This window comes from Myodes glareolus, chromosome 4 (genome assembly GCF_982192425.1).
Source record: "Myodes glareolus chromosome 4, mMyoGla1.1, whole genome shotgun sequence".
NCBI lineage: Eukaryota > Metazoa > Chordata > Mammalia > Rodentia > Cricetidae > Myodes > Myodes glareolus.
Window position 1 is genome coordinate 21,137,382 of NC_142029.1, and position 70,388 is coordinate 21,207,769.

General features: G+C 48.6%; 1 protein-coding gene, 1 long non-coding RNA gene and 1 pseudogene across 5 annotated transcripts; 1 reads left to right on the plus strand and 2 right to left on the minus strand.

Annotated features, from left to right (window-relative positions):
- Positions 1 to 3,295: 3,295 nt before the first annotated feature.
- Positions 3,296 to 41,654, plus strand: Anp32a (acidic nuclear phosphoprotein 32 family member A). 2 transcript variants are annotated; one of them, XM_048424362.3, is made up of 7 exons: positions 3,296 to 3,507; positions 34,223 to 34,372; positions 34,581 to 34,703; positions 36,747 to 36,939; positions 37,964 to 38,061; positions 40,188 to 40,251; positions 40,454 to 41,654. In XM_048424362.3, the coding sequence occupies exons 1-7, from the start codon at positions 3,454 to 3,456 to the stop codon at positions 40,513 to 40,515; spliced, it is 744 nt and encodes a 247-aa protein (XP_048280319.1). In that variant the 5' UTR covers positions 3,296 to 3,453; the 3' UTR covers positions 40,516 to 41,654. The 2 variants fall into 2 exon arrangements, with proteins under 2 accessions (XP_048280319.1, XP_048280318.1); XM_048424361.3 differs by lacking the exon at positions 3,296 to 3,507 and adding an exon at positions 4,070 to 4,205.
- LOC125393735 (uncharacterized) lies at positions 3,811 to 6,783 on the minus strand (annotated as a pseudogene). Its single transcript, XR_015737663.1, has 3 exons — positions 5,909 to 6,783; positions 5,096 to 5,532; positions 3,811 to 3,932 (listed from the first exon to the last, which is right to left on the minus strand). The product of XR_015737663.1 is annotated as an uncharacterized LOC125393735 (transcript).
- Positions 19,997 to 27,797, minus strand: LOC125393736 (uncharacterized). Of its 2 annotated transcripts, XR_015737662.1 has the most exons (5): positions 27,604 to 27,797; positions 26,016 to 26,115; positions 22,402 to 22,748; positions 21,458 to 21,559; positions 19,997 to 20,340 (listed from the first exon to the last, which is right to left on the minus strand). It is a non-coding gene; the product is annotated as an uncharacterized LOC125393736 (long non-coding RNA). The 2 variants fall into 2 exon arrangements; XR_007229928.3 differs by lacking the exon at positions 21,458 to 21,559 and having other exon boundaries at positions 27,604 to 27,792.
- Positions 41,655 to 70,388: the final 28,734 nt, after the last annotated feature.

Genomic DNA, 70,388 nt, shown 5'->3' on the forward strand with positions numbered 1-70,388 from the left:
TACCATGGGTTTCAAAAGAATAGTCTGTTTCTAAAAGCTGTTTATGTGTAAGGACAGAAGAGCAGGCAAAGAAGCTGGGGCCTTTCCATGTCATTGTCTCTGCGTTCCAAGCAGCAGAGCGTGGTGTAAGCAGAGGAGCTCTAGGGCCAGGTTCCAGTCTAGACGCTTCAGGCTGAAGACATCTAGCTGTACACACACACACACACACACACACACACACACACACACACACGTTTGGCTCATAAAAACCAAAGGGTCTTCTTCAGAGACTGAACAAGGACTAATGAGCTAAGAACATCAGCAGCAACGGTGTGGGTATTTCCAAAACATGGCTTCTCAACATGTCAGAAGTGCTAAGGAGGCTGGAGAAGTGGCTCAGCAGTTAAGAGCACTCGCCGCTCTTGAAGAGGACCCAAATACACGTCCCAGCATCTAATATGTCAGTTCACGAGCACCTGTAACTCCAACTCCAGAGGGATCCCATGTTCTCTCCCAGCCTTCTTGGGAGACTGCACTCATGTGCGCACACAGTCGCACAAACAGACGCACATAAGTAAGAATAAAACTGTCCGTTGGGCAGTGGTGGCACATGCAGGAGGCAGAGGCAGGCAGTTCTCTGGTTTCGAGGCTAGTCCGAACTCAGAGTGAGTTCCAAAGGATAGCCAGGGCTGCACAGTGAAACCCTGTCTCAGAAACCAAAACAAACAAACAAAAACAAAAAACATTTTAAAAAGCAAGGGGTCAGGGACACCCATTACTCTTATCTTTGAGAAGAGGCTGCTTTTTAGCTTGGAGTGCTTCTTGGTGACTTCCTCAGAGGAAGGTGCCCTTCTTATTTGAAGGCCACCCCTTTCCGTAAGGGCTCAAAACTTGATTTGCCTCTCATTAATTCTCGGCAGGAATCACAAATCCTGTTGCAGACTGCCTGTGCCTAATCACCTAAAGCCTGCTATGGGCTCAATCTCTAAGGAGGAATGGCACCTGTTCCCTGTCCACAAAAAAGTTCCTCCAAAATCCCTCAAGGTGGGGCTTTCTTTCGCCACCTTCCTAAAATGCAGATGGATCTGGAGTACTACTACTACTATTATAATGCACAATAAAACTATAATAACCCTGTAAATAATAATTACATACATTCATATGTGTGTATATATACCCAAGTCTTACAGGGCAAATGGCTGAGCTGTCTTCCTGTTTCCTAATGAAACCACTAAAGTCCTATTAAAACTTTCTTAGATAAACTACAAGCAAGAGGAACTTACTTCCTTCAACATGTAGTGGCAAGTGGGCAATACTCAAAGTGCTTTTGATATTTGAGCTTCTATACTGACTGACATCCAGCAAAGTTTTGTGACACTAAGTACAAAAGCTGCTTTCGAACTTTGGAAAGGTAAGGTGCTCCAAAAATAAGTTATATTTAATACTTTCAGTGATGAGGTCACCATTTTATTTTCTATTGTAATTTAGTCTGTAGTATTCTGGTTTCTCCTCGGATCACAGGAAATGCCTGCCTTTTCATAATTTTGTTTCTGTATATTCTCCACTAAGGGTATGTATGTGGGGTGGGGGTAGGATCCCACGGTAGTTCTCTTCCGTCCCTGTCACACAAGTTACTTGCTTCTGCTTAGCAGAGGTAGAATGGGGGCACTTTTGAAGGAGTTAGTCCTGCGGAAAGGACTCTCCCACAACACCGCTGTTAGCAGAGACCTCAACTACGGTTCAGTGTTTATGTAGCAAATGAGCATTTACTACCCCAAAGAACAGGAACTTCAAGACTCCTGGCTGTACAGATTCTGCCCACCACAACCTCTTAATATATTTGTGATGAAAAGCTATCACTTTAGAAACATTAACTATCATATCCAGAAATACCAACTGACTCAATGGCAAAGAGGTAATCTGAAGTCCCCTGTGTTTTAAAAAGGAACCGATGACAACTGAAAAATTTCAGTTACACAGCCTCGTAAAAATTAACCGAATCTAAGGATAAGAAATGTTAAATGAACAACTTAAAGAAATCATGCCATATTCACCCAGATGACAGGTTTTTAATTGTACTTCCAGTTATTCAAAATAAACATTTATCGGCTTTCAAATTCATTATTTGATCTAAAAGAACTTACTGAACAAAATGCTCAGTTCTAATGTATCCAAAAATACAAAACTACCTTGGGCTGTTTGCGGAAGAGTGTAGACGAAGGGAAACGGACACTGCGATACAGTTGTGGGGATGAAGTTAAACATGGGTCCCTGTTGACAGTCATCCCCATCATATGTTCACAGCCACAGATACCCACGCAGTGCATGAGGTCCCAGGGTTGCCCATAAGAAGCGGTAACCCAGTGAGAATCAGGGCTTTTAAGGTCTCTTTAAAACGCAACGTGGTCAAACAAAAACAAAACCCAAAGCAACCGAAAGACCTGGATAAGTGCTCCAGTTAGCGACTCCTTGGCAACTCAGATCTAACCAAACGACTTTAGTGGACAATTAGATTGAAATGAGCAACACTCTGTCTCAACAAAACCTATAAAGCCCCCCGTAAATTATGCTCAGCTCTGAGAATCGGCAATTACTAGCACCTTCCTTTCGCATTTTTAAAATATTCTATACAGTTCTGCACCCGCGGCCTTCTCATTCATTAATTGCCCTACACAAGATCTCCAGTGGCTCTCGGGGAATCGCTTCTGTTAAGGCTGTCCTGGCAGGACATCAGAATGCCAAGTCTCTGGGTCGAGATCCCGCCCTCGCTCCTCGGTAGATGGGAACATCATGCGCTTAGATTAGCTTATTTAATTGCGGGAATGGGAGTAGACCCAGTCCGAAGGGATGCGCCGAGTGGGCAGCCCGGGGTGTGATCTGTCCTTCGTGCACCCTCAGAATGCGCGCCCTCTCTGGGCCTGCCCTGCGCCCGAGCGCCCCAGGCCTCGTCCGCCCGCCAAGTACCCAGAGGATGTCCCCGCGAGGACCCCGCCTCTCCCGCGTCCACGCACCTGCGGCCCCGCCCCCGGCCACGAACCTTCAGGTCCACGCACCTGCCCAGCCTTCCCTCCCGCCCCTCGCGCGCAGCCACCAAGCTGCAGCCGCGCTCCTGCTCGGCCGCCCGGGTATCTAAAGGGGTCCGTCTCCGGCACCACAGCCAAATGGCTGAGCCTCCCTGGCCCGCTGCGCAGGCCGCCCATTGGACCCTGCCCCCCGCCGCCACCACCACCATTGGCTAGTATCCGAAGCCTCGCCACTCGATTGGCTCGTGCTACCGCCGCTCCACGCCGGAGCTGCAGGTCCCGCCTCCACGGCGATCAGGTTAGTGTGCGCCGCGGGTGCTGGGGGCTCGAGCACCGAGCGGAGCTGGTTGAGCCTTCAAAGTCCTAAAACGCGCGGCCGTGGGTTCGGGGTTTATTGATTGAATTCCGCTGGCGCAGGATCCTCTGCAGAGAGAGACAGAGAGCGCGAGAGATGGATATGGACAAACGGATTCATTTAGAGCTGCGGAACAGGACGCCCTCTGATGTGAGCATTTGCCAAAAATATCTCTGTCGGTCCATTCTCCTACTTTGTGTTATGTGTGCGTGTGTGTTTGGGGGGAAGGCACTTTTTTATGGAGGGGTGCTCCGGGGAGGTGTAGGGTTTGGGGTCGAACTGCAAATGAATTGCAAGGTTGGATGGGGGGGGGATTGCAATGCTATCGGAGCATGTTCCGGCCACCGCCGCCGCTGCCCTTGGTGTGTGACTGACTACCTGTGCGTGTGCTCCCGCGTGTGCGGGTATGGGTTCGAGGGTGTGCGTGCGAGTGTGCACCCAACGGGGGGCCGGCGGGGCGCACGCGTTCGGGTCGGAGGGAACGCGGCGATCTCACCCTCGTCCGAGCTCTCAGCTCCCACGACTCGCGTCTGGATGGAAAAGATGATCGAGGGGAGGAGAAGATGGGCTGCCTCCTGGATTAAACAACAAAAAGGGGGTGTTATATTTTAGAAACGTACCCCCCTTTCCGCCCCCTCCCGCGCCTGCCCCCTCCCTTTGCCGTCTCTCTTTCGCTCGCTTGTTCTCTCGCACACAATAAGTTTTGGGATTCGCGAGTCCGGTTTAGTTTCTGATCAATGTGGCCCGAGGCCCCCGGGGAGAGCGCGTGGGGACCCGGCTGCTGCGGAGTTGGGAGATGGCTCGAGTTTAAAGCGCGTCTTCGTTTCTCTGCGGGGATGAGGCGAGAGGTGGGGAGCCATATTTGTAACTTTGTCGTGTTCGTGAACGCGCCCTTTCTCTCCCTCCCTCCCTTTCTCTGCCTGCCTTCCTTCTCCTTTCTCTCTCACTCTTTCCACCCCACCTTTGGGCCAGATGCTGTCTTTTCTCCCTTCTTCCTCGCGGAAGATGGGAGGGGGGTACCTTAGAAAGAGAGGGAGGGATTGTGGAGTGTGCAAATGCTCAGATAATCCTCACGCCTCCCCAACCACGAGCGATCACTAGTGTAAGTTGCCCGTAGTCTGCGTCCCGGTGAGCCCCCGACCCTCCGGTTCTCTCCCCAGATGCCAACCTTGGCACCCTGATGCCCCATCGGCACTAGCTACCCCACCTCCGGGTCCCTGCTTCTCCCGAGGTGGGCTCCATGGCAGCCATTCGGCGCCTGGCTAATAAATGAGCACGGGAAACTTTATCAGGACCCGAGGTGCCCAGAGCTGGTGCTGCTGTGGGGACCGGTCGGGTCTACATTCTTGCAGGCACGGCTGGCACGCAGCTCTGGGATGGGCAGTTCGTCTGGCCGTCGCCGTTATGGATTGGGCAGCGGCGGGAGTATGGCAGGAGGAAACTTACACCGGTGGGAACAAGCAGGCTGGGCGCGAGCCCACTGCTAGGGGAAGTGAGGGTGGGTGGGTGACTCGAACGCTACTGTTTATTTTTGTCTTCCTCTCGCTTTCACACACTCGTGTTGTCTGCGAGTTGGCCCATCCGAGAGACCCTAGGGTCTGGGGTGGAAATCCTGGCCGGCTTCCCCTCAAGGCCCGGTCGTGGGGAGAAGGAGCTCACGGGCGGGAAGATCCCAGGTTCAGCCTGGGCGTCTGGGGAGTCGGGCGAGTTGGGGGCTCGCGCAGCACGTAGCACTGACCTGTCGTCCCCCATCCACTTGGCCCCTCGAATCCTGACAAAGGCAGGCCTCGCTTCCTCTTTTCTCCTAGTTCCTCCCTCTAAACCTGAGTAAGACTTTTGAAAACAAGCTCTTTTCTGCCGTCCGCCCATCCTCACGCAGCTGTGCACTGGAGACGTGCTACAGCCTTATGGCGCGCAGGGCGGGGAGGAGGGGGGCGCCGCTAGCAGCAGGACTTGCCGCCGCGGGGCTGCCGGGCTTGGCCGGTGGCGTCCTGACCCAGTCCCTGTGCCCGATACCGAGAGTGGAGGGGGCTGGGTGTGGTGCTGGGGGCCGGACGCGGGCTTCCCGCGTACTTTCCGGAAGACCCCTGTACATAGTTGGGGGGCTTCGGGGTCGCGGCGAGTAGGTGCGCATAAGCGCTGGGCCGGACCGAGCAGTCCACAGTACTAGCCAACCTGGAGTGAAACAGAAAGCGGGTCGAACCGGCTCTTTAAACTTCCCGAGTGTGTGCGCTGGGGGAGGGGCGGGCGCTCTGGGCTGGGCGCGATTTCTCACGCTTCGCCCCCTCGTCGCGAGTCCGCGGCCCACTCGCCGGCCCCGGGGCTCCTAGCGGGGTGGGGCGCGCGGGTGGCGGGGGAGGGGGCACTTGCTGCGCATGGGGGAGGGGAGGGCAGAAAGCTCTCGAAAGAGGGACAAAAGGGGTGGGGGAGGAGGAACTGGCTTTTTTGTTGTTGTTTTTCTGGTTTTTTGCTTTTTCAAATAAACGTTTTTGGAAAACAGATCGTTCTTGGGAGCCTCCCTCCCCAGAGTCCCCCCACCCTACGCACCCACCTTCTGCAACCTCTCTCTCTCCCAAGTCGCATCTCGGGGACTGGTGGCCGCGACGCCGCCGAACTAGGACGAGCAGCCATGTTTCCCGGGGCGCCGGCGGCCCGCCCCTCCCCCACGGAGGCCGCGGACCCGGCTCGGCGGGGACTCTGGTGCCCACTGGAGGGGACCCGGGCGCGCACAGGCGCAGCAGAAGCCCGTCGGCGCGGGCCTGGGGATCCGGTCTGGAGAAGGCGCGGCAGACCGGGGGCCTTCGACCCTCTCGGACCTGCGGGCCTCTGTCTGTCCTCGCCGTTTGCACTGCTATGCCGACTGGGGACCCAGCCCCAGGGTGCCTGCCATTCTCGGGGTGCAGGGGCAGCGGTCCCCGGCGCTGTGCCGGTGGCTCGCTTGTCGGGCGCCGAGCTGCCATTTTGTCACCGTGGCTGTTGTCGCTGGGGGGGGGGGAGGGTGGTGAGAGGCTTGCGCCATCGTCCCGACGGCTGCCCTCCAGCGAGGTGGCTTCTGGGGGAGCTGGCCCCAGGGACACCCCCACCCTACTTTTGCATTCGGTCTTATGGGAGCTCCGACCCCACGCCCGGGATCTGAAGATCCCAAAGCTATCGCAGCCCTGAGAAGGTGACGGTCTCCTTAGCTAGCGCCCCCGCCCTCCCGCCTCGACTCCCTGCCTCCCCTCCCACCCCCCAGCTCGGTTTTCATCCGTGGCTCCCGCTGCGATCGCGAGCTGCACGTAGTGAAAGGTGGCCTTGAAGACGGAGCGGTCGCCCTGGTGTTTGAGCCTTCGGCGGAAATGATAGGGTGGTGATTGGGGGGTGAGGGTGAAACTGGAGGGCGGGAGGGGCTCTGGCTCGTCAGTCTGGTGTCCATAACCGAAGTTGAGGGCGTCGGCCTCCTACCCGGGAGGAACTAGTTGTCGGGATGCGCTGGGGAAACGCCCTCCGGGGCTGGGCTCTAGAAAGGTTGGTCGAGTTTCAGGTGGGTGTCGCAGCACCCTGCAGGCTGGGGGAGCACTCGCTATTTATTCTTGGCCCTCTCCCACCAGCCTTTTTGTTTTGGCGGGGAAGGCAGCTAACTACATAGTAGCCATTACCCTAAACCGAAAGAGAAATATGACTTTCCTTTAAAAAAAAAAAAGTAAACTGTCTTTTTGTGTTGACTTAAGACTCAGGCAATTTGTTCCCAATGTTGGTCCGGATATGGGACTCAAGCGTGTGGTAGGCACCTCCCTGACTGTAGGCTGGTGTCTGCATGCAGAGACTAACTTCCATGGAAATGTCCGGCATAGGCTGCCATCCGAGCCAGCGTCTACTTTGACCTCTGGAATGCATTTCATGCTTTTTTTTTTTCCCCAGGCTGACTTACTGCCTAATTGGGTTCAAGTGGCCCGGTATTTGCTCCAATTTATGCAAGCCAAGCAGGGATTCAGGGGCAGAGAACTGAGTGAGACCTTGATGTGGTGGTGATCAGTTGAGCCTTGTGACTGGCAGCCGCTGCTGCTTGTTTTGAATCTGAAGCCACGGTGAGGCTGGCTTCTAAAACCACACAGACCTGGCTTCGAATTCACCACTTACACGGAGGTTGGGTACTAACCTGTGGTCTGGGACAGGTTACCTCAGTTTACCTCCAAAGCTTTGCACATATATCCTGTAGGACGGAGACAGTGCTGCTTTTTCATATAGTCTCTGATGCTGGCGAGTGGCGAGGGGTAACTGATGGCGTCCTGGAGCTTTAAAATAACTAACAACTCCAACCATAATAGCGGATGCTTACATAGCCTCTTACTGTGTCTGGCATGTTGCTAAGTGGATTACACACATCTGTTAATTTATCCTCACAAGGGCAAGATGTTAGGTACTGTCGTTATTCCTATAGTAAATGTAAGGAAGTTGAGGCAGAGCTCCAGGTCACGGACAGTGCAGAACCCAGATTCTAACTCGTTGGTTGTATTCAGCTTCTGTACTGCGTTGAAGCACCATTACTAGTTGTATGTAAAGCACCATAGGGAAGGGCTTTTTCTTCTCCAGCCTTGGAGTTATGCCATCTTATTAGCAAGAGGGTGGCTTGGGGTTTGTTGGACACTGAAACAAAGTATGACTTCCTGTTAGCTTTAGGTGGGACAGACGCAGGCAGGGTGGGTGAGTAGGCATTTTAAGGGGAAGCCTTACCTTGGTTTTGCATATAAATAAACATACATCGTTTAAGGGCTAGATGAAGCTGGCCTCTTAGATGTCAGGGCACACTTTGGGGGTAATGAGAAAACAAGCAGGAGCCGTTCTTAGCTAGTGGTTATTTGGGGTCTTAGGTATAATGCATTTCCTATTTTTATTAGTCTTTTCTACAGAAAGAACAAAACTTCTGGGCAGAATAGGCAGGTCTTTAGTGTTGGGGTGTAGTGTGCTGATAATACTGCCTAGAACTTGGCACCTAACCCTGCCTGCAGTTCCTTAGGGATGGGCAAAGCAGAAGAGACAAGCTCCCTGCTGTGAGGATGGATCACCTTGGGCTCAAAGTCAACCTCCGAGGCTATCTATGTGAACAGGAGAAAACGGAGGTTTGTGTAGTTCTGCCCAAACATGACCTATATTACCAGATCACCAGGAAGCCAGTGAAATGCAGATTCCTGGGCTCCTCCCCCTGGGTATAAGTTTACTACCAGACCACTGAACTGCAGCTAAGTGGCTTGTCTTTATGCCACGTGAGTTGCAAACAATTTGTGTGTATGAACACTGAGGGGTTTGATTTGGGACACTAGTCTTTGAGTCCTCGTCTCCACAGATTGCTCTTGTTACTTTAACAGACCTGTATCACCAGGGAAAAAATGTACCCGTTATGTTTTGAACTTGATCAATAAAAGAATTACAGGGATATCTGTGTCCTTTTGTGATAAAAGCATCTGTGTTGTATTCTCAATTTTCTTTCTTGGTGAAGTTTACTACCAGGAAAGTGGACTGTGAAGTTCCCAACATCCGTCCCCTCCCTTGACTAGGGACAGCCTCTCAAGGTGACTTACTTGGGACTTCTACAGATAGCCACCCTTCTTCCTACTTAGAGTATGGGAAAGGCCCCTGACTCAGTGCTGACTCGCCACACTGCAGAGCTGGGAGGTGTTTACATCAACTGCACAGCACCCCTTTTCCCTCTTAGGAGCCCAGAGCTCTCATGTGCGTCTGTGATGGGGGTCTGATGGAATGAACTTGGTCCAGCACTCCAGCCTGAATTCTGACTTAGACATTCACTTTGGGACTGTATCTCCTAGGACCTACTCACCGCCGCTGCCCAGCACTTGCTTCCTATAGACAGGCCGAGCGCCACGAACTTGACATGAGCCTTATATTACACTGGAGTGTAGTTATACAAGGAGTCTGAACAGCCAGTGTGTTTGGGTGAGAGAAAGGGCTTCTGACATTCGGAACATCTCATGTAATAAAATTGGTTGAAGCTACATGAGCAAAGGGCAGCATGGCCTTCAGCTACCTTCCCAGACACGGAAGCAGCCTCCTTGTATGGAGCCAATCAGATGATAGTAGTCTCTTCATTCTGTGCGTCAAGTTCTGTCCTCTGTCATACCCCACAGCATGGTGGGGGAGGGGGAAGTGCTGGGGGGGTTCAAACTGATTTTGTTTTAGCTCCATGCTCCCCTCCCCCCACATACTACCATTTTCTTTACCAAATTGGCTCCAGGCAGCGGGCTTAAAAGATAACTCTACTCTAGTGTTACTTACCCTGGTGTGGATTATAGTCCCTGCCCCTCTCCCAGAGGGATTTGCATTTTGAGAGTCTGGTTTAGTGAGGAGATTATTGAAAACCCTTAGACTCGAATGCTCTGCTCAGCTTTGTCATTAACTTGAGTTGGACAAGTTGTTCAACTTCTGTCATCTCACCGTCTAAAATGAAGGGGTGTTGTTTAGGGCTGGAGGTGTGTAACTCACTAGAGTGCTTGGCTAGAACAGACAAAACTCTAGGTTCTGTTTTCTGGATAAACCTGATGTCATTCCAGCACTTCAGGGCTGGAGTCTGGAAAATCAGAACTTAAAGGCCATCCTTAACTATGTACTGAGTTCAAGGTTAGCCTGTGCTACATAATATATAGAACCCTGTCCAAATAAATAACACGAGGAGGCTAAATTAGCTCAGTGATATTCAGACTTTTTGAACCCACGAGTAACATGATTCATACTTTTGCCAAGCACTTATGTATGTATATACATACGTATTTTTAAAACACAAACACTTTTGATTCATTGAAAAGAAAATATGCTAGCTTAAAATTAAAAGTTGCATATTAAAATTCCTTTAACTGTTTTGTGGTTTGGTTTGGGACTAGAGCTGCCTGTCAGAGCCGTGTGTTTTTTTCTGCAGTGAGGCAACTGTGCTTTTCTCAATTTCACAGCAGCCCACTGCTGAGTCCCCTAGTCCCCTGCTGCTCAGGTTACTCTTGTCTACCCCCACAGACAACCTCGTGGTAAAAGTAGTCATTAGCTTAAGTGCCCACCCTGCCTGCCAGGGTTCCTGGCTACGCTGGTGCTCTTTGCCACCGCGTCGCTAGACCTTCTTTATGCTGTGCGCTGTGAAGGACACCCACACTTGCTTCCACTGAGTCAGAAAGTTTCAGAGAAGGGTACTGGTGTGTGCCTGTCTCTGTCACTTCCAGTGCTTGGGCAAGTCCCTTCCCTCCCCTTAGTGTCTAGCAGTCTCGAAAATGAGGCTGTCATAGTACCTACTAACAGTCTCGAGCATCATAAACATTGTTGTTGCTTTGCTAGAATGTGGTAACTGGCAGTCACTTTTCAAAAAGAAAGAAAGGAAAAATGAGGCTAGGAAGAAGGGCTCTGTGCTAACGCACTTGCCACATTGCCTTGACCTGAGTTCAAATCCTTGTAACCCACATAAAAGCTGGGAGTGTGGAGTTGTGGAATGAGCATCCGTAATCCGGGGCTCCCGAGACCTGGAAGCTTGCTCTATGCAACAGAAAAACAACAGACCCTGGCTCAAACCAGGTGGAATTCAAGGACCAGCACCTGTCGTTGTCCCCTGAGTACACACACACACACACACACACACACAGAGAGAGAGAGAGAGAGAGAGAGAGAGAGAGAGAGAGAGAGAGAGAAGACTGACTTACATTAAAGCAAGTAGTATGCGTTTGTGTAAGAAAAATGGATAGAATCTGGAGGTGCCAACTTGCCAGAAGGAGCAGTTCTGCAGCCACTGAAGACCTTAGGACCCACTGTAGGTTCAGAAGCAGCTGCAGCATTGCAGAGCCTCAGCCCTGCACTGCCTTCCCACCATCGTGTCTATAGAGGGTGATGTGTATCTTCAGCCCTGTGTGTGTGTGTGTGTGTGTGTGTGTGTGTGGTACTCCAGGAAATCAAAGGACAACTGGGGGTGTTGCTTCTATCCTCCGACCACGTGGGTCCTGGGAAGTAACCTGTCCGTCAGGGTTGGTAGCAGTCACCTTTATTTTGCCGCTGAGTCATCTCTCCATCTCTCCCGGCTGCTCTCTCTAGATTCTTTTCTAGTTGAGGATGCTTCTGTGGTTGGTCTTAGAGCTGAGCCTAGACAACGCTAGCAATCCGGAGGCTGAGACAGGAGGATCACAAAGTCAGCCTGGCTACACAGTCGAACTTGACTCAAACAAAACAAAAAGGCAAAGCCCTTACTGAGCTGCGTCCCTCCGCAGCTGCTGTCCTCTGTCTCCTAGATGACTGTAACTGCCTTTACCATCCCTGTCTCCTCTCTAAGTAGCTGCTTCCGGGTATAGCTCTGGGGATCTGTCAACACTCATTCCTTTTCTCCCATGACTCTTGCAGTGTTTGTGGAGTCCTAGGCGTTTGTGAGATTTATCATTATTTCTTTCTGGACATATGCCCTATATGGTTTTGGCTACTTCTCAAGTTCCTAACATGTTTAACTCAGTTGAATGTGGGACCTGGGCCCCCCTTTGTCCTGTGCTCCTTCCCTAAGACATCTTCTCACAGATACCTGCAGATACTGAGTGCCTGGGCTGTGATGTTTACCGCTCAGCCACAGGCCACCTGGGTGTCCCAGCAGCACCCTGCACTCAAGTCCAAAGGGAACCTCTGTACCCTGTTTGCCCACCCCTTCTATCCACCCACCACATGTCCTATTTACAACTGTCTTCTTATCCTATCCCAGTTGCCCCCCCACCCCCCACAGTTCTGGTCTTTTTGAAGCTAGGCTTCCAACTTTAGCCAAACCAATCTTATCAAAGCACAGATGATGTGGTTGTTTTTTTCTTGTTTGTTTGTTTTAGGGGTTTTTGTTTTAGTTTTGCCGTCTGGTGTGTAAAATTCACCATTCGGATAAACTCTAAAAGTCTTCAAAAGTTCAGCAAGGTCCACGTGGCTCAGCCCTGCTGGCCTTTTAGCTGCTCTTTGCTCTCCCTTGGGCCTCATAGCACCTTTCCCCCTCCATCCGAATCCAAACCACTCCCTTCAGAGTTGCTGATTCTCTCCTCCCCTTCCTTCCGGGGAGGGTCTAGGTTGGATGCTTTTGTTGTAAAACTTTCATAGAATTTTCCCTTGTAATTGCACATTCCTAGCCCCGTTAATTAGCATCTCTTTCCCTTGGGGAAAAACCAGTGTGCTGTGTGCTTTAAGGGACCTGGGTTTCCTTCACCCTGGGGTATCCCCAGAGCTCAGCAGTGTATCCACACGTGGCAAGCAAGCATTCTCCTAGTGCTGGAGTGAGGGCCCTACGCTACGCTACTTACGTGGACTGGTTTCTTCTTGACACCAGCTGTCTGGCAGACGGGAGCTAGCAGCCTGGATGATTGTGGGAGTTTATGATGGAGGTGCCTCAGGGTGGGCGATCTCTCAGCCCAGCTTGGGGCTTCCAGTTTTTTCCAGTTTTGTTGTTGTTTTTGTTTTTGCAATTTCTTTTAGGAGTTAAAAAGTTAGAATTCAAATGCTAGAATCCCTGCCTTCCTTTTGTTTTGTTGTTTCTGCTCCTCACCATCTGAGGCTGTTTGGTGGTTATCTCACTTTGTACTGAAACTTCCAGATTCCAGTCAACAAAGGACAGATTTGAAGATTTGGGAAGCAACCTGGGTTGGGTTTTTTGTTTGTTTGCTTGTTTGTTTGTTTGTTTGTTTGCCAGTTCTTGTCACGTGGCCCTGGCTAGTCTCATTTTCTATTTAACCCAAGCCAACCTTGAACTTGAGGCTGCCTCAGCTTCCCAAATAATGAGATTATAGATAGATGTTACCACACCTAGTCATTGTTTTTATTTTTAATTTTTTGAGATAGGCTGTCACTGTGGTGGCCCAAAATAGCCCTCAATGTGTGGTTCTTCTGCCTCAGCTTTGGAAATGCTAGGATTACAGATGTACACCACCATGCACACCCCCGTTCCTCCCCCTTTTCTGAGACCTTGCTATATTGCCATGGCAGGCCTTGAGTTCAGAGACTCATCATGCTCCTGCCTCAGCCTGCACCCAACTACTTTCTGTCTTTTAATTATGGATTACTTACTTAGAAGCATGCACTAAATACCTTAGGGAACAGAAATAAAGAAGACACTTAAAAAACATTGAAAGTAGTAATATTTCTTCCCTGAACCAAGTGGGTTATCCTGGACAGTTAAGAATCAGCATCAAAATATTCTTCCTTCCTTCCTTCCTTTTTTAAAGTCATTTTATGTGCATTGATGTAATGGTATCAGATTCCCTGGAACTGGAGTTAACAGACAGTTGTGAGTTGCCATGTCGGTGATAGGAATTGAACCTCGGTCTTCTGGAACCTCTTAACCACTGAGCCATCTCTCCAGCTCCCCCCCCCCTTTCCCTAAGACAGGGCCTCACTATGTAGTCCTGGCTGACCTGGAACTCTCAGAGGTTTGCCTTCCTTTGCCATCCCAGTGCTGTGATTAAAAGTTTGTGCCACCACACCTGGCTTGCTTCCTTTATTTTTAACTTGGTTTTAAAAGTCCATGCTATAAAAGAAGTGCCCATATTATGCCAAACACTGTTTATGTGATGATCTTCCCAGCCCTGGCATGGGGGGTACGGTGGGGGACAGTCACAGTCCCACTAGTAAGCCAGCCTGCCTAAGGTACCAACCAAGCTCACCAAGCTGTGTGGCAGCTTGATCCATCAGTCTGTGTGTGCAGATGCACTCTGCTGCCCCTGAAGGTCCCAAAGAGATGTACCCTGGGTTTTCCCCGCACATAGCCTGAGAAGCCAGGAGTGGGCATGGTGAGAGGATCTCATTCCCATGGACCAGAGACTTGAGGCCGGTGGGTACCTAGGTGATGTCCTCTTGCTTTTCTTTGTCTGAGAACATCACCAGGGATGGATCTACAGCAGGCTGGTAGATCGGCAATGGAAGGGAAGAATGAGGCTCAGATGGCTGGTGTGTGTGTGTGTGTGTGTGTGTGTGTGTGTGTGTGTGTGTGTGTGTGTGTGCGTGTGTGTGTGCATGCGTCCTGACTCTGCAGCCAGCCACAGGGACAGGGCCCAGACCTGGATTTCTCTATTCAGCTGCCTCCCTGCAAAAGTCATGATTGTGGAGGGGAGAGGACTGGCAGGGTGGAGGCAAGAGTCTGTTCTAGTAAATTTAGAGGGATCAGACAGACATCTGGAGGAAGGACTCTCTGTAACCAGCTCGCCTTGACCTTGCAGGAGGTCAACATGGTGTGGCTCTGAAGAAAAGAGGACCCCACAGTCATGTTCCCTGTCCATCAGCCGTGCCCAAAGCACTGGCATCCAGAATAAGGCTGGCTTCTCCTAAGTCATTTGCACAGAAAGCTTATTGAATTGCATTCTGTCTCTATGTCCTGGGTGGCTGGGGTGGGGCAGAGGTGTGGGAGGACTCAGTTGCAGGGGGTGCTGATGCCTGTGTCTTGCGGTGGAGCTTGAGTGATAGACAGGAGGAAAGAATATGGTTAGTGACTCAGATTGCAGCCTCATCTGGGTATCAGAACTACCAGGGGAGTATCTGAGGAACTTTCCAGGCTCTACCCCAACTGCTGAATCTGTCTCTGGGTGGTACTCGAGTCCATGTATTTTTAGAAAGCTCGAGGAGGTGAGGGGTACTTGAAGGCCGTTGGGTGTGGCCACATTGAAGCAGGGTGCAGAACTTTTCAGCAGATGGGAAGATGCATGTTTAATGGAAGTCAAAGAGGAAAAGAGAACTAAAGCATGATCCAGGCTTTAATGTGCTGAGATGCAAGGACCCATTCCTTAGCCTGTGTCTCCCTCCCCCACCATGCATTCATGCCAAATTTAAACATGCCCACATTCTGCCTATCATTCTTATGGGGTTTATATACTTGTGTCCCACAAGACTGATGTTACTAGAGTATGACCCAGGGTGGACCTGGGGCCTGGGCTATCGGTGAAATGCCTGCCATGCAAGCATAAGGGTTCAGATCCTCAGCACCCATAAAAAAGCTGGGCATAGTAGTACCTATCTATGATACTAGTGCTAGGTAGGGGGTTGGTGGAAACAAGAGAATCCCTGAACTCACTGGCTGGCCAACCTAGCCCAGTCATTGAGAGAGAGAGCTCCAGATTCAGTGAGAGACCCTGCTTCAGACTGCAGTCAGGAAGAAAGACCTCAGACATCAGATGTTGAACCACATGAACGTGCACGCAGCACTGGGGGTCATTCCTTAGTCCCAGAAGAATGAATGGGCCAGTAAGCCTCCAGCAGGAAGGCTGGGCCACTGGGGTGCAAGTAATCAGATGCAGGAGGCAGTGTGTCTTCAGGATGTCGGCAGGTCCCTTCTGCGCCTCAGTTACCAGTGCCATGAAGTGGCGAATGACACCCATGCCCTTTTCCTAGGGTCTGCGTCCAGGAGGAATGATGATGGTTTGCACCAGGTGGATGAGGTAGAGCCTGAGGGCTAGATTCTCCCTGAGGGGCCAAGGCACTGTTCAGGGAACCAGCCACGCTGAAGAGAGCTGTGCTGATTGTCTGCTGTGTGGTAGGGGGAAGTCCTCCTACTCCGAAGGGACCTCACACTTAGCCCAAAAGCAGATGGGAGACCTGAGAAAAGGGAAGAGCCTCAGGCTTATGTTGAGGTGGAACTGCACGGACACAGGGACACAGGCAGCTTCGGGCATGCTCTGCTCTGTCTAGGACTCTAGGGGATGAGTCTCTGCCTGGCTGGCCTTTTCTACAGCGGCTGTCCCAGGGTGCCAACCCTTCTGCTTTCCCAGAGTTGTGGGCTTCTCGTCCTTTGTCTTTCATGCAGCTCCCCAGAGGCCCCTTTCCCCAGGAGGTCCTCCTGTACCCACCCACTGGAGAGAGGGAGCTCTCTGCTGCTGCCGAGGTGGCATCCGGGATGAAGGCCTGTCTCCCCAGCAGACTCCCGTGGTACCTTATGGGAGCATGCCGTTCATCTGGTCAGTGCTTCGTTGTGCATTTGCCAAGGGAGCATAGTGAGGGTGCGCGGGGTCCAGTGTGATTTCCCCCGCAGCTGAAACAAGGAGGTTTGCTGGTGGCAGAGGTGCTTCTCAGCCTCCTGCCCAGCTGCCTGAGGGAAGGGGCCCCATCCGCATGCAGGACTAGGAACTGGCCTTCCTCTACTGCGGGTCTTCCCTTGCCATGAGGATTGGGCATTGCCTAGGATAAGGGGCTGTCAGTGTGCCGGCTTTCCCAGCTGGCTCTGGGAGGCTGGGGAAGCTTCTGCAGCGGCTGGCCTACAGCCATGGCAAACAGCTCCACTCTGAACAACATCTAGTTTGTAGCTCTGTTGCAGACATGTCTTGAGTGAATGCCGGTGTATCTGTTCTTCAGGGTGCATCCATGAGTCTGAGGCGGTTTCTAGAGCAACACTCTGGGTTGCTGTTTGGGATGGGGTGACAGGACCCCGATTGGAATGCAGGCTGTTTTTGTTGGTTTTTTTTTTTTTTTTAGTTTTTTTTTTTTAAAAAAAGATCTGTTGATTATATATTCATTGTTCTGCCTGCATGCCAGAAGAGGGCACCAGATCTCATTATAGATGGTTGTGAGCTACTATGTGGTTGCTGGGAATTGAACTCAGAACCTCTGGAAGAAAAGCCAGTGTTCTTAACCTCTAAGCCATCTCTCCAGCTCTGCAGGCTGTCCTCTTAAGCCACAAGGATACTGGGTTCAGGGCATATGTTTGTTTCCTGGGAGTATCCAGAAACGTTCTCTCTTCTCCAGTGGCCACTTTTAGGAGTGGCACAGGACAAGTTCCCATGTGTTTCAGAGCTTGACCCTTAGACCCTGGCCAGGTTAGATCTTGGGCGGGGCGGGAGGCGAGGCTCTGCACCAGCTCACAGACCTGTATTTCCTAACTGCATTAGTGCCATGAGGTTGTGGGCATGGATGTCCCAGTGGCGAGCAGCTCCTGGCCGACTGGTATGTGATGTCATTGACCAGTTTTATGCAGCTTGCCTGGCATTTCCCATATGGCAAACAGTAGTGCAGGTCTGGGAACAGTATAATAATCTCTGCTGGTTTTGTAGCTTAAAACCCAGCTGGTCAGAAATGCCTTTACTCTCATCTCCCAAAGGACGCCTGTGACCCCAGGAGAATAAGATGTCAGGACCTGTAATACAGAGAGTGGGGGGGGGGGCAAGAGTAAGGCCTGAATGGATCACAGAGTGAGTTCCATTAGTGATACTTAGGTTAATTAAAAGATAAAAAGAGCCCAGATGTAGCTCAATGGCAGTTCTTGCCTCGCATGCACAGAACCCTGGGATCGATTCATAGTACTACATAAGACCAGGTTTGGTGGTGTGTGCCTGTAGTTCCAGAACTTGGGAGGCTGAGGTAGGAGTATCAGGAGTTCAAGGAGGCAGAGGGAGGAAAGGAGGTAGGACAGATGCACACAATTGGGGTGATCTAAATGAACTGATAGAAAAGTGGGGAATGATATTGACATCCCAGCTGGACAGTATTCGTTTGTTTGTTTGTTTGTTGAGATACGATTTCTCTGTGGCTTTGGAGCCTATCTTGGAAGTAGCTCTTGTAGACCAGGCTGGCCTCAAACTCACAGAGATTCGCCTGCCTCTGCTTCCCGAGTGCTGGGATTAAAAGTGTGCACCACCACCGCCTGGCAAGCAGGCCAGTATTCTGTTCATACCAGCCCTAGGCAGGACCTTGCCATCCCAGAATGTCTTGCTATCCTTTTAGGGCTTATACCTTGAATGCTCTGAACTTTGAAATGACTTTGTTAATTAGCCTTGTCAGCTGTGGCTGGGTGTGTTGCAGGGAGTGGACTGCGACCACATCTGTATCTGGCAGCCTTCCTTCCAGGCAAGACTAACTGCTTTTAAGGTAGTCTTTCTCTGTCTGGATGGAAATTTCACCCGTTTTGGTAACCACTAGCCTAGCCTGGACTGCCTGCCCGCCCACCCGCCTGCCTTCCTTCCTTCCTTCCTTCCTTCCTTCCTTCCTTCCTTCCTTCCTTCCTTTCTTCCTTCCTTCCTTCCTTCCTTCCTTTTTTGAGACCAGGTTTCTCAGTGTAGCCTTGGCTGTCCTGTAGACTAGCCTGATCTTGAACTCACCAGACTCGCATCTACCCTGGGTTACAGTGGATCTGGAGGACACCATCCCTGCTGTCTGGATTCTGTCTACACCTGTCCTGCCTTTACACCCATGGGTGGAGGCCCAGGAGTCAACTGGGTAGTACTCTCTACTGCCGTTAGTACACATGTTGATGCAGGTTCCTGATGCCCCTTGGACAGGTGTCCGTGGGGAGAGAACTTGACCAGCTTAGCCCAAGGGACAGGATGAATCACCCTGGACCACTGGACTTTATTCAGAGAGCTTGAAAGGGGCTTCTGGCTCCAGCAGGGCTTCTTGGTGTTAGTGGTGTTCCGTAATATTATGCTGCTGTCCTGTTTTGAGCTGTTAAGAGGAAGCCACTTGGTACCACAGTGAGGGAAAGCAATGTAAGTCTTTTAAATTGTTATTTTCTTTGCTCGTTGCTGTTCTATGCCTGTGTGCCAGGTGCCTTATTTAAACTTCAGAAGTGCTACAAAGTAGTTAATGTTGTTCCCATGTAACAGATGAGGGGAAGTGGTTGAAAAGCTTGCAGAAAGTACTTGATCAAGGCCAAGGCTACCAAGGAGCTGTCCTGGGTGCACAGCCCGGCTAACGTCGGAGCTGTGCATGCAACCTAGAACCTTAACTTTAACCTGCGCCTTCCAGTCACTCAGGCACTAACCTGCAAGTCCTCTGACCTATTTGCCCTCCCCCTCCCACCCCCACTGTCCTCCCCTCTCGTCTCACTGAGAGCTTGAGTTCTGGAGCTCTCAGCCCTCCTCCCAGCCTCCTGAGTGCCAAGACTGCAGGCATGCCTCAGGCTGTGCCAGGGTCTTAGGGAAGGTCCTTTCCCTTTGTGGCCCTGACATACTTTATACAGTTAGTTTATGCCCACAATTGAGATACATACCCAGAGATTTTTCCTAGGGCCTGGAAAGTAGGAAGAGATACATCACTTTCCAATAAAAGTAGGTTAAAATGTAATTAGGGGCCCAGGGCCTGCCTCTGCCAACAGGAGCAGGGACTGGCATCCTCTTCAGCAAGAGCAGCGTAGCACCCTTGTGAATGGGCACGGCAGCTGTGTGCACAGAGCACCTCCCTACCCCGTTGTGCTAAGCCCTCTCCTGGGATAAGCGGAGGCTTACTTGACCCTTACTGAGCATCTAGGGTGAGTTTTGGGTGGTGCTCGTTGCTAGGTACTTGGTAAACATTACCTTCTGGATCTATTAGCACACCCCAAGGTGTAGGTTGGGCCACTTGTTTTTGAGATAGGGAGACTGGCCCAGAGCGGTCAGGTTGGCAGACTGGGCCTCACTTTTATGTTTCAATGGCCTCCTTGCATACCTCTCCCAGACTAGACACCCTTGGGTCAGGGGACAAGGACACTGTTGTCGCTGTAGCCCCATACTCACATTGTAGTCTCCACTGAGTGAGTTTTAGGCATTTGTGGGATGGACTAAGGTTAAGTAACCTATCCAGACAGGTGTGCAGTGATGAGACCCTTAGATTTATAGGACTTTGGACTGTGACCCTGTAATCAGGGTGGGCTCTGATTTAGGCACTTATCACTAAGCCAGGTAGATACAAAATGGCAGGTACCAGCTTATTTGTATTCCATGATTATTTATTACAGCTATGATCGGAAGCCACTCAAATATCCATGAAGAAGGGCCTGGGGAAGAACAGTGGCCATCCACAGGACAGGGCACCATTTGGCTACCAAGAAAAAGGGTTGTTGGTGGTTAGGACGGTAGCTCAATGGTAGAGCATTTGCTTGGCATGCACGAGGCCTCAGGTTCAATCTCCCGGCGCTGCCAAGGAGGCTGCTGGGTGGGGTTTTGTTACTGAAACACAGTAAAGCTCACGCTGGCCTCCTGATTCTCTGCTTCAGGCTTCCAAATGCTCAGGTGACAGGAATGTGTTACCGTACCCAGCCAGGGCAGATGGTGAGCTCTATGAGAAAAAGCAAGACAGAAGTCAGTGTTATGGGCTAGTTTGGGGGTAAAGGAGAGAAAAATGATTCCCAAATTAACTCATTAAATCTAGTCACACCCTGGATATAGATAGGTAGAGTAGTTACTGGGTCAACAGAGGGTGGTGATGGGAGGGGTCACTGAATTATTTTATATTGTTTGATTCTGAAACCAGGAGGATTAATGTATTACTAGATGATGGTGGTGGTGGTGATGATGGTGATGATGATGATGATAAACACCTGGAAAACAGGCAACAACAAAGAGTGGTTTGGGGGCCAGATATTCTATTGTAGATCATACAGCTTCTTTTTGTTTTTTGAGACAGGGTTTCTCCGAGTAGCTTTGGTGCCTGTCCTGGAACTAGCTCTTGTAGACCAGGCTTAGCCTTGAACTCACAGAAATCTGCCTGCCTCTTCCTCCCAAGTGCTGGAATTAAAGGCGTGCGCCACCACCGCCTGGCTGATCATATAGCTTCTTACGTCTGGATGGGAACACCTTGGCAGATCCTTCCATGACTCTCACGAAGTTTGAGCAAGGCTGCCCTGGCACATATAGCAAGGAGCCTCCTCAGAGTGTCCCTTGTCTCTGTCCCTGTGTCTATCCCCCAACACACCACCACGGTGTAACTCAGTTGGTTCTTCTCCCAACTGAGTGATGTGAAGGATACAGTGAAGGCTGTTCCAGAGCATTCTAGCTGCCATATAGTGGGAAAGTAAAACCACAGGATGTTTTCCTAGGTTATTTTTAATGCCTTTCTGATCAGCAAACATTTACTGAGGGCTAATCGCAAGGAGGAGTAGCGGACTCTCTCTTCTAGGGTGCAGCATCTTGCTTGGTAAGGAACATGCTTGTGAAATGGATTGTAGTAATGCCAAGCACAGCATGGCTTCCGGGGTGCCTTCCCACCTAGCGTCTGGTGTGGTTCTGTGGATTCCTGTGGGGTGTGGATTCTTCTTCCTGTTGTAGTGAACACACTGAGTTCATAAAGTCCTGCCCCAAGCCATAGTTCTGGCCTGGGGATGTAGTTTGTAGAGTTTGCCTAGCCTGCCTGAAACCTTGGTCAGTCTCCAGCACAACTTAAAATGGGTACACACCTGAGTTCCTAGAACTTGGATGGTAGAGGCAGGAGGATCAGAAGTTGAAGATCATCTTCAATTGCCATAGAGAGTTTATGACCACCTGGTCTACGTGAGACCCTGTCTCGAAAACAACAAACAAAAAATGTCTCAGTTCTTAAGTGGAAAAGCAGTTCCTAAGTGGAAAAGCCTAGAGCCAAACCAGACTATGTCTCATTGTCCCTATGCTAATAATCAAAGCAACATTCCATAGGTTGTCTCCCATTGTGTAGCATAGGCCCATTAATGCCAGAAAACATGACCATCATGGCCCTCAGTAAAGTACCTTTGCTCATGTGCTGTGGGGCAACCGTGGAGGTCAAAGGACAGCCTGTCTGTCAGTTCCCTCCTTTACCATGTGGGGGTCCCGGGAATGATCTCAGTTCATCAGGTTAAGTACCTTTTACCCACTGAGCTATCTCACCAGGCCCTCCCTTCACAAATGCTCTTAAAGCTTCGCAACTGCCCAGCAGAGAGCCAAGCATGCTTCCCACTGAGAGTCCCGGCCGTGGCTGCTCCTTCCACTGTTAGTTAAGGGCTCTGTTCAAGTCTGTACAGAAAACACGCCTTGGATAGATTTCTTTAGCCGCCTTTTCAATACCGTCCCTTGCCACTTTACTTTTCTCTCTTTTCCTTTGAGCTTCACTTGTAAATACAGGTGTATGCAATCACTGGCTTAGTACCTGGTCATCACCTCACCCCTAAGGCGAACACCTAGGAGGGCAGGCACCACACGGGTTTTCTGCCATGCCATACCTTACCACCTCACACGTTGCCTGGCATACTGTAGCCTCTCATTAAAGACTACTGAACGAGTGATTGGGCCTGTGGTCTAAGCAGGTAGCCCTCCTTCAGAGGAAAGAAGGCAGTGGTTTTAGAAGTGAAAAGGCCCTCGGCACCTGCTTCACAGAGCTTCAGGATACCTTGCTCGTCCATCTGATAGGTGTTCGGCACAGTTTGTGCGCCAAGTTCTTCGCAGATGGCTGCTTAGCATCCTTTGCTTGTTGTGGGTCTCCAGCCTTCCAGCCTCGGCATCCCTGGTTCCTTCAACTGTCCAGGTTTTCAGATGCCTTCCCATCCTAATTGCCTTCTTCCTTCCAGCCTACTCTTGAGGTTCTGGAATTTAAGGTTTGGTCTTTTGGTGCAGCTGGAGTTGGGGATGTTACACCAATGAACCTTGATTTTTTTTTTTTTTTCCATGTGCTCAAACAAGGGCGTCATAGTGTGCCCGTGGTGGTCAGAGGACGACCTGCAGGAGTTGGTTCTCCACCTGTGGGTTTCAAATATCAAACTCAGGTCATCAGGCTTGGTGACTGAGCGCCTTTCGCCACTGAGGTCCCCCTCCCCGCAAATCCTTGGTACAGTACGTGCTAGGCAAGCACTCCACTAGTGAGCCACGCCTCCTGCCCATGCCCATTCCTGAGCCTGAATAACTTTGTCAGTGTGGGCTGCTGTGCTGGGGGTGGGTGGTGGGGCTGGTGCTCCCTCAGGAACTGACCTCCTGAGTCTTATGAACTACCTCCAGCCTATCTCCACCCATCTTATCCTCCTATCTCTAGCCCCTCCTTGACTCTCAAAGAGTCCTGAGTTTAACATTTTAGGTTGTTTTTTTTTTAATTTTAAGATTAAAGTAACTGTAGATTGTGAATAACAGTTAACTCAATCTGTTGTTTTTTGTTTGTTTGTTTGGTTGGTTGGTTTTTGAAACAGGGTATCTCTGTATAGCTCTGGCTGTCCTAGAATTTACAGATGTCCACCTGCCTCTGCCTCCCAAGTGCTGGGATTAAAGGTGTGTGCCATCACCGCTCTGGCTCTAAGTTCTATTAAAATAATTAAGTATAGGTCAGTTTCCACCAGCAAGACCAGGGGAAGAGAACGGTACTCTTGACGCTAAACCAAACCTGCATTGCCTGGTTTGGCTTAGCTTCCCCTTCCTCCACCTCCCTCCTACTCCCTCTCTTCCTTATCCTCCCCTTCCCTCCCTCTTTGCCCGCACTTCTATCTCCCCCTCCCTCCTCATTTCTGCTTGCTCCCCCTCTTCTCTGCCAGGGTTTTTACCATAAGTATTTGATTTGCCCACTTAGGTGAGTTGAGTGCATCCTGTTAGGCTGAGGGAGAAACAACTGATTGGTTCCCTTCTTATTAATTGGTGAGATTCTTCTGCGTGGTTGGTCTCTGCGTCTCCCCAAATCATCCATTCCCTACTGGAGCCGAAATGCCTGCCGGGGTTTCAGCACTAGGGCCCTGCTCAGCTCCTGTGATTGAGGAGGCTGCCAGGTCTGAAAGGTGACAGAAGGAAGCCAAGGCAAGGCTTCTTCTCTTAGGTATGTGAGGTCTGGCTGGAGGCCTCCCAGCCTAGAGGAGGGCCAGGTTGGATCTCTGCGTACTCCCCTCCCCATCCCTCTTATGTGCCTCCTGTTTCCTCTTGCTTCAAGGAGGTCCCCCTGGACGGAACTGTCTTTGCCTCTGAGCCTCGGGCTAAGAGAAGAGAAAACAATCCAAGGTTTTCTTCACTGGCTGACACTGATATTCACATATACCACAGGGTGGTTTCGAACTCCTTAGGCAGCTGAGGACAGTGATAGCCTTGACCTCTTGATTCTCCAGATCTACTGCCAGTGCTAGGGCTAGAGGCATTTCACCTGGTATGGCTTATTCAGTGCTGGGGAATCAAACCCAGGTTTTATGCAATGCTACCGCCTGAGCTACAAGTCCATCCCTGAAACGTTTGTTTGTTTTGTTTAAAGGTCAACTGGAAATGGGGTCGATCTCCACGCCAAGGCTTCAGTGCCCTGGCCTCTGAGTCTGAATGGCTTCGTGCCTTTTGAGATGAGTCATGACAGGGTCATGATGGGCAGAATCACTGAATTGCCAGGGAAACTGGGGAAATGACCTCATTTGTGTTGTGCGGTCAGCATCTCCAGGTGGAAGCCCTAGGGAGGATGCCGAGGGCCTGCCTCAGCACCCGCCCTTGAGTCCACTAGAGGTCCCAGCATCACTGATTTCAGCAGCTAGTCACTGGCATCCCTCAGCTAGTACAGTTCGTCTGTCCATGGATGGTTCTAGTGGGATGTTTTGCCTCAGACGTCGGGGAAGGGAGTAGTCATCTAGAAACGTCTCAGGGATGATTGCCCACCTGCGCTTAAACCTTTCTTCCGGCCTGAGTGGCATGTGAGCACTCAGTGAGCATGAACTGGCTAGGCCCTCTGTGCAGGACACCTGGGTGGGGGGGAACGGGACGCTGAATCTTTAGACCTGTGCAGCAGCTCTCAGGGGGTCCTGGTGAACAGGGACAGGCTTCTGGGAAGGGGAGGGAGGTAGAATTCCTTCGGTATGCAATACAGTGTGTCACCATGTTTTGCCGTAGAGGAGAAGGGCAAGCAGTGGAGGGAGGCAGACACAGCTGCCTTGGAAAGAGGTGAGGCTGGGGGCCTGGGAATCCTGCTCTGGGTTTGAACTTGATCTGCATGGCCATTAAAGACTTTGGGGGGAATAATGACTCACAAGGTAACATCACTGTATCTGCCCCAATCCAACCCTCCTGAACCCAGCTTTTCTATTGCATGGGGTTCAGTGCTGTGGTTCCTTAATAAGAAGGTATCATCTACTGTGGATTTTTATCAGGAATCCGAGTGTTGGCGAGTGGAAGTGGTTCATGCCCATTCCCCTTACCTTAAGAGGGGCACAGGTGCCACTGGGTCCTCTGTGTGATGACTGACTGACAGGCTCCCACATTTAGAACCCCACACCCTGGGCCTCTGGGGACTGTTTTTGTAATCTTGGTGTGTTGAAAGAGTCTAGCTGATCTGTTTCTCCGTTTTAGTTTTTATCTAGAATAATGAACAGTCTTGCACCTTTGCATGCTGAATCCTGAGCTCTTCCATCCCTGAGGTCTCATGCCTCCTTTGGGATGTCCTGTCAGAGTTTAGATGTAGAGGGAATGAATACCAGGCCTTCAAAGTTCGGACCAGAAGGGCTTCATTTTTCTCTATTCCTGCCCCACTACCCAGTGTGTAGTCTGAAGGATAGGGCAGAAGCTCAGAGTGGGTAGCAACTTCTGCCAGGGCACACAGCAAATTCAGCTGCTCTGCCAGAGGTCCTGAGTTCAATTCCCAGCAACCACATGGCGGCTCACAGCCATCTGTAATGAGATTCTGGCTAGCAAGCATACAGACAGACAGAACATTGTATACATAATAAATAAATAAATCTTAAAAAAAATTTAGAGACACAGCAGGGGCAGAATCTAAGTCGAGAGACTGCCTGTAGCTTCCCTGCATACTCCTTGAGTGCTTCTTGACCAACCCTTCTTTTTCTGGCCGCCTGGACTAGTGTTCTCTTCCTATATTCCAGACCACACAGGAAAACAGGAAGGGAATTCAGAGAATGGAGCCTGCTAGGTTTGGTCATCACCTCCGACTTTCCGTATCTCTCTCTCCACCCCATCTTTCTTTCACTGCGGTACCCTCCTCCAAACCTTCAGCCCCCACAGCAGCCCTCTCGGCTGTTTCAAGTCTCTCTGGTAACTTTGTGTTACCTGAAAGTCAGTCACGACAAGGGCAGGGCCAGGCAGCCAGGGAAGGAAGGCTTGGTGCAGGAGGAGGAATCGATGGTTGAGATGGAAAGCAGGTTCGAGGCTTTAAAAGAAGAAATAAAAAGGGCTCAACAGTTAAGAGCGCTTGCTGCTCTTGTAGACTCCCAGGGTTCGGTTCCCAGAACCCACAAGTGGCTCACAGACGTTTGTAACACCAGTTTCAGAATATCCAACGACCTCTTCTGGCCCCCGCGGGCACGGGGCACACACACACAGTATGCAAGGAAAACACTCGTAACACATTTTTTTTTAAAATCTTAAACAAAGATAAGAGGAATGCTAAGACGCAGTATCCGGGTTGGGGCAGAAGGTAGACATACTCTTGAACAAGCCTGGCCTTGCACCGGGGCATCCAGGTACCACCACCAAGCCCTTTCCACTGAGAGGAAGCGTCCCCAGCACCGACTCCTGCGGGAAGTGGAGGCCCCAAGTCACCCGACTGCGCGCTGGGCGGGTGGTGCGGAGGGAGCAAGTCACGGGGCTGGCAGGCTGGTGCCGTCGGTCCCGCCCAGCCTGCTGAACCTATGAGCCTGCCCGATCTCCCTCGGCCCGCCCTCCCACCTCCCAGTAATGAGGATGGCGTCACCGCTGCCCGCGCCACGTGCTCCCCCGCTGCCTGCCGAGCTGCTTTGTACGCAGCAGCAAAAATCCAAGGCCCTGAGAGGCTTTCAATTCTTAGGGAGGTTTTGTTTGTTTTTAAAGCGAGAAAGGACCTTTCCCCTAGCTACGACTACGCACGAGGCGTGGAGACCCCAAGCCCTGGCTGCCACCGAGGCTGCAGGGAACTCCGGCCTCGGGAGCTTGGTGAATGGTCCGTGGGTGCCTTTACTTTCTGCCAGGGGCTCTGATTCTGACCTAGGTCAGGTGTCCATGCGTGGTATGGCAGAAAAGAAAAAATTACCCAGCCCAGAGTTCCTTGCGTTCTCTGCCCAGTTCTGCACCTGGATCCTCCGTTAAAACAAGGGCTCTTTAAACCGCTCAAACAATTGATCTCTCTCGCCCACCCTACCCGACTGTGGGCCCATAATAAGAGGGCTGAAGAGATGGCTCAGCAGTTGAGAGCACTTGCAGCTCTTATAGAGGGCCTGGATTCTGTTCTCAGCATTCATGGTAACCTGTAACTCCTCCAGAAGACCGTTTGCCCTCCGCAGGCTCCGCTGCACCTGCGGTATTCACTTACAGAAACATATAAATAAAAAATAAGATTCAAAAAATTAATAGATGAAATGTGTGATGTTTGTTTTCAGTGTGTGTGCCTATACACTCAAAAGTGCACGCTTTTAGTAGAGTGGGTTTTGTTTAGTTTTTAGATTTATTTGTTTAAGTGTGTGTCTCTGTGTGTGTGTGTGTGTACATATACAGGTGCCTGGGGAGACTAGAGAGAATAGGTCATCTAATCCACACTCCTTCCCAGCTGGAGTTCCAGGCTTGAGAGCCTCTGACCCTGTGTGCTGGATACCAACCAAACGCTGGCCTTCTACAAGAGCAGCAAGTGCTTCTGAACCATTTCTCTAGCCCCAAAAATGTATACCTTGCAGTGGTTGTGAGCAGAAAGCCAGTGACCTCTGGGCCCAGCGATCTCTCTCTGTAGCTTTCAAAAATATCCGACTTCTTCTCCAGAGCGGTGTCCCTTCCCTCGTGGAACCTTAGTTTTGTAGGTTTTACCGTGCGGCTTGGTAAACAGTTTACCGTTAAAACAAACGCAAGCATACTTCTATTATCTCTGTCTAAACCTCGCTGACTCATGCGATCTGGCCTTCTAGCTAGAAACGGGATCTGCTACAGGGGATGGCCCATTTAAAAGCTGACCTAGTTAAAACCCAGGAGCACCACAAAACACGGGGTCAATTTGATTTGAGTCTTCTCTTCTGTTCGAAACCTGGAACCTAAATTGGCCAGGGACTGACAAAAGTTGAAACCAAAGCTACATATATTTACCCAAGTATTTCTCAATAAAGGAAAGGAAAGGCATGACTGGAGGTTGACATAGAAAACCAGGTGAAACAAGATGTAGAGATTGAGCATACAGGGTGTGTTTGGGACTCTCTGTGCCTCTCCGGATTAGTATGGAAGGCTTGGGATGTTGAGCTAGGAGTCCCCATGGTAGGCAGCTGGAGGACAGGAACAGAGTTGGGTGCCTTTGTTTCCATGCTGGTGGCTTCAGTGTGGTTACTATACATGTGTGGATACCATAGCAGAGCCAGCTATGGGTAAAAGGGATAGGGGTGGCTTTTTTTAAGATGGCGAAGTTCTGGGCTAGGACATCTTATTGTTTAATCCAGCCCTGGGTAGTTGACACTAAGAGTTGTGAGAGGGAACTAGAAGGCCAGGGAGGTGAGAGGCCAGATTAGCCGTTCTCAGCCTTCCTAACTCTGTTCCTCATGTTATGGTGGACCCCAACCATAAAGTTATTTTGTTGCTACTTCATAATTGTAATTTTGCTACTATTATGAATTGTAATGTAAATATCTGTGTTTTCAACGGTCTTAGGAGACCCTTGTGAAAGGGTCATTCATCCCCTGAGGGGTCTTGACCCAGAGGTTGAGAACCACTGGGCTAGATTGAAGAACTTGGACTAGAGCCAGGTCTGTCTGGCTACAGAGCCTGCCTTGTGCCCACCCTCTCCGAGTTGCCACGGAAGTTGGGAAGTAAAGAGCAGCTCTCAGAGTATCCTTTCACCTGGGTCTTTATTTTTTAGAAGGCTGTTGCAGATCCAAGCTGTCCAATCAGAGCCATGCGACCCACACACAGACTTGGCCGTCGTTGTCTTTGAGTTTTATGAGACAGAATTTCACATAACCTAGGCTGATCTCAGACTCGCTGTGTGACTGAGGATGATGTTGAACCCGTAATCCTCCTGTCTCCGTCCAGCTTATATAGCACTGGGGCCCAAATTCAGGATTTAGCACATGCTAGGCAAGTGCTCTATCAGCTCGGCCCTCTCAGTGAGTTTGGAACGAGGGACCCACCTTTTCATTTTGCACTGGGCTGTACTTACAGCACCATTCCTGACTGAGACAGCATCTGCCCTCAGTGGCCTGTCTTATCTACTAGGGAATACATTTGAAGAATACTGAGTCCCTAACTCATCCTCCTACTTGGTACTCTGGGATAGAGCTATTTACCAGCTAGCTGTCATCTCCCAGCATGCCACCAACCACTGCTCCTTCTGGCAGACTCCTCCTCTACCCCCCCATCTGGGTTCACCATGACTCCTGTGTCCCTTCAGCCAACAATGTGGCAGGAGTCAAGGGAGAACCGGAGGCCTGTATGTGAGTGAGTACTGGACCAGTTTGGTAGGGTAGTGGCGGATGTGCTCCCAGGGCTGGGGCCTGATGGGGCCAGAGCTGCTGAATGTAAGGCAGAGCTCATACAGCCTTGACTTCCACCGGTTACAGCACACCGTTTATGCTCTGTGTGTCGGGACTGTTTGGCCCCCTCTCTTTTGCTATTCCCATTATTTATATTGTGCTTGGCCCAATAAGGGGGGCATTTGCTAAGCGGTGCTGTGGTGTGCATTCCCGCTAGGCTGATTATAGGGAAGGACAGTCTCTGACCTCTAGGAGGATCAGATGCTTAATACACGATTAAATGATTCATGCAGCAACTGCCTCTGAGCTCAGAGCCTAGCCCTGGTGCTCAGTGCCAGTTACAAGGATGGCTTCCTGAGAGGGGGGGACTTGAACTAGATTTGGGTGCAAGGGCAGGTGATGGGGGGGAGGCTTCTAGGTCACATTTAGAAACTTGAACACTTTCCCAGACGTTAACGAGCTGTGAGCGTTTTTGAGGCTGGAGTGTGCACTTTATAGGTTAAACAGATGTCACCGAACCTTTTCTAAAGCAGTCAACGCTTGGACTCCACAGAACAGAGATGGTATCATTCAGCCCAGATTAGGGGTCTTGTATCCAGGGTGAGGTCTGTTACCAGTAGACCAGGCTATCGCTTAACCACATCCTCCGCTGAGGTCACAGCCTTCTAGTTTGAAGTAGCGTGGTGGCAGTGACCGGGGCTGCAGTGTTGGAGATGTAGAAGAAAGGTCGGTCACATCTGAGAAATAAATGTGTAAAGACAGATTCGGTGGTTTTGAAACAAACAAGTTCTTGAGCCGAGTGTGTTAGTGTTTGTCGTGGAATTTGGCTCCCACTGGTGAGAAATGATGGCAGACCCAAGCTTTGGAGGGGGGGGGCACAACAAGTTGTGTTTTTTGTTGTTGCTTTTTTTTTTTTTTTTTTTGAAGAGCAAGGGCAGACTGACTTCTGGAGAATCTGGTGCCTCCCTGCTGCCAGCGGGATGTGAGTGCCAGTCTCCTCCTGGGTGTGACCTCTGGGGGAATGGAGATTGCCTCCTGCCTGGGGCTGGAAGTCCCTGTGTAAGCGGAGTAATTCTGGTGGCAGGGGCTACAGAGAGCAAACAACTGCTTCGGGGTGTTTTTAAAAACGACCGGTGGAACTGGGAGGGCATCTAAACCCGAAGTACAAATTTCCAGTTTAATTTTAACTTGTAGCTCGTGCACACTCGGGACTTGGCAAGGGAAGTGGGCCTTTATTTTATTTTATTTTATTTTATTTATTTATTTATTTATTTTTAAGGTGCAGCGCACCCTGAATACAAAAGGGATTTTCTCCTCACTTGGAAGGGCTAGAGAAGAGGCTGCCAAGTATGGAGGAAGTGGGTTGGAAATGATAGCAGCTGCAGGGTGGGTCCCCTAGTTCGCAGGCCTTAGAGACAGCCGGGGGGGACAGCTAGATGACTCACACAGGGGACTGTGGCTGGAGGGTTTTTTTGTCCCATTTGAGCCACTTCTCAGGCAGCTCACCTGCCTATCATTGTGCGCCTGTGTGACCTGGGCTTTCTACAGAATATTGAAACCCTACGGTCTATATCCTGCCCCCCCCATTTTACCTCCTGAACTGTGCAGGGCACCCCTCCCTCCCTGTCAGGAAGGAGGTGCCTCGGAAAGGCTACCTAAGAGTTTCCTAGATGGAGTGGAAGGAGCCCTACTCCTTGGGGACCCCACACCGCACCAGAGGGGAACAGCAGGGAGGAATACACAGCCATCTGTGCCATGGCCAGGTTGAGCTCTGCACCTTGGGGGTTGAGGGGGTAAAAGTGGTGCCCACCCAGCCGGTGAGACAAGAAAGGGCTGAAAGGAAGCCATTAGCCATGGGAACCTGTGGAGTGTATCTGGATAGCTGTGTGCCCTAAACCTCGGAATGTCAGAGATGCTTCAGGGAGCACTACTACATTGAGCGGCCAACACTGACCGTGTTGGTTCCACAGATACCTGCTGTGACCGTCCTGAATTTCAGGAGAAGGGTTTCTTTTTCTTTTTTTTTCTTTCTTTTTTTTTTTTTTCTATTTTGAGGTGGCATCTCATGCAGTCCAGGCTGGCTTCAGACTTGACTGTGTAGCCGATGATGACTTTGAATGCACCTGGTTTGTGGGGTGCTGGGGATCAAATCCAAGGTTTCATACATGCTAGGCAGGCGCTACCAACTGAGCCACATCACCAACCCAAGCCAGGTGTTCTTGATGTGGCTGTCAATAGAGAGAATCCCCCTCCAGGGCAAGACTGGAATGTTGAAATGAAATTGTGTGAAATGCTTTAAATGTGTCTGTTGTGGAGGAGGGTGGAGTTTTTTTTTTTTTTTTTAGCAGTAGCTGTGATGACTTGCATAGTGTCTCTGAAAGGAGGGGCCCCCAGTTTGGGTGTGGTGCTGGGAGGTGGGGACTGGCCTGGTCGCCTGTTTGTAGAGGTGCTAGGCAGCCTACCCTGACATTAGGAGTCGGGGAGGCACTGTGCCTCCCCGGGATAGAGGCAGCTTCCTGGGGAATCCCCTTGACTGTCCAGCACCACCTCTCCATCCCAAGCCGTCTTAGGCTTGGCTAATGGCATGAAGAAGAGAGGCCTTTGACCGCTCTAGGCAAACCGCATCACGTCTGCAATCTTTGCCTGGGATCTGCCTCTGGAAGCAGGGATTCCCAGGGAAATCAGTTAAGGAAGAAGACTGGGCCTCCGGACTCCAGCATTTACTGCTCTGGTCCCTCTGCCCACAGCCACTCTCCCCCAACTGTTTGCTCCCGGCAGCCCGGCTTCCTCTTTCTGCAGCTGTCTTGCCCTAGAGTGGAGGACCACCTGGCTTTACCCTTAGGTGCTCTAACCAGTGAGTGGCCTGACCTGGACGGATAGGATAGCCTTTTGGACTTCCTCAGCTCTCAGATCCATCAAGAAGATGGAGCCTGGCCAGGACTCCAGAGCTTCAGTGAGGAAGGTGGCATTCCTGGCTTTCTTCCCTTCAGATGGACTCTGAGTCCCTGCTTTGCTGGCCTGCATGGAGCACTCCACTGTACCTTCATCCACAGGGAAGAAGGAAGGCGTGACTCTGCAGGGCCCATGGCCCATCGTCCCTGCCTCCTTGCCTTAGCCTGCAGTGGATTCTGTTCCCTGCAGAGTGCCTAAATACAGGGGCTCGTGGAAGACCAGAGCAGGCCGTTCTAGCTGTAGAAAACTCTAGGAGAGGTTGTCTTCTTAGAGAGCCACAGCCATGGACCAGGACTGGCTCGTGGGCTGTTTATCCAGGGGAAGGAAAACAGTGGTGACCCTGTGAGCCGTGTGGGCCTGTGGTGAAGTCCCAAGTTGGAGGGTACAGTGTACCGAGTATTCTTGACGCTTCCGGGAGGCCACTGGGTAGAAGCGGCTCTGAGGCAGTGTCCTGGTGTGCAAGGACACGCTGAGACAAGTGCTTTCAGGAGGGGTTGTCTTCTCTTTTCAGATTCCTGTCAGCCAGGCCTAGTGCCACAGATCTCTAGACGAGACAGGAGGATTACAAACCCAAGGCCTTTTTTAAGTTATATACAAGGGGAATTCGGGTTCAACTTAGCAACTTGGAGCCTGTGTTAAAATATAAAAGGATAGGAAAAAGTTAAATAAAATAAAGAGAGGGTGCGCACCTAGCATATGTGAGGGGCGAGGCTCAATCATTAGTTCCCTACCACAGCAAAGGTTCCTCCTATCCCCAATGTCCTGGGTTCCCTAAGCACCTGGCTTGCCCTGAGTAACCATGGCTACCTGCCAGCTCCTTGGGCAGTTTGTGGCTGTACCTGAGACCCACTGGCTTTCCTCTGACCTCTCACCCATTTGATGTGTTCACTAGAGCCAGCAGCTGCCCCTTGGAACCTCCTCATCAGAGTGAGGCCAAAAGCAAAGGACCCCCACCCCTTAGGACAGGGAGTGGATGAGGACCTACGGGCTCACAAGGGTACCTCCTTTAGTTGGCCTTGGGACCTTGCTGGCCCTCATACTTCTGTGTGGGCCATCTTAGGAGTACGGGTTTCCTCATCTCCATCTATTTGGCAGGGACTGAAGAACATTCCTGAGCCATGTGGTTCAGTAAGTATGTCTTGCCTCTCTGTACACTTGTTTAACAACACCACGTATTCAGGACCACAAGAGGCTCATGGTTCTGCTCCTGGACAGTACCAAACATTTCCTTTCTCTGGGACAGTGTTGTCTAGGCTTGAGGACTTAGAACGAGGTTCTTGCCTATGCTGCCCCTATGTGGAGGCAGCGCGGGGACCTGATCGCAGTGATAGATGCCAGGCCTCGGTGCACAGGCTCAGACTGAAGGGAGGAGTGAAAGCAAGTGTGAGTGTGTTCCATGCAAGCGTGAGCATTTGGCGGGGAGAGGACGGTGGGGGCTGAGCATGGGAAGTGAGCAGCCTGCCTCCAGTGGGTGATCCAGTGGGTGATCCGGCCTGGGCATTTGTAGGCAGGGATGCTAGATGCCACCTGCACTGCCGCCAGCACTGTGGCTGGTGCCTGTGGGGGGTGGTGACCGGTTTTCATTGTATGCAAGGGTTGAAGAGCATGTGGCAGGATGTTGTTTTACACACACACACACACACACACACACACACACACACCAGCCTCAGTGCCGGCAAAGCCTACTGATTGTCCTCTCTGAAGTGATTCCCTGTGCTAGAGATGCACTTCCTTATTCACCGTCCTTCTGTCTGGGTCCTGCTAATGGCAGAAAGACCAGGCTGCTCATCCTCTCTCCGAGCTGGAAGATGTGACACCGGGTTGGGGGTGGGGGGCAGTCGCTCTGACCTTTCCCCATCTCCACTCAAACCCTCCTTCCCTTTCCAGGTGAAAGAACTCGTCCTGGACAACTGTCGGTCAATTGAAGGCAAAATCAAAGGCCTCACAGATGAGTTTGAAGAACTGGAATTCTTAAGTACAATCAACGTAGGCCTCACTTCCATTGCGAACTTACCAAAGTTAAACAAACTCAAGAAGGTAAACAGCTAGGGCCTGGGAGCCAGGAGACTGGGGGTTGGTGGGGGGTGTTCCGTGCTCGGGGAGCATAATTAAGGGCAAGACCAGGTGCGTGCTCCAACTCGCCAGCACATCCCCTGGAGATGTTCTCTTCCTGCTGTCTGGGGAGTTAGGAGGCTTGGGGCCCTGCCTGAGCCTTCGAGTTAAAAGCTTCTTCCCCCTTTTGCAGCTTGAACTAAGCGATAACAGAATCTCAGGGGACCTGGAGGTATTGGCAGAAAAATGTCCGAACCTTAAGCATCTAAATTTAAGTGGCAACAAAATAAAAGACCTCAGCACAATAGAGCCGCTGGTAAGTCCCTTGGGGTCCTCCCCTTCCCTTTGGGGCAGTGGGGCTTGGTGTGGCAGCTTTCGTGTTTGTCTTTTGAGTTTGTTTACCCACTTATCTCTGTTTCTTTGACTCTCGTTCTGTGCTGTGAGCTAAGGTGGGGACGACTGTTTCTGCTGAGTCCATGGAGACTTCGGGGCTTTGACCCAGGTCATCTGGCCAGAATGGGCACCCAGTGTGGGGCAGAGAATGGACCCTGGTCTGGGATGTACCCTTCAGCCTGGGTTCACAGCCCTCACTGGCTTGCCACCCTTGGAGGAGAGGGGAGCCATCCAGATCTAATGGTGCAGGATTCCAGGAGCGTGAGGCTGTGCCCGGTGGGAGCCTGCTGCAGGCCTCCCTGTGCAGATGTGGAGGAGAGCGTCTCTGTTGGTGACCAGGACCTCAGAGACATGATGGGTGACACTTTTTGTCCTTCCTGTATTCATTTTTCCAGTTAGAAGTGAGAACTTTTGGCCAGAATGACAATTCTCTATGACCAAGGCCTGAAGTGCAGCGTTCTTTAAATTTTCCTTTCCCCGAGAAACCACCTGAAGGTGTGACACAAAGAAATAGAAAAAAGTAGCCCAGACAGCAAGCTTGCCTGTTGAATACGCACAGCGCCAGGCACTGTGGACTTGAGGAAGGCCCCGGGACACTGCAAAAGTGACTGGTCCAATAGCGATGGTCCTCCCTTTGGGTTCTTGTCCATAAGGCACCTCTCAATCTCTGGACATCTCGGGTCACATTGGCCATCGGGTGGCAATGACAGCAAACTGACATTGCTTTTTCAAGCTTGGACTTTACCTTTCTATCTGTGTCTTGGGGGTCACCTAATAAAACACTCACTGACCACAGAAAGTTCTTTCCCGGTCTCCCACTAACTCCCCGGGAAAGGGCAGAACTATTTTCACCTGCCTGGAAATCATCATTTTGTTATGAAAAGGAACATCTTGGAAGTTCCGAATCAGCTGCACTGGGAGTGTGTATAGCGCCGAGTCTAAAATCTTCATGAAGCAGTGTGGCAGGGTCACCCCTGGAGAGCACACATTCACACATGTTCCCACTTCCCTGCATACAGTTCCCACACTGGTTATTGATAAGATATCCTCTGTCCTCCCAGAATTGGACCTGTTTTGGGGTGGAGGGTTCTGGGCCCCCTCACAAAGACTGGAACTCCCCTGCCTTGGGCCCCTCCGCTAAGAATCGCGTGGGTCTACATACAGAGAATCAACTGTGATCCTGAAGGGTCTGCTCTCTCTAGTTTGACCTGGTCTCCATGGCAACAGAAACTTATTGGGGAAGGAGTCCTTGAATGAGGTGTGGGGGGTCAGGATCCAGCTGCCTGGCTTGCTAACTGTGTGCCTCCTTATTTCCTGGGCCTCAGTTTTCCCAACTAGCTAACCAGATACAAAGTATCATATTGAGTGCTCCAGACAGACTGGGGTCATCCATGGCTTCTATTCCTGGCCTCATCGACTGTATGGTTAGCAGACTGAGTGCAGGCCCGGGCCTCTCATTCTTCAGCTGCGCTGCACACTGATAATTAGCTCTGCCTTACAGGGGTTGGAGGATAAATTGACCTAATGCATGGAGAGCTGTGTGCCCGCGATGATTAGATGCAGGAGCTAGTTCATGTTGTCGTTTTCATTCCCTTTGGACTTCCTGTCGCAGGGGTGGGTGCATCAAAGCTCCCAGCGCATGTATCTGATGGGTCCAGGGTTGACTTCAAGACAGTCACAATTCTACAAAAGCTGAATAAGGAGTTAACTTTGGATGATGCTGTTCAAACGCTCAAGCCCAGCCCGTTTTGTTCACTGAGGTCTGGGCAAGTGCAGAACTAAGCGAGCACGCGCTTAGTCTCTCACTCACGCATGTACGCACGCAAGCACGCACATGCGCGAGCATACCTGGCTCCCCTCTCGCTGTAATTCCGGCCTGTCGGTGCTGCCTCTTCCTAAGGTGTTTCCCCCTCCCCACCCACTTTCCACAATTACCCTCACCGTTGATCCCTTTCTCCACTTGCAGAAGAAGTTAGAGAATCTCAAGAGCCTAGACCTGTTTAACTGTGAGGTGACCAACCTGAATGACTACCGAGAAAACGTGTTCAAGCTCCTGCCCCAGGTCACGTACCTCGATGGCTACGACAGGGACAACAAGGAGGCCCCTGACTCTGATGTCGAGGGCTACGTGGAGGATGACGACGAGGAAGATGAGGATGGTAGGTGACAGTAGGATCCCAGGGCTACAGTGGCTTATCTGACAGACTACCTGCCTCCTCTTTTCGAAGCCCTTGAACCTCATCTCCCCACCCTAATTGGTCTTGTTGGTTGTCTCCTGAAAGGCATCTTGAGACGTGCTAGGTGTTAACAGTCACCCTTTCAAATCTGGTATTTTCTCAAGTTCCCCAGGGAAAGCCACCGTATGTATCTCTCCAGTGTGACACCAGACTTGGGAGGAAAAGAGGCCAGGTGGCCTGAGGACTTTCCTCATCCGGTAGACCGGTTTTCTGCTGGAGAGGTTGTGGCGCCCCCTGGTGGTTGCAGCATGCAGGAACGCGGGCCAGCGTTGGACTGCCTGGGGGCCCCAGGCTGGGAAGTTGGGGGCTATAGGCAATTCAGACCCCTTGGGGAGGAAGGAGAGGCTAAGGACTCCTCCTTCTAATCCCTTCCCATGGACCTCTGCAGGTTCCCTGCAGCTTTTCTGCAGGTCTTTATAGCTTCAACAAAGCTAAGAGCCAAGATAGTGCCCAGTCAGTACAAACATAAGATGTGGTTTTTCTTGTTGGTCTGGGGTCTTCTGTGAGATCTTCAGATATTCTCTTGGCCTTGGTGAAGGTTCTTTTCCCAAAGGTTGTAAGTGTCTCCCTGTTGGGGGCATGGTATGGTGCTGTGGTGTGTGGCAGGGGCGTATGCTACAGTGTCAGGTCCAGCCTCTGCCCTGTTCCCCCACTACACAGGTCACGCGTGGCCTTGAACAAGTCATTTCTCTTCAGAGGGATGAGTTCTGGTGACTTGGCCCCTCTGCTTCCCTGGGCCCAGGGCTTCTTGCTCGGTCCCCAGTGTCTCTGGCCTTACCCACACATAGGCTCCACACGTGTGATTTGGAGGAAGGCTCGTAGCCTGTTTTGGTGTGTTTGGTCATGTGATCACCACTGCTATGCAGGCGAGCAGTTGGACTCTGGGCAGACATGGGCCACCTGTCACCTCAGTTCCTGTTGTGTTCTTGTTACCCATCCCCCACAGAGGAGGAATACGATGAGTATGCCCAGCTAGTGGAAGATGAAGAGGAGGAGGATGAGGAGGAAGAAGGGGAAGAAGAGGACGTGAGTGGAGAAGAGGAGGTAAGGAGACAGGAGTGGGCACCTGCGTAATCTACCTGAGCCCTGCCAGGCACCTCTGTTATCGGTCGTGACAGCCCAGGGAAGGGGAAGGGGTCCCTTTCCAAGATTTTTCCTGTATAGACTTTGACTGCACAGACATCCAAAGTTCTGGGGAAGCTAGTTTCAGAGTAGGGATGAGCGCTGGAAGCAAGGGCTCAGCATGCTCTGGGGAGGCTGAGAACAACATTTGGGAGTCAGTTCTGGCTTGGCAGCAAGCACCCTTCCTTTGCTGCTCCAGCTTGCCAGTCCCTGCTTAACCAGTCCCGGCTCCGCCCTGCGCTGGCTGTGTGTCTTTGGACAGGTCGTTTGGCGTTTCTGAGTCTCCTCGCGTCTGTGAAGTAGGAATCCCCTCACCTCTCTCACTGGGTTATTGAGAGTAGAGTGCCACATTGGCAGGAGGTGCCCAAGGAGTGTGTGGCCTCTGTGAGTCCTCGCTGTCTGTACTGCCCTCCTCCTTGTTTTAGGTGCGCTAGGTTTTGAGTTTGGATGTTAGGGTCTCCCGGTGGCCCAACCGTTTTTCATGAATTCTTTGCTAAATCTGTTCTTGCCGCTTAAGACTGATATACTGGGGAAGACAGCACATGACTAGGTGGCTCTAGGCATGTGTGTGTGACATACATGTACACACGAACGTGCGCGCGCGCACACACACACACACACAGTACACGCACCACAGTCCCTCATCTAGTTTCCTGCCTCCTTGCTTGATAGTCAGCCTGCCACACATGCCCCCTGAGCGGGTTTCCCGGCCTGCCCACCCCAGGCCCCGGGATGGTGCATGGCAGCAGAAAAGCTCCTGACTGTTGTTTCTCTTTCTTCTGGGTCCGGGTTGCCAGGCCCGCATTTAAGGGATACTTGGAGCAGGGAATGTCTTTCCCTGAGGAAAGTTAGACATACTGGCTGGTAGCTTGTCGGTTGTACTGTTCTTGCCTGTTATAAGAACCCCGGGTGTGGATTTTGTTTTGTTTTTCTGTAATCTCGTTGACCCTCTGCCCATTTTCAGTTACCAGTGAAGAAACAAATACATACACACACAGTCTGAGCAAACAGACCAGGGCGAGATCTATTCCAGTTCTTAGAAACAGTGGGCTGTCAGAACCTGGGGCTTCAGGTATGAAAAGGCTGCTGTGGAACCATGGGAAGTACCCAGAGCCAGGATCCCGGGTGGGGAGGATGGAGTCATAAAGCTTGACTGAGTCCAAACCAAAGCAAGTTGGAAATGAAGTCCTTAAGGGGCCTTGAGTCTCCCCTGACTCCTAGCTGCCTGGACTTGGCAGAGGGGAGTGGCCAGGAGAGCTGGGCTTGCCCACTTGATTCTAGCTTTACTGAAACCAGAGTTTTCCTTTGAAGTCAAAACCATATTGAGGACAGATGCAAGAAAAGACAGCCTAGTTTCATTGACAGGCCACTGCCTGGGGAGCCCGTTCTCCTATGAGCCTGCACATTGGCAAACTGCCTGAGTTCTGGGGACTTCAAATCCGGAGTCCCTATTGTGGGGCAGTCCACAGCTACTCTGCAAAGCCCCAAGGTGGTTTGTCAGCATCTTACACGATGTGGGAAACATCTCTGGGCACATGTTGGAAGCCTTCAACACATGTTGGAAGCCCTACTGTGTGTTTGCCCTGAGTTACAGACATTATTGTGAGTTCTGAGGTAGGAGATAAGGCCTTCCTGGGCAGGGGCATTTATCCCCCGCCTCCTTTTTTTAAAAAACAACAACAACAAAAACAAAAAAAAACAAAATACAAACTCATGTACGTGTTCAGGTATGGCATATGTCCTTGTGTGTGCACACAGTGTGTGGAGTTAATGCCAGAAGGTGTCTTTCTTACCTACTCTCCATTTTATTTTGAGCCAGGGTCTCTCACTGAGCCTGGTGCTCATTGATTTGGCTAAACTGTCTGCCAGTAAACCACAGGGGTTCACCTGTCTGTCTCCAAGGTGGGGCTGCACAGGTGTGCTGCTGGGTCCAGCTTTTACATAGGTGCTGGGATTGAACGTGGTCCTCAGACTTGCTCCCACTGAGCCCCCCGTCCCCAACCCAGTGCGGGCACGGCTGACATCCTGCTGTCTGTCTTTGACCCTAGGAGGATGAAGAAGGCTACAATGATGGGGAAGTGGATGATGAGGAAGACGAAGAAGATGCTGGTGGTATGTCAGCCTGTTTTGCTATCTGACGCTAGCACTGACTTACTTTAAGGCTTTAAGGACCTGGTGATAGAAGGGGGTACACATTCAAGGGTCCGGACACTTGGCCTTGCTTCCTAGATGTGCAGCTCCTGGGTTCCCGGATGGGGCAGGGCCAACTGAAAGAGGACTGCCTGGTAACTGTCTCTTTTCCTTGCTTTTCCAGAAGAAGAAAGGAGTCAGAAGCGAAAACGAGAACCTGAAGATGAGGGCGAAGAGGATGACTAAGGGGAATTAACCTATTTGGGGAGATTCCTGTTGTGATTTGACTGTTTTTACCCATATCCCCTCCCCCTCCTATTCCTGCCCCCCGAAACTTATTTTTTTCTGATTGTAGCGTTGATGTGGGAATGAGAGGGGAAAAGTGTACTGGGGGTTGCCGGGGGTGGGGGGGTGGGGGAGGAATAAAGTACTATTTTTACTGCCGCTCTTTATTTTCCCCCCTCCTTTTTCCTTGTGTCTGGTTTTGTCCCCGTAAATGCAATAGCTTAGTACGCACCAAGCAAGTGTTTGTTCTTACTCTCTGGAGAGGGTGGCTTTGAGGTCTCTTAACATTTTTTGGTATGTCCCACATCCCCAGAGTTGTTGGGAGGCTGTGGCTGGCCTCCACCAGGTGACTCACAGCCCCTGTCGTCAGTAACTCTGATCTGGTTCATGCGGTCTCTGCTAGAGGCACCCAGCACCCGGGTTTGTAAATAGCTACCTAAAAGGCGTATTTTGGCACTGGTTTGGGGACATTCCCCCTCTCTCATCCCTTTTCCCCCTTCGCAGATGGCAGTGGATTTTGCTTTTGCAAAGAGAACTTGTGTTACTCTGAAGCCATGATCCTGAGAGCCAAAAAAAAGGCAGGCTTAGGAGATACGAGCAAAATGGGTTTGGTAATCATGAAAATCGGCGAACCTTCATATTTCAACTTCTTAAAAAAAAAGATAACCTGTCCTATCTTGTTCTGTAAAATATTAGAGCAGTTTGTTTTGCAGAAATAACAGGAGGACTCATTTCGGGGACTCCAGCTTAGAACCTTTTTACAAATCTAAGCTCTGGGGGCCCACTGCATGTCCACTGGGTTTTTTTGTTTTATTTTGTTTTCCTTCTTGCATACATTGGAGCACGGAAAAGGAATGCAAAAATGTATTTTCTTACCTAGTGGGACTCTGAAGTGACTGCAGGTTCCTCCTAGCGAATGCTGTTTGCTTTCACCGTCCCCTTCCGGATTGCTTTAGAAGTGACGACGCGCTGTCCCCTGCTCTGTGTCTCTCTGTACAAAGAACATCTGCAACCCATTTTTCTCCTGCCCTTGAAGAGCCAAACTTTGAGTTTTATGTCTGTTTGTCATTGATAAATTTCAATAAATCTTTTTTATACAATTTTTTGGGGGATGGCTTCTTTTGAGTCCTTACAAGCCACTGATCGTCCTAGGAGCGACCGCTGGCCCAGGAGGGAAGTCTTGTTAATGCCACCTGCTGAAACAGTTTTTCTTACACAGTCTGTAACCTTACAACAAGGTTGGAGACTTTTTGTTTGCAAAGCAAGGCTGGGTGGGATGTGTACTCCTTGAAGGCTGTGTTTAAAAAAAAAAAGGAAAAAAGAAAGGAGGGAAAAAGGGAATGCAAGACCTACTTATAATAAAAACATAAAGCACCCAAAAGGCAGACCAACAATAGCATTTGTTTTTTAATATCTTTGAATATCTTTCATGTTTTTTTCATATTGTAAAAGAATGTATGCTTTGAAAACTCAGGAACGTATAAAACATTATTTAACAAACCCTAGAGTTACAGCTGGTGTTTATTGTGTTACTTTTTTACTTATGGTCTGGGCATCTCTGTTCTTGTAGTTTTCCCAAGCAGGCAGGTGGCTCCCTGCGAATCCCATGGCTGGGTTCTGATTGACTTAGTGTAACCATAGATGTAGCTCTTTGGATTATTTCTAGTTTCCCCTGCAGCAGACACTCTGAGAACTACTTACACTTAAAATTTTCAAAATCTGTTTACATTTCATGCGAGCATGTGGTGTGGGGTGTGTGTGTGTGTGTGTGAATGTAAGGATGGATGTCAGGACAACTTCTGGGAGTCAGTTTTCTCTATGGTATGTGGATCTCGGATTAAACTTGGGGCATCGGACCAGGGCAAAGGTTTATTTGATGGGCTGCCTCCGTCTTAGGGCTTACCAACCCAAGTACTTACAATTTTTTTTTTTTTTTTTTTTGCAAGGTTTCATTAAGTATCCCTGACTGGCCTGGAACTCACAATCTCAAAGAGATGTGCCTGCCTCTGCCCGTCACATACTCTTCATAGTAGACTTAGTAGACAAAATGGTCATTGGTCTGAAACTCCCCTAGCATTTTTGTAAAGGTCATGTATGAATAGCAATGTCAACCTGTGGGTGCACAGGTGGTGTGCACACCTCTTCGCAACTATACAGCTTTGCATCCCATAGCAAGCCCTCACCATCTTACAGACATGGTTGGAGTCCAGTGACTTAAATGCTTCTGAGAGGACCAGGGGCTCACCTCACCCTGACACCTGCCCTTTTAGGCTGGCTACCCTGGCTCCGTCTGGAAGTAAGGTCAGACCATCCTATAGGCTAAGCTCTGTGGTCATGGTGGGGGCGGGGGAGGGCAGGTGTGTCCTGTGTCTTCCAGAAGGTATGGACGTGGAAGTGATGCATCAGGATGGCAATGCTGACTCCCTCTGTGGTGGCTTTAATTGGCATTGTGGGTAGTGAAGAACAACCTCCACAGACCGCCTCTAGGGGACACCCTTGCTGTGTCAAGTCCTGTATTTCTATAAGCCTTTGAGAGAGATCGCTGTGCCATTTTAAATATGAAGGTGCTGGGGAGATGGCTCAGTAAACTAAGCATGGAGATCCGAGTGCCAGCCTCGGCATCCATTGTAGAAAGTTGGCTGTGGTGGCATGTGCTTGTAATCCAGCACTGGGGGGCAGACAGGCAGAACCCTGGGGCTCACTGGTCGGCCAACCCCAGATCCTGCTGAGAGACCCTATGTCAAGGATCAAAGTGAACAGCAGGGAGCAACCACTGACCTTGACCTCTGACCGCCACGTGTTTGCACATGAGTACATGCTTGGTCTTCCTAGAACCCCCTCCACCATAAATGAGGAAGACTGAGCAGCTTGGGAATAAAGGGTGAAGCCCAGGCCTGTCAAAGTGATTCCTACATTTGTTTCACTGAATGGGAAGGAAAAGATGAACCTTCTAGTACTTGAAATGCAGCCAGAGGTTTCCTTAGCCTCTGAGAAGGTCACAGAGAAGAGCACCAAGGAGCTGAGGTGGTTCCAGAGCCTAACTTGTCTTTATACTAAGTCCCTAGCCTCCTGCCTCTATGACCTGTGACCTGCTGGGTCACATCATGAGTTGGCTCTCAGCTCACACCATCATGTTTCAAGTCACCAATGTGCTAGCAAGTGCTTTACAGATAAACCCCAAGAAGTCACCCAACCCCAACTCTCCACAGTGGCACCCACCTAATAATCCCAGAACATGGAAGCTAGAGGATCGGAAGCTCAAGGCCATCCTTGCCCCGCGCTCGGCCTCGCCAGCAAGAACGACGCGGGACACTTAGGATTCTTCTGCAGTAAAGCTTTATGCGTCTTGAGAGGGAGAGCATAAGCTTACATGGCGGAGACCCAGAATGAGGGGAACCCAGCCCTTATAAAGGAAACAGTCCTCGCTTCTGACGTGTCACTCTTGGATTGGTCCACTGCCCATTATCCCAGATGATGCCTCGGGAGTAGGCAGGGACGCAGCAGTAGAGAGTTACCAAGCACATGCGCTGGGATTAAAGGCGTGTGCTACATCACCTTGAACTCACAGAGATCTGCCTGTCTCTGCCTCCCAGGCATTGGGACCAAAGGCGTGTACTACCACGCCTTGAGGTCACAGAGGTCAATCTGCCTCTGCCGCCCAGGCATCAGGACTAAAGGCGTGTACCGCCACACCTTGGGGTCACAGAGGTCAATCTCTACCTTTGTTCCTAGAAGCAATGGAGAATGTGGTCCGGCCCTCCACACATCCTTGGCTACATAGCAAGGTTTTGGACAGTCTGCTTACAGGAGAATTTGTTAAAAGATAAACCAAAATCCTCCAAGTTCACCCTCTAACTTGAAGTTCAGGGAAGGCAAGTGGTGGACCCAAGGTCACACCACCACAAGGGACTGGAACAGGGCTGCACCTTCTCTGGTGTTTGGTACATGCCTCTACTAAACTGTGTGATTAAGGGATGGCTCCATAGTGAGGACGGACCTCCAGAGTGAGGATGAAGTTTTCCAGGAGGAACCGAGCCAAAACTACAGGCTTCATGTAGCAATAGACCCTATCAGGAGTTCTCCGGTTCCTGATGCTGACTTCCAAAGGGAAGTTCTGCATCCCCCGGTGCAGCCACTGCCCAGAGAGAGAGAATGGCGGGGCTGTGTATGGGGGGATGTTTTGGGGTGTGTCCTTCAGGCCACAAGCTTTGAGTCCATCACTTCCTTCCTTTAGTCCCCTAGGTTGCACAAAGATAGAAATTGAGTTTCAAAGGCAAGACAACGATCCAGCTAGCAAGCACCTTAAAACCCCAGGTCTCTGCACCAGAGACCTTGCTCTTATCCTGTATTAGAAGTGCTAGCAGACACAGGCCAGAGGTGAGCAATTCAGCCTGTCTCATTTGCTGACTTGCAAAGACTATTTATATCCTGGTTCGGAAATTCATTGTTCACATTTGGAAGGATTCCCACACTGGGTGCCTAACAAGCGGTCCCTGTGGCAGGCTGGAGAAGGCCAGAGATGGGGACACATCTGAAGCTGAGTGACCTGGCAGACCCTCCAGAAACTGAAGAAAGCCAAACCCAGTGAGACGTCACTGGAACTCCAGCAGCAGATGCAAGAGACGTACGTAACAGTTCCTTCTAGTGGGGGACCACTGGAATGTGGGTGGGAACACTCTCAGTTCCCGAAGTTCCAAGTTCTCTGGGATGGTGGCTCACTGCTCACTCTCAAGGGTAGAGGGTGTTTCTGCAGTCTGCCCGGTGACCAGAGACGTGCATGGATAGTGGTAGAATAAAGACCGTTTTGTTGTTGTTGTTTAAAAGACTTATTAGTTGAAATTATATGTATGTGTGTCTGTTTGTGGGCATATGTACAAGAGTGCAGGTACCCAAGGAGGCCAGAATAGGAAGTCGGATACTCTGGAGCTGGAGTTACAGGCAGTTAGCTGTGAGCCACCCAGCACAGACGCGCTAGGAGTCAGACTCAGGTCCTCTGCAAATGTAGCAGTATTCACTCTTAACCACAGCCTCCTCTCCTGTTCCATAGAGACAGTTTGTTAAAAGAATGCTCAGGCCAGGTGTGGTGGCAAACACCTTTAATCTCAGCACTCAGCAGGAAGATGGATCTCTGAGAGTTCGAAGCCACCACAGCCTCCACAGTTCTAGGTCGGTCAGGGTTACAAAGAGAGACCCAGTCACAAAAAACAAACAAAACAAAACCCAACAACAACCAAAAAGAAAAACAGACAGAGCTTGCTGCCTGAGCACAGAACTGGGAGGAGCCTGGTTGTGGAGGTGCATCTTCCAGGGAAGGCCTCATCCTACAACCAGAGGCAGGAAATCAGGGTAGCTGGTTCGTCAGGGCTCCGTTTAGCCGCAGTCCGGCCAGTGTAAAGCAGGAGGCTCCCGGTGGTCCTGAACAATTCTCCGCTTTGCTTTCCACTCAGGAGCTCTCTGGCTCACACTCATCCCCATCCACTCAGGAGCTCTCTGGCTCACACTCATCCCCACTACAAAGACTGCACACACCGACGTGCTCAATAAATATTAACTGCCTCATCCTGGACACAGCAGAGAAAGAACGATTCACAAAACTCCACCCAGTGCTCCCCAAATTTTCCGTTAAGAGTCCCCAGGGATTGTCAGATCACCAGGCCTTGCCCCCTGGGAACTCTGGGGCAGTAGCTCTAGATTGGAACCTGGAAAACCTAGAATCAGGATTTTAACAGTCCCCAAAGCGATCCTGACATGAGGAAAGTTTGGGTGTTGTGGTAGTTGGAATGTAATTAGCCTCCACAATCTACAGGAAGTGGCACTATTAGGAGGTATAGACTAGTTGGAGTAGGTGTGGCCTTGTTGGAGGAAGTGTGTCACTGTGGAGACAGGCTGTGAGGTCTCATATATGCTCAAGCTACCATCCAGTAACTCAATCCACTTCCTGTTGCCTTCTGATTAAGATATAGCCAGCACCATGTCTGCCTGCGCACCGCATGCTCCCTGCCACGATGATAATGGACTGAACCTCTGAACTTCCACCTCCATCAAATGTTTTCCTTTATAAGAGTTGCTGTGGTCATTGTGTCTCTTCACAGCAATAGAAAGCCTAGCTAAGACAGGCGTATTAAAGTGAGCACCCCGAGGGACGTGGAGAGGAAGGTTTGATTAGGCAAGTAGCAGAGCTGAACTTCGAATCTGGGTCTACATGACTTTCAAAGCTCCTGTCGAAAGTGTGTGATAGCAACTACCTCCCTGCATGTCTCAAAGGCTGGGAGACGGTGGGAAGAAGCAAGGGGGGAATAAAGAGTGAAAGCTATTCTTTTAAAATGATGGACAGACGAGACGGCTCAGTGTGTAAAGGCGCTTGCTACCAAACCTGGAGTCTGCATGGCCAAAGGAGAGAATCAATGCCTAAGTGTAGTGTGTTCGTGTGTGTGTGTGTGTGTGTGTGTGTGTGTGTGTGTGTGTGTGTGACAGGGTTTCTCTGTGTAGCAGCCCTGACTGGCTGTCCTGGAACTTGCTTCGTAGACCAGGCTGGCCTCCAAGTCACAGAGATCTGTCTACCTCTGCATCTCAAGAGCTGGGATCAAAGGAGTGCACCACTGCACCCAGTAAGTAAATGTAACTTTTAAAAAAGAAAGAAAAAGATGGCTGGCTGGAAATATAGCTCAGTGATTGAGTGTGTGCCTGGCATGCGTAAAACCCCAGGATGAATCCTCAACATTTTTAAACAAAATGGTGGTGATTTCACGGTAAAGAATTCAAGTAACTCAAATAGTTCTGTGACAAGTGGAGAAGGGAGTTCTCAGTGCTGCCCGGTAATTAAAATACTCTTGAGCCAGCAAGACGGCTGAGTGGGAAAATGGTGCATGCTACCAAGACTGCCAGCCTGGGTCTGATCACGGGACTTACATGGTAACGAGGGAACCACTGACCACCACAGTCGCACCATGACACTCATCCCTAACACAAAATAGAAGGGCTGGGGACAAAGCCACACCTGAGGCTCCGGGTTCAACAGGACATTGAACATTTAAAACAAAACAAAGCCAACAACATGGAAACCGTGTTTCTGCTTCCCTTTCAAAATGTAGATACAGCAAAGTTAGTTGACTAATTTCCCACCTTTTCTCAAGATTCTAGCTCTCAGACCCAGCAGAGTCCTCCCTCCCAGCTCTGCAGCTCTCTCTGCTTCCAAGACAGTGTCAAAGTGTTCCCATCATCCCTGGGGACAGAGGCCTCGCAACAAACGTGTTCTGAAACTCAGGTACGAGAAGAATGGGCCTCCGCTAGCAGCCAGGTGCTGATTGTTTCCAACATCGGTAGCTTCTGGTGCTTGAAAAATCAGCTGAGGCTGCAAGGCCGGAGGGGCCACCCTCTGCTGGGACTGTGCAGGAGGAAGAGTTGTGGATGACCAGGGGAGAAGGGAAGCATGGGATCTCAGACTTAAATATAAGTCTGAGTTGTATGTAATGGCTATTCTTGGTTGTCAACTTGACTACATCTGGAATGAACTAAAATCAAAAAAATGGAGGGCACACCAGTAAGGGATTTTTGCTTAACCTAAAGTAGGAAGATCCACTTCTAATCCAGATCTTGAGGGGAGAAGATACTCACCTTTAATCTGAATCTTTTTTTAAAAAAAAAAAATCTAACTTTATTTCATGAGCATTGGTGTAATGATGTCAGATGCCCTGGAACTGAAGCTACAGACAGCTTCGAGCTGCCATGTGGGTGCTGGGAATTGAACCCGGGTCCTCTGGAGGAACAGTCAGTGCTCTTAACCACTGGGCCATCTCACCAGCCCCCTTTAATCTGGATCTTGAGGCAGGAAGATACACCTTTAATCTGGGGCACACCTTCTGCTGGAAGCCTATTTAAGGACGTGGAAGAAGGAAGCTGTTGCTCTTCCTGCTTGCCCTCAACTTGCTAGAAAATCCATTCCTTCACTGGAATTAGAACCCACTTCTTCAGAATTCCAATGAAGACCAGCTAAGGCATTCAGCCTCATGAACAGAGCAACTATTGGATTAGCTAGGCTGCACCTATAAATCATTCCAATAAATCACCTTTACATAGAGAGAGGTTCATTCTGTAAGTTCTTTTTTTAAAGATTTATTCATTTATTATGTATACAACATTCCTTCCGTGTATGCTTGCAGGCCAGAAGAGGGCACCAGATCTCATTATAGATGGCTGTGAGCCACCATGTGGTTGCTGGGAATTGAACTCAGGACCTCTGGAAGGACAGTCAGTGCTCTTAACCTCTGAGCCATCTCTCCAGCCCCCAACATTCTGTAAGTTCTGCTGCTCTAGAGAACCCTCACTAATAGAGTCTTCCATAGAGACAGGACACCTCATCCTTTGTAACAGGAGAGCAAGAGAAAGGTCAGGATTGACCGGAAGGAAGTGGAATAAGGCCAGTGGAGGTGCTGAAGGCCAGAGGTAGAGATGTCCGAAGTGGAACAGCACTTGTAAGGTCAGCAAAGCCACGACTGTGCCGTGAGTGTAAGACCGGGTGGAGAAGGGAACCTCATTGCAGGTGAGCAGTGTTTCCCAAAACTTCAGAGGGAGAAGCAGAGACAGCAGGAGTTCAGGGACCTTCTCAGCCTCAGTCAGTTACCAGCCAGCCTGAGCTATGTGAGGTCTTTTCTCAAGAAGTGTTCTAGCCCTTTCCCACTCCTCCCTCTGTGCCTCCCCCACATCAGAGTGTGTCTCCCTCTGAGGTAAACAGCTTTGTTCAACCATGTCCTTCCACAGTAACTTCCTGCCTCAGCACAAGCCCAGAAGCCATGGACTCACTCGACTGTGGACCAAAATCTCCGAAGCTACGAACCAAAGGGCACAGTGTCACCCAGTAGAGCCAGAGGCTACCAGGAAAGAGTGTCATCAGGCAGTATGCAAGGGAGGAGGCCTGCTGTCTGCTACCCAATGAACTACACCCAAGTTATTAGTTACTTTTCCCGATGCTCTAACAGAACATCTAACCAAGATGACTAAGGGGAGGAAGGGTTTGCTTGACTCACAGTTTGAGGCTACAGGTTGGGAGCAGGAGCATAAGGTTACATGGTACCCACAGTCAGGGAGCAGAGAGGGAGGAGTACTGGGGCACTTTCTTCTTTTTATTCAGTCCAAGGCTCCAGTCCAGGGAATGGTGCCGCCCACATTTGGGGAAGGTCTTCTTAACTTCATTAGCTCCATCTGGAAAGTCCCCCATAGACACACTCAGATGCGGGGAGAGGATGAAGTCCTGAATAAATGGATATTTTTGACATGAGCATAGACAGCCATGTCCAAGATCCCAATGCCTCCGACCCATAGGAACAGCAAAGTCTTCCCTCGATTGGAGGTTGGAGGGTGACATTGAACGTAAAATCTGTCAGTCACAGCTTCCTCCTCCGTGATGACTGCAACCTGCACCTGCTCCCCTGCAGAGACCAGCCAGCTCTCCTCCTCATTGTGGCATATATTAGACTCTCTGAGTTTCGGTTCTACTGCTGCGTCCCCACCAGAGCTCATAACTCATATGATCCCAGTCCCTCCGTACATGTGTCTGTTGTTTCTTCACACCCCGGTTCTCCAGTCAGGTCAGTTCCAAAGCCGGGCAGGCCATGGCAACCAGGAGATTATTTGATTATTTGGATGGTGTTCTAAATTCTACCAAATTGATAATCAAAATTAACCATCTCTCTTGGTTCTTCCGTTGAGGTGTGAGGGGGTAGAAAATAACCTTTCTGGGCTCAGCGGGTGAAGGTACACACTGTTAACACTGAAGACCCAAGTTCCATCTCCAAGACCCGCATGGGGAGAACCAACTTCAGCAAACTGTTTTCTGACCTCCACATGTGCACCGTGTCATGTTTGCACCCAAACACATCACACATATACTAAACAAATACATGCATGTAATAAGAAAGAAAAACGCATTTCTTCTTCTGTCTGCAACTTCCACACATTTCAAATAGGTGATGGGAGAGAGTTGGGGGCAGGGAAACCACCATGTTTCTGGCAGGAAAGGTGTTCACAGAGTTGCTGGTTGTTTTGTTTGTCTTTTCTGAGTCCCTGGAGCTTGCTGGCCCTTCGTTTGGGGGCCTTTCAATTTTCTGTGCTTCCACACCTCCCAATTCTCTATTATTGCTGGGTATTATAGTCTTCTCCTATTACCTGGGATCCATCCACTTTCCTAGACCAGTTCTAGCAGAAAGTTCTGCGTAGTAGCCTCCCGGTACACACCAACTTAACCATACATGTGTCAGGCGATCCCTCTACTGACATTCCTTTGGCCAGCAGTCTAGATCTCATTGCTGACAGTCAGATTGTCAAGGAGAAAATCAGGAGGCACCCACAGTAGTCCAACTGTGATGAGAGCATACAACAGGCATTCAGAGAGACTTGCCACAAATGCCCTTTCGTCACTCCAACACATGGCTGCCCCAGGACCTTGGGCATTAGTTAGCTCTGCTGTTCTCTGCGTGTCCCAGCCAAAACAAGCTTTTTGAGCCAATTACCATCTGCAACAGGGGACCTTGCCCTCTGATCAGGCAGTTCCTGCTTCCTACAGTGAATGAAAATGAGGACACGATTGCTCCAAGGTGTGGGTGAGGAGAAGGGTTTTACTGTAGATATGAGGGAGAGAACAGTCGGAGGCATCTGGAAGAGTCCAGACTGAACCAGGTTATAAGAGGAAAAGGGGTGAGGAGCAAGAGAAGGAGAGAGAGGGAGAGAGAGAGAGAGGGAGGAAGAGAGAGGGAGAGAGGGGCGGGCAAGCAGACAAAGAGGCAAGAGAGCACATAGCCAAAATGACTGAGCTATACAGGAATCTGAAGCCCAGTCCCTGAGTTGGAGAGGTTAAGGGCGGGGGCAGGGTGAGAAGTGCTGGCAGGAGCCACAGGTACCAAGTGTGACTGGTCCCAGGTTTCTTCGGGACCTGACAGACAGTATTTTAGTTTTCGTTACTGTGATAGATATTAGAGAGAACAGAAATAATAGGAAGGCATATTTACTCCAGCTCACAGTTTCACAGGTAGCCTGGTCAGTTGGCTCCCTTGTGTCTTTTGACACATGTTACCATGGAGAGGCAGGGTAGAACAGAGCTGCTCACCTCATGGTGAACAGGAAGCAGAAAAGAGATATGGGAAAGGGAAGGAGACAGTATATGTCACCTTCCAAAGACCTATCTCCTGTGATCTACTTCCTCCAGGATGACCTCACTTCCGGATGTCTCTGCCACCGTGCTACAATGCTGTTAATTATGGATCTATCCACAGTTGACATCCTCATGACGTAATCACATGCCAAGGCAGCATCCACAGCTGTGGATCAAATTTCTCCATATGAGGTTTTGGGGGCCAGTCACATCTATATCATACCAGGCACCAATCACTGCCCCAGTTGTTCAGCCAGGGGACTCCAACCTTGATTGACAGACCCTCCCAATGATGCAGAAAGAACCCTCAAGGCCCCATTCCAGAGGAATCTGAGGGTGTGCTTGCTTTCTGTTTGTTTGTCTGAGGCAGGGTCTCATGTTTTCCAAGGCAAGAATTCCACTTACTATGTAGCCAAGGATGACTGAACTTCTGATCCTCCTGACTCCACTTCCCTAGTGCTAGGACTACAGACGTGCTCTGTTAATGTGGTGCTGGGGCTTCATGTGTACTAGGCAAGAGCTCTATTAGCTGGGCTGCATCCCACCCAGTGCTTTCCTCTAGATGCTTCCTAAATCCACTAAGGAATCAGAGCACCTGTTTGCTTTTTGATACAGTTTCTCGATGTAACTGTGGGATGCTGGCTGCTGTGGGATGCTTTGTTCTCATTGGTTTAATAAAGAGCCAACTGGCCAATAGCTCAGCAGAAAGAGGTTAGGCAGGAGAGCCAGACTGGGAGAAGGCTGGGAGGAAGAAGGGTAGAGTTGCCTTGCCAGCCAGACGTACCAGGCTTGCCTCAAACTCACAGAGATCTGCTTGCCTCTGCCTCCTGAGTGTGTGTGACTTGTTAACAGTAAGACCCCAGGATCCTCTGTCTCTACTCAGAACTGGGGTCACAGGTGCATTCCACTACACCTGGCTTTCATGTAGGTTCTGGGGATCTGATTTCAGGTCCTCAGGTTCACATAGCAAATACTACCCACTAAGCAATCTCCCTTGGCCCATCGAGAGAGAGAGAGAGAGAGAGAGAGAGAGAGAGAGAGAGAGAGAGAGAGAGTGTGTGTGCATGTGTGTGTGTACGTGTATGTGTGTGATGTCATTGGGAAGTGGAACCCAGAACCCTGTACACACTAAACACACTTGCTCTACCACTGAGCTACATCCCCAAGCCCTCATATGAAATGTAGTAACAAGCAAAAGTAGAATACAGTGATAAATGGTGTCCGATACTGGTTGTCATGATTCTAATGATGGACCTGGAATGATGGAATTATGCTACATCTTAATTGGGATGTGGATTAGACGTGTGTATGCATTTATCAAAGTTCATCAACCATGTAAGATTTATGCGTTTCACTGTGTGTAAACTAAGAAGCCATACCTCTGTAAATAAACAGTGAGCCACAGCTAATGACGCGTGTGCTGAAGCATTCAGAGATGAAGTGGCACTGATTTCTGGAATTTGTTTAGTAATGCATAAAAATTAGTTGTATCAATGTACATGTGATAAAGTTAATGTAGAAAAAGGTTAATTATAGAATGGAGGTGATAAATATATTATCTGCTTTTCTGTGTGCATGAAAAATGTTATCAAGAAACAACAGAGTGAAGATTATATGCAAAACCAAGATTATAAATTGACAACCATAGCCAATTTGTAATCACCTAGAAGGTTAACATGTTTTTACGTTCAACTAAGATACTCCAACATGATTTTTCATACTACCACAGTGAAAATGGCTATGAGATGGCTCGGTCACTAAAGGTGCCTGCTGCCAAGCTTGACCACCTGAGTTTGGTTCCAGGAACCTGAACCCAAGGTGGAAAGAGAAAACTGATTTCTTAAAGTTGTCTTCTGACCTCTGTACATACACCGTGGCACATGTGCGTACACACACAGTCATACACACACATGCAATGTACACACATAAAAAACTATACCTAGAAACTGTCCAGGCAGTCAGCTGTTTCTGCCATTTCTTACATTTTTGGATGCCACTTGCTTGCACTTCCTACTTACTCAGGTAATACTATTTTCCTTCTCAGGTCTTTGATGAGGTTGAAGAACAGGCAATTACAGTGACAGTTCGCCCAAATCTTGGCAAAAGACATATTAGGTACAAAACTTTGGACTCTTCAGAAGAGGACAACTAATCAAGTAATCTTTATAATTTTGCCAATTGCTTATGAACTGGACATTTAGAATGCATTTCTTACTTAATAATTGTCCTTATATGTAGTTTCATTTTTTTGCCAAGGTTATTACTTTTCTTTTGTGTCTGGGTAATACTTGATAATAATTCTTATTGTATATAGTTTTATTATGTTAGGATTAGACAAAAAGAGGGAAATGTTATGAAATTTCTGTCACTGGTCTGCTAGGCAATAGAGACCAGTGTTTTGGTCCAAGGGGTGGAGCTTTTGTGGGGATGAACATGACTGAATGGAAAAGATGGAGCTGAGAGATGCACATCCTTTTTGGAAAGAGGAAGCAGGGGCAGTGTAGCAGCTGGTGACCTAGTGAGGATTCTCCTTTCTGTTTTGTGATAACTGTGCATGGATTTACTTGAAAATAACCAGTAAAGTAATCCATCATCCTTCCTTTTTCGTGTGTGTGTGTGTGTCCCAGGCGTGTTCAAGGAAGGAGTCCAGACCTGCTACATCCCTCAGAACTAGAGTTACTTGGTTATGAGCCCCCTGCTGTGGGTGCTGGGAACTGAACCCAGGTCTTCTGCAAAAGCAGCAAGTGCTCTTAGTCACTGAGCCATCTCTCCAGGTTCCCTACAAGTTAAGTATTTCTTTATTTGAGTTATTATTAGCAATGTGTGTGTGTGTGTGTGTGTGTGAAGCTGGAAGTTAAATCTAGACCTTAAATAGACTGAGCCATATGATAAAAACTCATATTTCCCCTTAAATCATCTCCCTGTCCCTTCCCTCAATTGGTTTTAATATTTTGTGAAGCTTGTGGGAGCTCTTTGTGAGGTAACTATCAATTCCATACCTCACGTGTTGGTTACATTTGTTTTTCTCAGTTCATTGTTTACCTTTAAATTCATTTTGATTTTGAGGTAACTGCAGATAATGTCGTTTTAATGTCAGGAATGAATAACTATTGCACTGTGGGTTTACAAATTCTGTAGTTATCTCCTGGTTAACAAAAATAAAATAAATGTATTTGCTTATTTATTTATTTATATAATGTTTTTTATTGATTCTTTGGGGATTTCATACCATGTACCCCATCCCTTACTTCCCAGTGCTCCCATGTCACCCTCCACCCTTGTGGTGACCCCCCCAAATAATTTTTAAAAATAGAAAAATAAAGAAAAAAAACAAGTCCAACAAACAGTGTGTTACTTATAAACTCACTGGAGCTTGGTCCCTTAAATAGGATTGAGTCCTTCCCCTACCTAGGCACTGCCAGAACCCATCAATTGTGGAGAACTACACTTCAGCATCCGTAACACACTTTTTAAGAATTCTCTTCAACTGCTTCCTGTTTGGCTGTGACGTTGGGGGTGGGGTTGTCACACTGTCACAGAAGCCTTCCATGTACCTCTTTCTCAGCTCTGCATCTGGGGTCATCAGTATCACAGCAAAAGTGACTTCCTTGCTCTTTACAGTCAGAGGGAGCTCGGATCGTGGGCTCCCATGTGGTTCCTGGCAATAGCACAGACCACAAACATGGCCGCCAGCTGCAGTAGGACCTAGGCAAGGTCCTCAAGGCAGCACAGACCACAGACATCTACATGGCCTCAGGTGGCAGTTCCGGTCTTCCACATCAGTATGGCCCCGGGGCAGCATGGCCCACGGACATCAACAGGGCTTCAGTCAGCAGCACAGACTGTGGTCTTTGATCTCCGGCTTTATCATGGTCTGGGGGCGCAGCATGGACCACAGACACCAATATGGCTTCCCATAGCATCACAGCTGACCGTGGTCCTTCAAGGAGGTTCAATCCAGAAAGTGAACGTTCCTCATCTCTGGCCTCCGTTGCTGCTTAGAGCCAGAGCAGTCCCATAGTGGTCAGCACGTTGGTTGCCTAAATCTGCGTCTACGTTCGCTCCATGCTGTGGTATACTACCCGCCAACCCTACTGGGCAAGGACATGCTCCACTGTAGACCTCAGTCCTCTCCCTTCTGCCTCTCTCCACAGCCCACGCACCTTTCCATTTCTCCATCTTTCCCACCTCTCCATCATATACGTTTGTTTTTTTCGAGACAGGGTTTCTCTCTGTAGCCCTGGTTGTAGAAACTCACTTTGTAGATCAAGTTGGCCTTGAATTTACAGAGATCTGCCTGCCTCTGCCTCCTGAGTGCTGGGATTAAAGGTGTGTGCCATCACCTCCTGACTCTATGACATATTTGTTCAGTGTAGTGGCACCTGCAGTCTCAAGGTGAAATATTTTTAATTTTGTTTTTTTATTAAAAGGGCCTATTTTAGTCATCTGTAGTTTCATACAGACTTGGATATCTGAAAATTTTCTATAAAATAAAAAAATTAAATGAAATAAAATAAAATTCAATTAAAATGCAGATATTTGAAATATACTACCTTTTTTTCTGAGCCTCCTTGGGTATCTCTTCACTGTATGGTTTATCAGGTACTTAAAAGGTGACTTTAGTGGGACTCGAGAGATGTCTCAGTGGTTAAGAGCACTTGTGGCTCTTGCAGAGGACCCTGGGTCAGGTCCTAGCACCAACATGACAGCCTGTAGACATTTGCAACTCTTGTGCTCTGTGGCTTTCAGGGGTACCAGGAAGGCAAGCAGTGACCTTACATACACGCAAGCAAAACATTCGTTCATAAAAAAATGAAAATAAGTTGGTCTTTTGTTTTGTTTGAGACAGGGTCTCACTGTATAGTCCTGGCTGCCTTAAATTTTTTAAAAATTTAAAAATTAAGGTCCAATGTAGACCAGTCTGGCCTTGAACTCACATAGATCAACTGCCTCTGCCTTCCAAGTGATGAAATGAAAAGAATGCATCACCAACCCTTACCCAAAATAAGTTAAAAAAAAAATAGGAGGTGCTTTTTGAGAGAGGGTTTCTCTGTGTAACAGTCCTGGCTGTCCTGGAACTTGCTCTGCAGACCAGGCTGACTCTGATTCACAAAGATCCACTTGCCTCTGCCTCCTGAATGCTGGAATTAAAGGTGTGCACCTTTAATCTACCACCACCCAGCTAAAATAAATAAGTCTTAAAACAACAAAACATACTTGTTTTGAGCCTCTTTTCTTTCTTCCTTCCTTCCTTTCTTGAGATAGGGTCTCACGTTGCCTAGGCTGACCTTGAACTCATTAATTATGTCAACAAGAATAGCTTTGAAATTCTGATCCTCCTTCTTCTATCACCCAAGGGCTAGGTGTGCCACCTACCATGCCTAGTTTATATAGGGCTTCCTGCGTGTGGGGTACTCTACCCTCAGCCCTACCATGCCTAGTTTATATAGGGCTTCCTGCGTATGGGGTACTCTACCCTCTCCTAATGGCTCTGGGATCCGTTTGCTGCTAGTCCTGAGTCCTGGGAGTACAGTGAACTCGGGTCTCTGATAGCTGCTGCTGATGCAGGCCTTTAAACATCTTTAGACAGAGATAGACTCCAGACGTCTGCCGCTTGTGCTGGAGCAGCTCCCCAGAGCATCTTTATCAGAGGCTGGTCTCTCACACACACACACACACACATACACACACACACACACACGTGCGCGCGTGCACGCACACATGAACACACGCATGCATGCACACAAACATTCCCACGATGCATCAGGCTGGCACGCTATCTCCCAACTCTTGTAACATTGACTAGAACTGGAAGGCGACACATCATGCCCTTTGGGGGAAGTGATAGCAAAGAATCTTTGCAAGCCAAACACTTATTGAAAGTGGACATTTTATATTTTTTTTTTCTGGAAACTGAAAGAGTTTTGGCATTCCTAAATTTACTCAGTGCCATAGCTGGAATAAAATAGGTACAGGCAGCCCAAACTCCAACCCTTTCGGATGGCATTTGGAGGGGGTGAGGTGGGGCTAGCGTTCAAACTGCAGAGTGCTTGCTTTCCTGGCACTCAGGAAGCCCTGGGTTTCATCCTCGGAAAAGAATAAGCTGGGTGTGGTGGTGCATGCTTATAATTCCAGCATTTAGGAGCTGGAGACAACCAGGGCTACTTGAGATCCAGTGTCCCCACCACCACCTCCAAAGCCTGGTGGGATGGCTTAGTGGGTAAGGGAGCTTGATACCCCAAATAATAAACCTGAGTTTGATCCTTGGAGCCACATAAAGATGAAAGGGCTGAATATAGTCTACAGAGTTATCCTCTGACCTTGTGCCCGTGTTTGCACAACACACACAACACACACACACACACATCTTTAAAAATTGGGAAGGAAAGATATTGTTTTGAATCTCAATATTTAAGCAATTCAGACCCTGTGACTCATGAAGAAGAGAATGTCAGAGAGTCAACGGCTCTGAACCTGTTGGGAGACAAAGGACTTAAAAGACAAATCCCTATGCCAACACAGCTGGTGACCACGCTGCCACTCTCTAGGGGAGCGGATTTCCTTGCTGCTTAGCCACCGTGCTGCCCTTCTGTTGGCTTGATCCGGGGGACCCACGTGTGAGGTGATGCCTTGGGACTGAAGCCTTGAAATCATGGCATGTGTGGTCAGGCTGAAGGGAAGCATTCATCTGTTGCCCTGTGATACTTCAAAATAACAAGATGAAACCTGTCAGAGGCTTACAAGATAAATATCAGAATAACAAAACAGCAAATGGCTCCGGGAGCCTTATTGACTCTTGGAAGGCTTCTCTTACAACAGTGGTTTGCTCATTTGAAGCAAAGTTAAAATACTTGTTTGATTTAATTTCAAACTGGTAATGCATTCACACGGACCCCAAATCAAATGCCATAAAAACGGTGCAGAATAAAATTTTTCATTCCCATTATACACCCTATCCACTCTATTCCTAGTCCCACACTGCCCTTCAAGCAATACACGAGCATCGGTTTCTTTTTATCCTTTTAAATTTATTTTAAAATTCAATTTTATAAATACAAATTATCATCATCATCATTACTATTAGTTTGAAACGGGGTCTCATGTAGCCCAGGCTGGGCTCAAACTTGCTATGTGCCTGAGGATGACTTTGAACTCATCTTGCCTCCGCTTTGCTAGTGCTTTGGTTACGGGCATTCACGGTTGCTCTTTAGCACTGGCACAGTGGCTGTGCCATAAGCTACTGCTGTTCCAGCCAGCAACTGTATCTCTGAAGAACCAGGCCTGCTTCTCTGACAGCTGCCCGGTCGCTGAGGCCTCAGCCCAGTGGGAACTCTGGCCCCGGCCCCCGGCCCCCGGCCCTAGCCCATGACCTCCATTCCTTCGCAAGAGCTCTGTTGCTGCCTCTAAAGATAGCTTTAACTAAATCTCTTTTGTTCCATTTATTAGTGGGACTCAAGATTTAAAGGTTAGGGAAAACCTTCGAGCTCAAAGAGTTTGAGTGGCAACTAGCTAACTTTCTCTCCTTGCCAGTGTTCCTGAAAGACCCGTCCTTCTGCTCTGAACCAACCTCAAACAAACAAACAAACAAAGCAAACAAACCTGCAGGCTATACTCAGTCTCTCCCTGCTACTTCCTGTGCATCTTTCTATCTCTACCAGATGCTCTCATCTGTCCTATGATTACTTCCTGTCAACTAGGCACTAGCTCAACCTCTCTGAGTCAAGGTAAACACTAACTCAGGGTTCTCAGTGTGATCGAATATCCCATTACAATTCACCATCACTCCCTGTTTATGTCGTGATGCAGTGCTGGGGACAGAACCCAGGGGCTTCCTACGTGTCCTGTGTGACAGCTTATATTGATTATTGACTTGATACAATATAGCATCAGCTTGGAGACAAAGTTCTGGGCATGTTTGTGAGTGGTTGTCTAGAGTAGGTTAATCACAGTGTGAAGACTCGCCTGATCGGTGGGCCGTGTCCTAACCTCTCAATGTTTTGTTTCTTCATCCTCACATACATGAGAGATGTCCTTGTCGCCCTCATTATATGCTAATTAAGAACTAAGTGAACTAATACAGGAAGCGAGGAAGCATCCGATGACAGGCCTGGCACCCAGAGATCTCTCTACATGATGTAGGATGCCCTTCTGTATATGTGTTGCTTTTATTGGTTGATGAATAAAGCTGTTTCAGCCAATGGTTTAGCGAGGAAAGCCAGGTGGGAAATCAGAACAGAGATAGAGATAGAGAGAGAAAGTAAGAAGAGTCAAGAAGACATCGAAGGAGAAAGATACCAGAATAGAACCTTACCCGGAAAGTCACAGACTTATGGCAATACATGAATAAATAGAAATGGATTAATTTAATATGTAAGAGTTAGTTAATAAGAAGCCTGAGCTAATAGGTCAAACAATGTTGTAATTACTGTAGTTTCTGTGTGATTATTTGGGTATAGGTGGTTGGAAAATAAAAGAGCAGTCTCCTTCTACATCTATATGTGACATTGCCATTATCAGTAGCTTTGGCTCCTGAGCCTAAAAGCATCCATTCTGGAAATCCAAATAGTACCTAAAGTCAATCTTATTTCCTGACCTATAGACAGCCTACTGAGTGTTGCGATGTGTGTGTGGTGGGGACACTGAGAGATAACTTAGTAAAAATGCTTGCTGCCAGGTCCAATGACTGAATTTGATTCCAAGACTTAGACGGTAGAAGGAGAGAACCAAGTCCTGTTGGCTCCCTGTTCTCTCATCTACACACGTGGGCTTGTGTGCCTGAGCAGATAAGCACCCTCTTGTACTCGCTCCAATGCGCACACACAAACACAGTTACTCACGTACTAATGAAATAAATGTAATAAAAAGAAAAAAATCTATATGTAATATCTGCACATTGCTTGACAATGCCTTGAACTTGGTAAATGCTATTGACTTTCATAAGTTTCCAGATGCTATAGATTGTAAAACATGGCATTATTTTATATACTAAGAGTGAAACCCATTCCAATTGAATTATGGCAGGCCTTTGATGATAATCTATCTTCATTTCAACCATATTACAGAGTGAAGAAGTGCATGTCTCTGGCTCAGTGAAGGGAGGGATCTGGGTGCTGGTGATTCCACTCTTGAGTTTTCATTGAAAATTACATCTTGAATATTGTTTTCCTTTCTATCTTAAATGATTATCTAGTAATCCACTGTGTGGGTAAGCAGTGAATTATTTAACCAGTCCCCTGTTGTTTTCTAGACTGTCACTGTTACAAAAGAAGCCATGATGAGTCCTCTGTAGCCATACTGTCTTGCCGTCACTACATCAGTGACATCAGCTAGGATGTCTGGAGGAATCCTTTCTAGACTTGGCACCTTGAGGTCAACAAGCACATGAACTTGAAACTTTTGCAGCTCTGTTAAAACCATGTTTTAAAATCCAAGGCTGCTTCTAGCTGTGCATCAAGAATGTTTAAATGTAGCCCAGGCTAACCTCAAACTTACTATATAGTCAAGGATGCCCTTGAACTTCTGATCTTTCTTTCTCCACTTACCAGCGATGGGATTACAGGTGAGCCACCGTGGTTTGTTTAAGCAGTGTTGGGGACTGAACTCAAGACTTTGTGCACACCAGACAAGCACTCTACCAACTGAGCCACATCCCCAGCCCATGAATGTTCAAAAAGAAGTATTTAAAAGGCTGGATCTAATGGAAGAAGAGCAAGTATACGGCAGAGGGACACCTCAGATACTGCCGGTGGCTGTGGAAGCTGGGAACAGGCACTTTCCTTATCTCCTTCCTTCCTTCCTTCCTTCCTTCCTTCCTTCCTTCTTTCCTTCCTCCCTCCATCCCACCCCTTCTCTCTTTTTTCCTTAGGTTTTTTGTTTTGTTTTGTTTGTTTGTTTGTTTGTTTTTTAATATAGGTTGTAGTTCTGAAGCTGAGCTGTATAACCCAGGTTAACTCTGAGTTTGCAATCTTCTTGCCTCAGCTTCCTGAGTTCTAAGATCAACTGGCATGAACTACTATGAACTGCTACTACATCATATGGTACTGTCTGTCTCTACAAAGCTGTCTTGCAGAAACGCTCACACAAGCGGTCAAGACTTGTGTAGTGATAAAGCAGGTACGATATGGAAGGCATCTGCTCAGAGCTTTACAGGTACAAAACCTTCCTGTCTCATGGCACTTTGGGGTAGGGGCCGCCAGCTCAGTTTTACAGAGGGAAACCTTGAAGTGCACAGGGTAAAAGTAGCCCACTGAGAGAACCATGAAGCCAGCCACTCAGCGATGGTCTGCACTCTACAGTGCACAAACCCGGTTTAGAAATGGTGTTATAAAACTATGTTGTCACCAGGCAATGGTAGACAACTTTAATCCTGGCACTAAGAAGGCAAAGGCAGGCATATCTCTGTGAGTTCAAGGCCAGCCTGGTCTACAGAGTGAGTTCTAGGACAGCCAGGGCAACACAGAAGAAAACCTGTCTTGAAAAACTAAAACCAAAACCAAGCCAAAAACAAACAAGCACACACTATGCTGTGGAAAGCAATGCAGCTATAACAAAGAATGAGATAAATCTCTACACCAACACCATGTGTCCACAATGTATTGATTGGTTTAGAGATTTACATTTGGGGGTTGGAGAGATGGCTAAGTGATTAAGATTACTTGCTGTTCTCAGAGAGAATCCAGGTTTGGTTTCCAGCACCCGTGGTAGACTCACAACCATCTATAATAATTATTTATTGTGTGTGTGTGTGTGTGTGTGTGTCTGTGTGTCTGTGTCTGTATATGTGCGGGTGCCTACATGTCATGATGCTCATGTGTAGGTCAGAGGGCAACTTTGTAGAGCTGGTTCTCTCTTCCACCTTTGCATGGGTTCCTGGGAATGGAACTCATGTTAGTCGATTTGGTCCTGAAGTACCTTCACCCTAAGAAGAAAAAGTAAAATGTTTTGAATGGCTGGGGGTGTATAACTCATTGTTACACTGCTCAGTTGTGTGTGAAGTCCTAGATTTGATACTTAGAACCACAAAAACTACATAAATAACCCTTTTTTTTTTTAAGACAGTCTCACTTTGTAGCTCTGGCAGTAACTGACTATGTGGACCAGGCTGGCCTCATACGCACAAAGATCCGATTGCCTCCTAAATGCTGGCTTTAAAGGCGTGGACCACCAGGTCTGACTCATAAACATCAGTGTGAAAGGAAGCTGCAGAGCAGCTTGCATACTTTCCTCCTTGACCCCTCCCTCCCATCTCAGCCAGTCTTGGGAGGGAGAGGCACTTTTTGGCTGTGAAGCTCTAGACACAGGGCAAAACTCAGTGTTCAACTAACTACTCAACATGACGTATGCCCCAGCTTCTGACAGAGAAGGGAGTTTACTGACTCGGAAGCCATCTTAAAAAGCTGTGAATACTGTAACAGGGCGCAGCTGTTCTTGCTGGCCAAAGTGTGTCAACCAGGATGTGGGTTTCTGCATAAAAGGAAGGCAAAGATTGGCTTGAGCTGAACAATTTGGGCAAGTTCCCCTGAAGCATCTGGCCAGCAATACAGATGTTCTAGTCCACTTTAAGAGTGTCTTTGGTAGAATTGCCTCACAACAGTACAATAGCTATTGATATTTTTCTTTGTTGAACCCCTTTTCTGTTGTTTGTTTGAGATAGAGTCACATCACCCAGGCTGCCTAGAACTGGTTACAAAACCCAGATAAGTTGCTGTGGGATAATGTTCTTGTATACTGTAAAGATTTGTCACTTGTACTGGTTTAATAAAATACTGATTGGCCAATAGCCAGGCAGAAAATATAGGCAAAGCAACCAGATAAGAGAATTCTGGGAAGAGGAAAGGCAGGGAGTCTGTCACTAGCCAGATGCAGAGGAATCAAGATGAGAATGCCTCACTAAGAAAAGGTACCAAGCCTTGTGACTAAACATAGATAAAAATTATGGGTTGATTTAAGTTGTAAGAGCTGGTTAATAATAAGACTGAGCTAATAAACCAGTTTATAATTAATATAAGCCTCTATATATTTCTTTGGAATCAACTGGCTGTGGGACGGGGGGGGGGAGACAGAAATTTCCATCAACAAGTGGTGCTCAAACGTTTAGCAAGAATTTCCACATAAAGCTTGAGAAACCTTAAAAACAAAAGATTCTACACAGATGAGAACAGAGTCAAGCGCAGCTTCTTGGTAACTGTTTTTACTCCACTAGGCTCTGTTTGCCAGAGGCAAGCAGAAGTGGGGCTCCTTTCAGAGAGGCTTCCTGATTCCGTCTTGGCGACAAAAAACTTGCAGCTCTTTTTAAGAGTCCTTGCCACCAAACACTTAAATGACGTTTATGAGCTGCTTCTTGGTGCTTCTTGGTGGTTTCATGGACCTAGAAACTCCACAGAATTGTGGCAATAAACGTGGCTCTCGCCTTTACCTCAGTCATGAAGCTAGACTCTCAGAAAGCTAAGGAATGGGGTGGAGACAGCCACCAAAGCCACAGCTTCAACCCTAGCCATGCCATTTATCAGATTAAACACTCACGTGCTCAGAAAAAGATAGATTTATACAGTAAGGACAGATTCAGATGGAAAAAAAAGAAACCTCTAAACAGTTTACAGCATGTTTAAAAATATACGTAGCATTGGGAGAGAACAGAAAAAGAATAAAGTTCTTAAAACAAAAAAGAAATAGAGTAGCTGGGTATGGGGGCACGCACTATTAAACCCAGCACTTGGGAGGCAAAGACTTGTGGATCTCAGTTGAGTTCGAGGCTAACCTGGTCTACAGAGTAAGATACAGGACAGCCAAAGATACACAGAGAAATCCTGTCTCAAAAAACACAAAGATTAGAAATAAAAATAAAAGAAATAGAGTTTTAAAAAAACCTACATAAAGATAGAAAACACACAAAGAATCTGGATACTGTATATTATTGTGTTGTCTTTGAATTGTTTGACTGCTGAGGAAGGAACAACAGTCACTAAAAGACATTTGATTATAAATGTTGCTGGATTAATACAACCTATATATTTTGAAAATTCCTTGACTTCAAAATTTAAGTCAAAAGATATGTTATTTTGGAGAAGAGATTTTGCTTTGTTTCCATGCAAAATGAGAGGCTGTGGATTCATTCTGGGTTAAGGAAAATAAAGCTTGATCAAGGAAGACCCCCCCTGAAAAATCTCTAATGGGGACAGATGGTCCTGATTATCTAACTTTTCAGAGTACCTCTGTTGCAGTTTCCTCTGAGTTTTGCATTCAGAACTGCTTCAAGACTGCTGGCTGAGATGATCCAGCCTCACAGACTACTCCAGTCAGGACTTGACTATAATTCTAAATTTCTAGGTCCCCATAAGATTATCAGCACCCTGATCAGTAGAAAATAGCCTAGAAAACTATGTCCACATTTCCAAAAAATGGATTATGGATGTTTGTCTTTGTTTAGAGTGTTGGTTACAAGTTGTGGATAATGGTCAGGAAAAAAGCTAAACAAAAGAGATTAGATTCAGTTTTTGTTTTGAAAATTAAAAAAAGGGAAATGCTGTGGAATAATGCTTTTGTACACTATAAAGATTTGTCATTCATATTGCTTTAATAAAACACTGATTGGCCAGTAACCAGGCAGGAAGTATAGGCAGGGTGACCAGACTAAGAGAATTGTGAGAGGAAGACAGAGATACAGTCACCAGACACAGAGGAAGCAAGATGAGAATGCCTTACTGAGAAAAGGTATCAAGTCACATGGCTAAACATAGACAAGAATTATGGGTTAATTTAAGTTGTAAGAGCTAGTTAATAATAAGCCTGAGCTAATAAACCAAACAGTTTATAGTTAATATAAGCCTCTGCATGTTTCTCTGGGACTGAATGGCTGCAGGACCGGGTGGGATAGAAATTTCTATCCACAACAAGCTTTTAATTTGATATCCTACTCTCAACCTCCCAAGGACTGGGATTACAAGAGTATCCCAGAACACTTGGTTTACACACCCTTTACTAGAGTAAAAACGCTTCTTCCTCTGTAGTTTAATAAGAGTTTTTAAATTGTGGGTTGAAGAGACGGCTCAATGACTAGGAGGATTTGCTGCTCTTCCAGATGATCTGAGTTTGGTTGCCAGCACCATATCCAGCTTCTCACACAGGTCCGTAACTCCACCTTTGGCCTCCATTGGCTCATGAACTCCTGTGCATTTACCCAAATGCAGACCTATACACATTTAAAATACTAAAAACAATCTTTAAAGCAGTTTGTTATATTTTGTGAATTGTCTTTTCTCTATATGTTGGAATGGCTCTAGGGATTTCATCCTTTATCCTGTCAAATTAGCCTTGAAATCTAGAAATAAAGTTTGCTTAGTCATGGCATATTATACCTTGGGATTTAAATTTTTGTTTGTTTTCAAGACAGGGTTTTGCTGTGGGATAATTCTCTTGTACACTATAAAAATTTGCCACTCAAATTGGTTTAATAAAACACTGATTGGCCAGTAGCCAGGCAAGAAGTATAGGTGGGCACCAAACTAAGGATGATGGGAAGGAGAAGGGTGTAGTTAGGAGGCACCAGCCAGACACAGACAGAGCTGGAGAGGAACATGCCATGCTAATGAAGATACCACCACGTAGCAGAACATGAATAAGGAATATGAGTTAACTTAAAAAATGTAAGAGCTAATTAGTAATAAGCCTAAGCTATCAACTGTGCATTTAAAATTAAATAAACGTCTGTATGGTAATTTAGGAAGTAGCAGCTGAGTATTTAGGAACAAGCAGTCAGGACAAGAAATGTCTGTTTACACAGGACTTCCATGGCTGACCTGGAACAAACTCTATAGACCAGGCTGGCCTCAAATTTACAGAGATCCTCCTGTTCCTCGCTTCCAAGTGTTGGGATTAAAAGCATGTGTCACCACTACCTGGCTGTGAAATAAAATATTTCTTATCAAGGCCAACCTGGTCTACAGAGCTAGTTCTAGGACAGCCAGGACTACACAGCAAAACTCTGTCTTGAAAAAAAATGAAACAAATTTTTAAAATTAAAATGTAATTACATCATTTCCCTCTTTCCTTTCTCCTACTCCTCCTGTGTCCCTACCCCCCTCTGTATATTTTATATACATATAGTCTAACAGTCTTTCTGCCTCCTCTTCCAAGATGTTTCCTGAGCCTTAGGTGCTGACATTGTGTTGTAGATCTATCAACTGGGGCTGGGCACACCAGGATCAGTTGTTCTCTGTATTTTAACTTTCTTTCTTTTTATTTTGTGATAGGGCCTGATGGGGAGTGTTGTCCCGCGCTACCGTCTCGCCAGCAAGAACGACGCGGGGCACTTAGGATACTTCTGCAGTAAAGCTTTAATGCCTCTTGAGAGGGAGAGCATCAGCTTCCAAGGCGGAGACCCCGAATGAGGGGAACCCAGCCCTTATAAAGGAAACAGTCCTCGCTTCTGACGTGTCACTCTTGGATAGGTCCACTGCCCATTATCCCAGATGATGCCTCGGGAGTAGGCAGGGACGCAGCGGTAGAGAGTTACAAAGCACATGCGCTGGGATTAAAGGCATGTGCTACATCACCTTGAACTCACAGAGATCTGCTTGTCTCTGCCTCCCAGGCATTGGGACCAAAGGCGTATACTACCACGCCTTGAGGTCACAGAGGTCAATCTGCCTCTGCCGCCCAGGCATCAGGACTAAAGGCGTGTGCCGCCACACCTTGGGGTCACAGAGGTCAATCTCTACCTTTGTTCCTAGAAGCAATGGAGAATGTGGTCCGGCCCTCCACAGAGTGTCCTTCTGTATATGTGTTGCTTTTATTGGTTGATAAATAAAGATATTTGGGCCAATGGCTTAGCAGAGTAAAGCCAAGTAGGAAATCAGAACAGAGAGAGAAAGAGAGAGAGCAGACAGAATCAGAGAGACGCCATGTAGCTGCCAAAGGAAGACATGCTGGAATTTTACCTGGTAAGCTACAGTCTGTGGCAATACACAAAATAATACAAATGGGTTAATTTAAGATGTAAGAGTTAGTTAATAAGAAGCCTGAGCTAATAGGCCAAAAAGTGTTGTAATTAGTATAGCTTCTGTGTGATTATTCAGGTCTGGGCCACTGGGAAACTAACAAGCAGTCTCCATTTACAAGGGCCTCCTGTAATTATTTGGGCATAACCCAAATCCAAAACTCCTGTATTTTGTTTTTGCTTTTGTTTGGGACAGGGTCTTACTATGTAGCTCTTGCTGGCCTGAAATTTATGGGTGATCTTCATGTGTTTGCTTCCTGAAGGAATCACATCTGGCAACTCATGAATTTGTTAGTACCTTTGTATGTGTGTTCATGTGTATACACATGTGAGTGTACACATCTGTATGTGTGCGTGTGAAGGCCAGAGGACTACTGCAAGTGTTATTATTCCTCAGGAAATATCCACCTTGCTGAGTTTGTTTTTCTTTTTTTAGAATTACTTTATTTTTTAAATTGTGTGTGTGGTCCTCTGGGAGGTCCTAAGTGGTGCTGAATCCCAGGAGCTGGAGTTGAAGGCAGTGGTGAGCTGCCTAAAGTGATGGCCACTCAATGCTCCCTCCAGCCCCACCATCTTTTTTTTTTTAAAGATTTATTTATTTATTATGTATACAATGGTCTGCCTGCATGTATCCCTGCAGTCAGAAGTTGGCACCAGATCTTATTACTGGTGGTTGTGAGCCACATATGGTTGCTGGGAATTGAACTCAGGACCTCTGGAAGAGCAGTCAATGCTCTTAACCACTGAGCCATCTCTTCAGTCCCCCCCCCCCACACCTTTTTTAAAAAAAGATTTATTTATTTATTATGTATACAATGGTCTGCCTGCATGTATCCCTGCAGACAGAAGTTCAGCCCCACCGTCTTGAGTTTTGACACAAGATTTCTCTTTGTACCGCAGTTTGCAGATTTGTCCAGACTGGACAGCCAAAGGAATTTTGCTGTTTGCTTCCCCAGCTCTGGGGTTACAAGTACATGCATGCTTCCATGCCTGGTTTTGTTTTGTTTCTTTTTGGTTTTTCCAGACAGGGTTTCTCTGTGTAATAGCCCTAGCTCTTGTAGACCAGGCTGGCCTCACAGAGATCACACCTACCCCTGCCTCCCTGAGTGCTGGAATTAAAGGCATGGGCTACTATGGCTTGGCTTTTGTTTTTGTTTTTAACAAGGGTTCTAGGAATATAACTCAGGTTCTTTCTCATGCCTACTTAACAAGTGCTTTACCAACTGAGCCATCTCCCCAGTCTCTTGCTCTCTCTTCCGCTCTTAGAATTTTCTCTCAGTTTTGTGTTTATTGAAAAGTGCTTTCAAACTGATTAATATAGATTGTTTTTCTTTTACCATACACCTCTCTTGAAATGAAAAATATTAGCCAAATTGATTGGTGATAACATCCCTAAGACTTCCCCTCTTGCAATCTGGTTCTTCTTCTGTGTTGCTCTGGTTCCGCAGCAGTGGCAGCCATGTTTCTGGACACGAAGCTGTGCTCTGTCAGCAAGAAGCTGGGGGAGCATCATCCTTACAAGATCACTTCTTGGCTGGCACTGAAGTGCATGCCCTCAAAGGTGCTGCCTGGCTGCGAGGGTGGTGGGTGTCAAAGAAAGGACATGAGGGTTGAGACACAATTGCACGAGGTTCGTCTAACATGGAGGAAGCCCTGGATCCCATCTCCAGTACTGTGTTAACCAGGTATAGGGGACACACATGTAATCCCAGCACTGAGGAGGTGCAGGCAGGAGAATCAGAAGTCCAAGGTTGTCTTCAGCTATGTAATGAGTTTAAGGCCAGCCTTGGATACATGAAACTGCACCCCAGCCCTCAGGGGGGAAAAACCTGAAGAAATGAGGCTCCTGGGATCAGACAGAGTATCAGACACATTTTTTTCGCCCGTGTGCTGTGACACATAGCTCACTGTACCCCTGTAGCTCTTTGCAATACAGATCAAATTTTCTTCTTCTCTCCTTCAGTCTGGAAAGGAAGGCTCAGAAGAGTGAAGTAACTTGTGCAACCCACTGAGGGGGAAGGACCGACCTCCTGCTGTGGCAGGCACAGTGCCATTTCTTTCTGTTTCCTTTCTCACCGTACCAGTTCCTCTTTCCTGACCCTTTGAAACCTCCTAAGCTGCCCCAGAGTAACAGCTTGGGGTCGTTTCTCCAGCCACCCTAATGGGGGTGCCGGATATGATTACATCACTGAATAAACGTTATGTTTCTGTGGCTCGTCCTCTCCCACAGAACCGCAGGAAGCTGAGGCTCTCCATCCTTTACTAGTCCTCCTATAGGTCTAGAGACACCAGCCATAAGGCCCTCCCGTAAGGCCCTCTGTGTTCTCTGAGTGCCTTCCACCAATGCTGGACATCCGGCCTGTTTCCTGATCCAGAGCTGGGTCCTCACATCATGCTGTGGGATAGGTCTTTCTTCTGGGAGAGGCTCTGCTCTCTGTTTTAGAGACAGAATCTCATGTATGCCAGGCTAGCTTCAAACTTGCTATGTAGCCAAGAATGATCTTCAGCTTCTGATCCTCCTGCCTCTCTGTCTTCTGGGGCTCGAGTTTCTGAGGGTATACTTCCCTGGTAGTGTTATGGGGTGCTGGGGGTTGAATGCTAGGCAGGTGCTCTGCCAGTAGCACCCAAGCATTCTCTCTCCCTCTCTCTCTCTCTCTCTCTCTCTCTCTCTCTCTCTCTCTTTCTCTCTCTCTCTGA

Coding starts and splice junctions, on each gene's coding strand:
- Anp32a (XM_048424361.3), top strand. CDS start 4,095: ATGTGGCCCGAGGCCCCCGGGGAGAGCGCGTGGGGACCCGGCTGCTGC. Junction 4,206..34,222: donor CTGCGGGGATGAGGCGAGAG/GTGGGGAGCCAT, acceptor TTCCCTTTCCAG/GTGAAAGAACTCGTCCTGGA. Junction 34,373..34,580: donor AGTTAAACAAACTCAAGAAG/GTAAACAGCTAG, acceptor CCCCTTTTGCAG/CTTGAACTAAGCGATAACAG.